The sequence below is a fragment of the Schistocerca serialis genome, chromosome 10, assembly GCF_023864345.2.
Source record: "Schistocerca serialis cubense isolate TAMUIC-IGC-003099 chromosome 10, iqSchSeri2.2, whole genome shotgun sequence".
Taxonomy (NCBI): domain Eukaryota; kingdom Metazoa; phylum Arthropoda; class Insecta; order Orthoptera; family Acrididae; genus Schistocerca; species Schistocerca serialis.
In genome coordinates, this window is record NC_064647.1 from 214,265,286 (window position 1) to 214,337,374 (window position 72,089).

Consider the following 72,089-nt stretch of genomic DNA (forward strand, 5'->3'; position numbering starts at 1 on the left):
CCACTCACGGACTGGGTATTGTGTTGTCCTCATCATCATCATTTCATCCCTATCGACACCCAAATCGGCGAAGTGGCGTCAAGTCGAAAAACGTGGACCCGGTGAACCGTCTACCCGACGGGAGGTCCTAGCCACACGGCATTTCCATTTCCATCTGCTGCACTTACACTGACGAGCCGAAACATTATGCCCATTTGCTTAACAGCTTGTTTGTCCTTCATTGGAACATCACTGATTCTGCGTATAGCGATCCGACACTTTGGTGGTTCGTTTGTGGAGGTGTTCAAAAATGGTTCAAATGGCTCTGAGCACTATGGGACTTAACTTCTGAGGTCATAGGTCCCGTAGAACTTAGGACTACGTAAACCTAACTAACCGAAGGACATTAGACAGCCACGCCCAACGCAGGTTTCGAACCTGCGACCGTAGATATTGCGCGGTTCCAGACTGTAGTGCCTAGAACCGCTCGGCCACACCGGCCGGCCGTGGGTCAATATGTGAACAGGTAGGTTTGTAGGGGTGGTCTGCTGGGGAACTCCATGTTTAACAATGTACGATGAAGGGTATGCTCCGAAACAGTAGTGTGCATTTCAGCACTGTGCTTTTTCGGTGGAGATGCCACAGTTCAACATCTATCCTACTCTACAGAGCAGACAAGCCTTCGAACCCCACTTTCTGAGAATAGTCATGGACGCCTAACCATTTAACGCCTAGTGGTAGTTTCACTTTACTTCTAGCTCTCTCTGTAGACGCTCACGATGCACCACGTGAAAATTCGACCAGCTTCCCAGTTTTCGAGCTACTCGTCCACAGGCTCTGCGTAATAACTGCCTGGGCTTTTTCAGTGGATTTTCCCATTGGCAACCCATATTTGCGCCAGGGTGATCCCCCGTCCGTGTGTGCTCCGATTACATACTTTTAGTACAGCGTGATATGCTTGTTACGCCATCAGGCGGCATTGAAAGTCGCAATGGGTGGTGGTAATAAAGTTTTGTCTGACCAGTAAATTATAGGCTGGTGCCGCTATACCGCTGGTAGAAGCCGACCTCGAGGAAGATCTGTTTGGATTCCGTAGAAATATTGGAACACGTGAGGCAATACTGACCCTACGACTTATCTTAGAAGCATGATTAAGAAAATGCAGACCTACGTTTATAGCATTTGTAGACTTGGAGAAAGTTTTGACAATGTTGACTGGATTACTCTCTTTCAAATTCTAAAGGTGGCAGGGGTAAAATACAGGGAGCGAAAGGCTATTTACAATTTGTACAAAAACCAGATGGCAGTTATAAGAGTCGAGGGGCATGAAAGGGAAGCAGCGGTTGGGAAGGGAGTGAGACAGGGTTGCAGCCTCTCCCCGATGTTATTCAATCTGTATATTGGGCAGTCAGTAAAGAAAACAAAATTCAGAGTAAAAAAAATGGTTCAAATGGCTCTGAGCACTATGCGACTTAACTTCTGAGGTCATCAGTCGCATAGAACTTAGAACTAATTGAACCTAACTAACCTAAGGACAGCACACACATCCATGACCGAGGCAGGATTCGAACCTGCGACCGTAGCGGTCGCTCGGTTCCAGACTGTAGCGCCTAGAACCGCACGGCCACGCCGGCCGGCAAAATTCAGAGTAGGTATTAAAATCCATGGAGAAGAAATAAAAACTTTGAGGTTCGCCAATGACATAATTCTGTCAGATACAGCAAAGGACTTGGAAGAGCAGTTGAACGGAATGGACAGTGTCTTGAAATGAGGATATAAGATGAACATCAACAAAAACAAAACGAGGATAATGGAATGTGGTTGAATTAAATCGGGTTATGCTGAGGGAATTAGATTAGGAAAAGAGACACTTAAAGTAGTAAAAGAGTTTTCCCATTTGGGGAGCAAAATAACTGATGATGGTCGAAGTAGAGAGGATATAAAATATAGACTGGCAATGGCAAGGAAAGCGTTTCTGAAGAAGAGAAATTTTTTAACATCGAGTATAGAGTTAAGTGTCAGGAAGACGTTTCTGAACGTATTTGTATGGAGTGTAGCCATGTATGGAAGTGAAACATGGACGATAAATAGTTTGGACAAGAAGAGAATAGAAGCTTTCGAAATGTGGTGCTACAGAAGAATGCTGAAGATTAGATGGGTAGGTCTTGTAACTAATGAGGAGGTACTGAATAGAATTGGGGAGAAGAAGAGTTTGTGGCACAACTTGACTAGAAGAAGGGAACGGCTGGTAGGACATGTTATGAGGCATAATGGGATCACCAATTTAGTATTGTAGGGCGGCCTGGAGGGTAAAAATCGTAGAAGGAGACCAAGAGATGAATACACTAAGCAGATTCGGAAGGATGTCGGTTGCAGTAGGTACTGGGAGATGAAGAAGCTGGTACAGGATAGAGTAGCATGGAGAGTTGCATCAAACCAGTCTCAGGACTGAAGACCACAACAACAACAACTGCTGTACACAGTCGTTGAGAGGGATGCATTTTTCTGGGAGTATATACAACGAGTTCAAATTATCTGATATTGGCTCATTAATAAGTCAAAGCTGGAAATAGTACTAACCTTAAACGGAGAAGACCGGAGTAAAACGATTTTCGTGTAGTTCGAATGAGACGGCACCGACTGTACTATAGCTTACAGCTAAAAAGCGTGGTTGAACCTCTACCTGGATAACACGAGACAGAACTATAAGTCCTAGGGGATCAAAAAATTATTACAGTTTATGAACTGGAACACATTTTCTTCTCATTTCAACGAGACTAATTTAGTGTCCGTCTATAATTTCGAAATTGGTACCTGAACACAACATCCTGTTCAGGCATTACTGAGAAGTTGCGTCCAGAATTCAATTAGAGTGGGCGTTCGGCGGAAGATCGTTCGGACACAGCTGTGCGCAGCATAAATGCACGCGCGGAGCAAACAGCAGTAAAGGAAGAATACCCCTTTTGCCAGCAGACACAGCCAATGCCGTTGAACCGTGCGGAGAAAGAACACACGTGGCGCGATGTGATGAGAGCAGAAACTCTCAGTGAATCTGGGCGGATGTGAATATAATAAAGCGGACAGAGGAATGCGGCAGGAGCCGTTCGTGTATGCGGATGCGTGTGGAAATTAATTTTGGCCTTTCGCTGAGCCCCCAGGCGTGATGGTGAATGTGTGGGGATAACAGAGGAGCAGGGCGTAACAAATGGCTGGCGACAGAACGAGGCCACATGGGCAGATGAATTCGAAAATCAAATGCGCTCTGTACCAAAACCAGAACAAAGAATCCACACAGTCACGAACGCTCTTTGAAGACTTAACTCTGCCGAAACTAACTTCAAATAACATATCTCTCTTCACCCCCCCCCCCCCCCCCGCCCAGCCCCATCACCACCACCCCCACGTACAACACACACACATTAAAAACACAGTCCACATACAGGACACAGTATTGGACACATTTTCATTAAGTATTCACGTGCTTCAAATATCCTTTCACAAATGTCTAAATTATGGCACGCGTAATGGCATGCGTTGGAGGTGCTGATAAATATGAGCTGAATGGAAATACCTCTAGCCTAGAGGACGAAGTAATACACCAGTGCCAACACAGTTTGTGATGGGCGTACTGGTGTAGCGCAAAACACTGAAATACATCAGGTATCGGATTACTTGTGTAAAAACACGTAACAAAAGTGATCCACCAGATGCTATCCAGCCCACTTTCCTTACGTTGCCCATTCTGGTGCACTTCGTTAGCGTTATGTGACAGTGGCCATCGACCTAATGACGTCATCAGTCTTAAAACAAGCGTCGTAAATCTTAAGGGGGGGGGGGGGGGGGTAGGACGTCAAACGTGCCGACTTCGAGAAGGAGAGGCACCAAAGGACATTTTAATTTAATTTGCACTGTCTATGCTTTTACAAATAAATTCATAAAACTTTGTCAGCATGACCAGGAAGGACTCAGGATTCAAACTCATAGCGGTGGAAGTTCAAATGGCTGGTTCAAATGGCTCTGAACACTATGGGACTTATCTTCTGAGGTCATCAGTCCCCTAGAACTTAGAACTACTTAAACCTAACTTACCTAAGGACATCACACACATCCATGCCCGAGGTAGGTTTCGAACCTGCGACCGTAGCGGTCGCTCGGCTCCAGACTGTAGCGCCTACAACCGCACGGCCACTCCGGCCGGCGGTGGAAGTTCAAAAACACGAAAAAATAATATTTTTTACATGTGAAATTTCATAATTTTTTTCACTTACTGTAGGCTGCATTTGTTGCTATAGGTACACTTTTCTTCGTAAGTAAGAGAGATTTTTCGATGAATTTTACACAGCTTACAAACCATACTTACAGGTGTATGAAACTCTAGAATTTATTTAATCTATGGAAAACTGAATGGGCTGATACGTTTTAAACTTCGTGTTTAGAGATAACTCGAATTTTATAGTTAATTATCTCAAATTTTACCACAGTTTTTAACAGATTTGGGAAATTCTAGAGTTTCATATACCTGTAAGTATGGTTTGTATGCTGTGCAAAATTCATCGAAGAATCTCTCTTACTTATGAAGAAAAGTGTACCTACAGCAGCAAATGCAGCCAATACGAAGTGAAAAATGATGAAATTTCACATGTAAAAAAAATTTGTTTTGTTATGTTTTTGAACTTCGTCTGCTATTAGTGTGAATCCTGAATCCTTCCTGGTCATGCTGACACAGTTCTATGAATTTATTTGTAAAAGTATAGACAGTGCAAATTAAAATGTCCTGTGGTGCCTCTCCTGTTCGAAGTCGGCCCGTTTCACGTCCTCCCCCCCCCCCCCCCCCCCCCCTTAACAGTGATTTCGTCAGTGATGTGGTCATCCTTATGAGTGGGAAGCCACATCCACTTTCCACCTCCCCTCCCCACCCCCTCGTTACTTCCAATCTTGGCACATTATTAAAAATGAAAGAGGCGAACAGAAAAGTGCAAGTAGCGGAACTAAACCAACTGTGTTATTGGAAAATTAAAAACCGCCTCTCCCTCCCCCATCTCCATCCAATTCTAAAATCCATGATGTGGAAACTAGCTGAACCGTACACAGTACTTCATGCGCCGCCACTTCTGTTCGTTGCAACCAATTACAGTGAAATATTCAAAATGAAAGAGCCAATCAAAAATTCACCAAGGAGGAACTAGTTCAGTTGTAATAAAACGGTACATTTAGTCAGAATATAGTTCAGGAAATAAATTTAGTAATATCTAAGTAGCTTAATTCTGCTTCAGACACCCACTACCCCGCCCCCTCCTCTTTCTAACTTATCAGAGTGCAAAATTAAAATGATTCGTGAAAATAACACCATGTCGCATTATTTACACTACGCTTACATAAACATACATGTACAATGTACCACCTCCCTTCACTCTCCTCGAAGCAGACACTAGTATTTTAGCAAAACGACGTGGCATGGACTCGATTAATGTCTGAAGAAGTGCTGGAGAGAACTGACACCACGAATTCTGCGGGGCGGTCCGTAAATCTGTAAGAGTACGAGGGGGTGGCGGTCTCTTCTGGGAAGCACGTTGCAAGGCATCCCATATATGCTCAACAATGCTCATGTCTGGAGAGTCTGGTCGCCAGGGGAAGTGTTTAAAACTCATAAGAGTGTTCCCGGAGCCACTCTGTAACAATTTTGGGGTGTCACATTGTCCTGCTGGAATTGGCCGAGACCGTCGGAATGCACAATGAACATGAATGGATGCAGGTGATCAGACAGGATACTTACGTACGTGTCACCTGTCAGAGGCGTATGTAGAAGTATCAGGGGCCACATATCGCTCCAGCTGCACACTCTTCACACCATTATAGTGCCTCCACCATCTTCAGCAGTCCCCTGCTGACACGCATGGTCCATGGATTCATGAGATTGTCTCCATACCTGTACACGTCCATACGCTCGACACAATTTGGAACGAGAGTCGGCCGACCAGGCAACATGCTTCCAGTCATCAACAGTCCAACGCTGGTGTTGACGGGTCCAGGCGAGGCGTAAAGCTTGTGGCATGCAGTCATTAAGGGTACACAAGTGGGCCTTCGGCTCCAAAAGCCCATATCGAAGATGTCTCGTTGAATGGTTCTCACGCTGACACTTGTTGATGGCACAGCACTGAAGTATACAGCAAATTGCGGAAGGGCTGCACTTCTGTCATGCTGACCGATTCTCTTCAGTCGTCGTTGGTCCCGTTCTTGCAGGATCTTTTAGCGGCCGCAGCAATGTCGAAGATTTGATGTTTTACCGGATTCCTGATTTTCACGGTACACCTGCAAAATGATCGCACGAGAAAATCCCCACTTCATCGCTACCTCTCAAATGCGTCGTCCCATCCCTCGTCCGCCGACATTAACACCATATTCAAACTCACTTAAATTTTGGTAACTTGCCATTGTAGCAGAAGTAACCGATCTAACTGCGCCAGACACTTATTGCCTTATATAGGCGTTGCCGACCGATGCATCGTATTCTGCCTGTTAATGTATATCTGTATTTGAATACGCATGCCTATACCTGTTTCTTTGGCGTTTCAGTGTAGTTCTAGCGTTTGATGCTTTTTTTATACTATGAAAAATTTGCTTAAAGACGTCTTAGATGACATTATGAGCATTCTGAATGTAGTTGTTTGCGTAAATATTCAGTTGATTACTCAGCATCATGAGCGAAAACTACAGAAGTTATGGAAAGTTTACAGATGCAATAATGATGGGAATATGGACTTCCTGTTATCCGGGCGTACAGCAAATCTGACTGAAACAGACTTCAGTACGCAACAGTGGGATTTGTTAAATAATGGGTTCCAACCATCCAGCCTCGGCTACATGATGGGATGGTTGCTTCTCTGGTTACAGACTTAAAAACTGCTCTGGATGCGACTACATGCAACAAATCCTAAAAAATAAAAATGATGTGTAAGGCCCTTGTTGTTATTGAAGAGACTACCCATAAAACTTCTACTACTAAAAATCTAGTGGTTTTAAATTCTGTTAATAACAAGTTGAGGTCAGAAGAGGCATTGATTGTACGGGATGATAATGGAAATACAGCGTTCCTTGTTTGTAGGAGGAATTATATCGCTAAAATATAGTAACTTCTTGAGGAGAACAACATCCAACAGATAGATTACGATTCCACTGAAAAATGCGCGAATGGGGTCAAGACGTGCATGGACGGTTGCTCCAGTATTCTTTGTCGTGACGTTGTACGAAAAATGAAAGTGATGAATCGTAGGTAACCGGCACGTCGCGCTCAATTTATGACTCATAAACCAGGATTCCTGATACGTCCGATAATTAACGGTATAGGAAAGCAACATGAACCTGCCTCTAAATACAGGCTACAGTTATTACGAAACAAATTTGGTCTATGAAGAAACTTTTGCAACCTCCAACAGAAAATATTTGGTTTGCCGTCTAAATGGTAAAGTTTTTCCAAATAATTCTACTTTGCTCTCATTGGATATTAAAAATCTGTATGAAACGGACCTCATCATAAAATAAAATCTCCTCGGCCACTGGCGTCTGAGCTGAGACTAAATCCGCAGAGTCAGTCACCTTACTTAGGCTACTTAAATCCTAAAATTATTTCGCTTTTGACTACTACAAAGAGACTGATGGTCTGCCCATGGGCAATTATTTAGCAAGGTGTCTCGAGGATATTTCTGTTAATTACATGGGATCTAAATATTTTAGACAGTACACTGGTCTCTCTCAAGAGGTACTATTTAATTGTCTTTGTGTAGATGACGTTATTATTGTCTTCAACGGCCCCATTTCCGACATCACGATTCTATTTCAGGAATTTAATGCCTTACAAGAATAGACGATGTTCACTCACGAAGCGATGGACCGTAATAGAACGCTTAACTACATAGACTTGCAGCTTCAGTTTGTCGTGGGAACTATTCGGTTTGACATCTATGTCAAACCGACGACTAGCGTTTCTATAATCCACGCTTCCTTCTGTGACCCTCATTAATAAAAGTTAGGTTTTTTTCATATCTATGGTGCACTGTATTACTGCGGCACCTCTCAGCAAAACCTCAACAGAAAAAGAGTTGGCCAGTTCGAAATGCATAGCTCTAAACAACGCATAAAGGCCTGGAATAGTTGATACGCTATATAGAGAAGAGTAGCAGAGCACGGAGGTCTTCCCGTTTCATGAGTTCTTATGTCCAAGTTTCCGAAGATCCCGTTACGATTTAGCTAAATTCTTTAAAATCAGGGTTTTTGTGTTGTTTACAATACTGATAATAAGCTTCAGTACATTTATATTCACAATGAACGCCCCCAGAGAGACAGGTACGCAAGGTCGGGCGTGTATAAACTGGAGTGTGGCTATTGCGAAATGTCATATATAGGCCAGAGTCTTAGAAGGTTCTATACCAGGTTCAGGGAGCACTTGTTAACTAAGAAAGGTTAGATTAGCAAAATCCCGCATTTTCTGAGTATATAAGGCCCAGCGGGCATCAGTTCCCCACACTAGAAAACCTGAGGATACTACACCTTGTTCAGAAGGGGAAGAAGTTGAATCTACTAGAGGGGTTGGAAAATGTTAAACATCTCTATGTTGACAAATACAGGTTGCTGAACAATCAAATGACTAGCAGTAATTAAATGCATTATGATACAACAGTACCAGTGTTTTTAATTTTACTGCAAAGATTATTCTAAGTCGACAGAATCACTCTCAGTTTTTTGGTTTATGTGCATTATGTTGGGGAACCATATTTTAAAGGGGGCTTTTTAATGAACTTTTTATTGTAGATGCTTTACCTCTTTACATTTTAGCTTACATTCCATTATTCCAACAACTAAGAATATTTTGTCTCTTGTTTGTGGTGCTTAAGACTGCAGCAGATTCTGGTATTTTCAAGTTTCATCGATTCAGAATGGATACGCTATGAATTTACGGTGCTCTAATGATGTATTTGATTAGTTGGTTTTCATTTAATTATTTTACGTATTCTTCGTGTTTTATATGGAGGCTTTTATTTTATTTTTCGGTTTTGTGTGCCTGCATTATTTGCTTATATGAATTTTACTTACTAGTTTTAGGTGAATTTGTTGTTCGAGAATGTGCAACAAGCCGGTCACGCCCGCCATCTGGGTGCTTCTTGCCGCACTACACGCGGCACCTGTATCTCAATTTGTCATAGTAACGTTTGTGTCTATTGCGTCCACGCCAGTACAGACATTGGGCCGAATGAGGCTCGTACTGCAGTTTTGTTAATGTGGCCCTTTTTTGCACTACCATGACAGAGCTGACTAGTGTGTGGTGTGCTCAAGGTAACATACAATAACGGTGAAAAATTTTTGTGTCACATATTTGCACTTACTCGGTGTTATTCTGGCTGTTTCTCTCCTTACACTAGGTCCACTGAGCTGCGTGCGGCTCGCGTTCTTGCCGTTCATAACTTGGCGTCTTGTAATAGCGGTAGCGGTGTCTCGTTTCCTTCTTGTGTTAATGGCGCCACAGAGTTTGCTAGTATTGCTTGTCTGCGAGTAGCAGCAGCATCGGTTATCGATAGCCAGTATTGTGGTACTATATTTGGTGCCACGGCTAGTATTTTCGCGTCGTCGTGTGTGTCAGGCAGTTTGGCTTTGGACGGAGCAGCGAGGAGGTCTGCAGCGCGCTGGCTGGCCGGGACTGTTGGCGGCGTGCAGGTACTGTCGGATCCAGGGGCTGTAGCCGACGACCGAACCCAGGACGTTTGGAGTTGAGTGAACCTTATCCGGTAGGGAAACCTCCACTGTTAGAGATCTCGCTGTTGTTTGCGTGTTGCTGCTCCCACGGTACGTGAGACCAACCGCAACAAGTGGAGTCTGTCAGTTTGGCGGAAGCTATGAACCTTCTATTGCTTGATGTTAGTTTTGAAACTATGAAACGTCCCCTTATGACAAATTATACAAGACTATGCTTAAACTGACACACAATATTTTTTTTTTAGCGCAACGCAATCTGACTTTCAAAAATCTCTACAAAAGAATGGCCCTGACTAACATTGTCTATTGTCTCTTTGTTGGCGCGCGACGTTATTGGGGTTTAGAGACCTAACTTCTACAAATTCACCTTGTCGAGAGGGCCCTGCTCTGTTTGAATCCCGCCAGTTCTGATGCAATTCAGGTCTGTCGTTACGATCATATCGTCTGTCGACATGTCGGTAGATTCCATAGTTACTTTCTTGTCGGTCACGTGGTGGAGAACTTCTCTCTGAATCGTAACTGCGCGCTGATCCGTTGGGTCTAAAGTTATTCTGTCTCCCTTTATAATATTTATTTTGGTTCCCATATTCTCTGTTTCTCTGATTGTCTCTGTGATAGTCACTACCGCGGAGAGGTGATCTTTCCCTGTAATTATTACTACTCTGCCAACGGTTGTCATACGGGTGGTGTCTGTTTTGGTCACGATTTGTGTTGTGAGAATAGCCTTGTCGTGTCCAGTTATTATTTCTTTCATCGCGGAATTGCGACGAATGTGACCTGTAATTGTTGTGTTCCTGTTTTCGCGTTCCGCGATTGCCAGTGTCAATTGCTAATTCTTGTAAGAGTCCCTGAAAAGCTTCAATGTCGTCTTTGCAACGTCCTGCCAAAATAATATGTCGTAAATGTTCAAGCAGTTTGATTAAGCAAATGCGGATGAGTTCTGAGGGGCTGTATGGGTTAGACAGGTACTGATTCTTATGCAACATTTCTTCAAAATATTTCACAACACTGGAGAATTCAGATTGTTCGAAATGTTTCATCATTATGATGCTATGTTTTACTCGGTCTTGTGTAGCTTGAGACCAATATGCTGAGAGGAAGGCATGATAAAATTCTCCTTCACTGTGACAATCGTGAATGACCGATCGCATTCTTACAGCTGGTTCATTCTCTAAGTAGCCACACATAAATTCTAATCTGTGCTGCAATGACCAGTTGGGAGGAAAACAATGAAAGAATTGATGAAGCCATGCTCGTGGATGAATGTCGTTGCCAGAATTCTTAAATGTTTTGAATTTATGTGTAATAATGAACAGCTTATAGTCAAAATCATCGTGTCGTCGAGTCGCACAACGCTTATTGTTACGTCCTTTCGGCGGTTCCATCTCAAAATTCAATGCGCCTTGCCAATTTCTTTCATAATTTCCGAAGTGTCATGTGTTATTATTTTGTGGTTGTTCCGTATTTCTATGTCCCTCTTCCCGTACTGGAGCGCGAGTGTCCTCTGAAATATGTAATTCTTGTATTACTTGTGCCAACTGACCTTGTACTTCCCGGATTTCTCTTTCGTACAGTGTATTGATTTGATTTTGATTTTTTTTGAATTTTCTAATTTGTTCATACTCTTCAGTGTCAGTGAAGGCTACAGGTTTTGTGTCATTCAGATCATCATCTACCATTGTAGATAAGTTAGTGAACTGATCTGAAAGTTCGGCTACTTTATCCGATAGTGAAATTATTTCCTCTGTGTGTTATTCTGAACCAAGTTTCAGAGTGTCCATTTGTGTTGAAATCGTATCTACTGTGTCTTTTAAGTTTTTCTGAGTTTTTGCAAGTTGCGTAACCGAATCGGTAGATGCAACTGAGTCAATTTTAGGTTGCAAGGTGTCACGATTTTCATGAACAATAGTTTGCAGTTCTTTTATGGCTGCTTCGTGATTCTGTAATGCATTTTCATGACGCGAAAAAATAGGTTGGAAATGCTCACAAATTTGTGTTTTTACGTCGTTACAGACTTTTTGACATTTCTATTCGATTTTATGTAACTCAGTAGTTAAATCTTCACGTGTTTTTTCAAGAGTTTGTTCCAGTGAGTCTAACTTTTGAAGCTGTTGCTGTGTTTGTCTCTGGTGTTGTTCCATTGTGTCTAACTTTTGAAGATTTTGTTCCATTGTGTCTAACTGTTGCTGTGTTTATCTCTGATTTTGTTTCATTTGCTGCATTAATTGCAATAATAGTGTATTAGTGTCTGGAATGTGTTTCTCTATGCTTTTTGGCAGTGCATTTTCACCGGCAACATTCACGTTTTGACAAGCAGAAAATGTGTCTTGACTCATTTGAGAAAACGGTGAGGACCCAAAACCTGAGTCTACAGTATTTTCAATATTGTGTTCTGTCATTTCGGATTCCTGAGGCGAGCTGTTGCCGACCGATCGATCGATAATGCTTCCCTGTTCACCAGTTGTTTCACTGCCTACACCATTAATTGCAGCCCGCTCCATTTTCCTATGCACAATTACCAAGTTACTACTTTGAACATTAGGTAATTCATAACTCTGCGGCGCTAACACACTGCTTTCGTCTACACTGTCATTTCTCAGTTTACTTTGAAGCCTAGTATTACGTTTTTCACACGACATTATTGTCACAATATTTCACACGACAACACAGAAAAGCGCAATTTGAAAAGCAAAATAACAAAACACATTAACATTGCATTGAAAATAATATCTAGTTAATTGCAAGTGCAGCTGCGAAATACTTGGTGCAAATGCCACAACTGTGTACAACAATGAAAAACTACAACTACAAAGGAAATTCTCTCTATAATTACGTGCTAGCAATAAACAAAGGCTACACTAATTACACAAACTACAAGAAAAATCAGAAGATTCCAGTGAGGTATCCTCGGCTAAGGGTCGACATATGAAACTATGAAACGTCCCCTTATGACAAATTATACAAGACTATGCTTAAACTGACACAAATTTTTTTTTTTTTTTTTTAGCGCAACGCAATCTGACTTTCAAAAATCTCTACAAAAGAATGGCCCTGACTAACATTAACCTATACCTTTCACAAATCACTTACCTCACCAAAACTCTTCGTTACTCGAACTACTGCAATACAGCGAGCGCCACTACTGCCAGCTAAATAAAAGATTCAAACTACTGAAGGCACTAGCTACTGATAGGCATAGTTAGCAAATGAAAGATTTTGATAGAGAACAAACAATGTATTTACCTTAATAGTCATAATTGACATCCAGTCTTACAAATTTCAAAACTCCGCCATCTCTCTCCCCACATCCACCACTGCTGGCGGCTCACCTCCAACTGCGCAACGCTACGCGCTGTTAACATCCAGCTGCCCAACACTACAATGGCGAGTATTACAACAATGCAAAGCAGCCACAGACTGCACACAGCACAGCCAGTGATTTTCATACAGAGCGCTACGTGGCGTTGCCAATAAGAAAACCTAAACAGCCTACTTACAGTTTTGATTTAGCGTTATTATTGCTGCAGTGCAGCCAGCGGTATCTTACTGCATAGTGGCCGCTAACGCCCCAGTTACCTGCCCTGGAGATTAGTGTATTTTGCGGCAGTGTACTTTTCCTCATCTTGCCGATGCTGTCCAGCATGGCGTGTAATTTGAGACCTTCCTTGAGTGGGGTATCGATAATTGTTTTCCTTGTCTACCTGGGTTATAATGGTTCCATCTGCGTTTTGATGTTTTAAACACTGGATTCTGGAGACTTCACTCTCGCCTGAATTACTCCATCGTTGTACTGGTTATATGGCGTTATGTGGATTTGGTAAGAAGGTTTATCGATGTTTAAACCGTCTCTAGTTTGTGTTGCCCAGCTTAGATGAAAATTACTCTTGGCTGCCTGTTGGTTGGTTGGTTGGTTTGGGGAAGGAGACCAGACAGCGTGGTCATCGGTCTCATCGGATTAGGGAAGGATTGGGAAGGAAGTCGGCCGTGCCCTTTCAGAGGAACCATCCCGGCATTTGCCTGGAGTGATTTAGGGAAATCACGGAAAACCTAAATCAGGATGGCCGGACGCGGGATTGAACCGTCGTCCTCCCGAATGCGAGTCCAGTGTCTAACCACTGCGCCACCCCGCTCGGTTTGGCTGCCTGTCTCACCGCTTACACATATGTAGTAATATTCCTCAGGTCGATTCAGGGAACACTGTCTGTGGATCACTCCGTCTCACTTGGTAAAGTTGTCATAATTGTTTGAGATTTACCCCAATGGTCTAACATGTAATAGCCTTCATCACTTGTAACTCAGGCCTTCAGCCGTTAATTGTCTGCAACATTGCTTGTGGCCTTCAGCTGACAAATAATTTTCAATTCTGTCTTGATAAGGCCTTCAGCCATCTCTATAGCTAGTTACAGTTTGTTAAGATTGTTTAAAAGGGTATTAGTATTTTTAACGTGTAACTGCGTTCCTCACTTGTAATTCAGGCCTTCAGCTGTTGAGTATTCTGAAGTTGCTTGTGGCCGCCAGCCAACAAAAAATTTGAATTCCTTCATAGTAAGGCCTTCAGAGGTCAGTGTAGTAAAGTCTTTTAAAATGATTGTCGAAAGTTATTTCTTCAAATAAGGTGTACGTATTTACTGTAGCCAACGGTAGCTGATAAGGGCCCCATCCACAGTTGTTGCCTTATCTTGCCTCTCCCTGACTACCAGATTACATCCACTTGATGGTTTAGATGCTTCGTGAAGGATGGATTATAAATCCGTTTACCTTGGTGTTCAAATGGCTCTGAACACTATGGGACTTAACATCTGAAGTCATCATTTCCCTAGAACTTAGAACTACTTAAACCTAACTAATCTAAGGACATCACACACATCCATGACCGAGGCAGGATTCGAACCTGCGACCGTAGCGGTCGCGCGGTTCCAGGCTGAAGCAGCAACAACCGCTCGGCCACACTGGCAGGCCTAAACTGGTGTCTATTTTACATTTTATGTGGTTTTATGACGATGGGTCACTATCCAGCTACTCAGCTAAGTTTTTATTACTTTTAGTTCACGTGCCCACATAGCTCTGCAAGGTAGGACCATAGTCTTTTCCTCCAATTGAATGTAACTGACTGGTTTCTGGTTTTTGTAGACAATCTTATAATGCCCTGAAACGATGAAACGCATCATGGAACTGAGAATGAATAATGTCGCATCCGAGTCAGATTTTGTTCTGAAACACTTTTAGACCGATTGATGTACCAGCCTGCCACGATGGAATTGGAAGATTTATACATCACCTGAAAAAAAATCTGTTTATCTCAGTATTACGTAGCAGAAGTTGAACTCTGCCCCACGAAAGATACGATCCGCGTGATAGGCTTCTATAACCTTAGTGGGGGGGGGGGGGGGGGGGGTTACAACAAGTATGAACGCTCTGGTTGGCCAGGAAGAAAACGCGTGGCCACCAGCTTTAATACAGGCAAACTAAAGCGAGAAAAATTCGCTCTTTCTCCTGCAGCAAATCTTCGAGTGTTTGAGCAAGGCCAGCCGCTATGGTCGAGCGGTTCTAGGCGCTTCAGTCCGGAACCGCGCTGCTGCTACGGTCGCAGGTTCGAATCTTGCCTCGGGCTTGGATGTGTGTGATGTCCTTAGGTCAGTTAGGTGTAAGTAGTTCTAAGTCTAGGGGACTGATGACCTCAGATATTAAGTCCCACGGTGCTCAGAGCCATTTGAACCATTTGTTTGAGCAAGGCGACTCGTACTGCTCTGAGACGATTGCGAGAGTCATTATGTAAACTCTAGTTCACAGACTCGTCTTACCCCATTAGGAGTTAAACTGCAAAGTCTCCTCGTACGGAGAATCGCGCCGAGCACTGACAGTTTACGCTTTCGAGTGATTTGTGGGCAACTACGTACGCGCTATTCCAGTCAAATAGCATGTACCATGCCAATTAACTTAGCTAGGGAACAACTAGGAGTCTCAGCTTCTCCGAAGACGTAAGAAATGTATCAGACTGGGGTTTAACAGTCGAGAGAGATTTAGAATAGATTCTGAGGTAGCTCGCGCCGACAGCCGCCACTGCCTTCGTCGACGAAAGGTAACCATGCACTCTCGTGCTACGCCAGCAAGCAATATTCAGTTGACACTCAGAACTGCGGTCGTCTGTCTCTCCAAGTTTTTTTTTTTTTTTTTTTTTTTTTTTTGTACTCAACCATGACCAGTAGTTAAACACATTCACGACTGTCGATCTTAAATCAAGCAGAAAAGCGAGATATCCGATCTAATGAAAAGGATAGATCAGCCACTGCAGAGCGCTTTATATCCTGAACTTATTAAATTGTTTTAACTGTGCACTTCCTTTTGATGGCTCTTTACCAACCCAATTAAATTTTTGGTATTTTCATAATGCATTTTGTCATAACTGATATCTCTGACCTCAACTGTATTTAATTTCTTTGTATTTTATCGACCCCCTGACAAGGTCGTCAACCATCTTACTATTAAAGAACCTTAGAAAAGGTAGGAATATCGCTTCAAAGTTGTGAACACCCCATATCAATATTTTACCATTCTGTACGTATTATAATATGTCATGAAGTTACACTTAAGGTAAAAATAAACCTTAATAAAGAAAATCTAAGATGTTAACTTTTTGCTAACATATAGTTACATCTGAATCCGTACTCTAATTTCTGTTAGGGGTAGCATTTCCTTTACAGGGAGTGTAGTGCAACCGACATTGAGATCATTGTCTGATAACATCACTGTCCATACTGCTGCACTCTTCCGAACTCTGCATACGTAGATGGTATATTCACACCTTGAAGGCCGTAGGTTCAACACCAAATTTCTATAACGCTCGCAGGGCGTCATTGTGCAGCTGTGGTAGGAAGATAGATCAGAACCATTGTCACACATGTTAGACCTGTCTTATTACCTCTATAGAAATTTAGCGATCCATTGTAACCACTTAGATAGTGAAAACCCTCCGAATTCAGTCACGATAGGTACTCTACTAAAGTACTGTTAAGCTATTAGGTAGCCGGGCGGTGTGGCCGTGCGGTTCTAGGAGCTACAGTCTGGAACCGAGCGACCGCTACGGTCGCAGGTTCGAATGCTGCCTCGGGCATGGATGTGTGTGATGTCCTTAGGTTAGTTAGGTTTAATTAGTTCTAAGTTCTAGGCGACTGATGACCTCAGCAGTTAAGTTGCATAGTGCTCCGAGCCATTTTTAAGCTGTTAGGTAAATTTGAGACTATGGTAGGCATTAGGCTGTAGACATGAGGTATTAGGTCTTAGGATTTTCATTCATTAGATATTTTCTGTTACAGGGTGTTAAATAGTATTTCAACACCAGATGGGTGTCCATTATTGGGGGAGGGGGGGGAGGAGGGAATATAAAATGATTTAGTTGCCTCAGGGCATTGTGTGTTATATATTATATATTACCCGTTACCTGTTAGGTGTTAGCTATTAGCGGACCTGTATATTATTCTAACAGAAGACTGCTGTCACCGAGCGAGGTGGCGCAGTGGTTAGCACACTGGACTCGCATTCGGGAGGGCGACGGTTCAATCCCGTCCCCGGCCATCCTGATTTAGGTTTTACGTGATTTCCCTAAATCGTTTCAGGCGAATGCCGAGATGGTTCCTTTGAAAGGGCACGGCCGATTTCCTTCCCAATCCTTCCCTAACCCGAGCTTACACTCCGTCTCTAATGACCTCGTTGTCGACGGGACGTTAAACACTAACCACCACCAGACTGCTGTCAGTTTGTACTGCTTGCAGTATATTACTTTCTAAACAGTGTGAAACATTATGCAGAATGTAAATTAAATTCGTTTATTTCTACTCTGTGCAACTGTATAAACTATTGGATACAGTGAGCTACACAGTTGGGTGGATGTTGATTGCTGCGATTCAGTCACTATTCCAAAAATCAAAGACTTTTTGCAGGGTTATAGTATGTTAGTCGAGGTGAGATAGAGTGACTGATGTGAAACTTCCTGGCAGGTTAAAACTATATGATAAAATTGAAACTGTGAAGACGGGTCGTGAGTCGTGCTTGGGTAGCTCAAATGGCGCCAGCACGGTAGCTCAGCGCGTACGGTCAGAGGGCTGTTTGCTCTCTGTAATAAATAACCTGAGTAAAGGAATCAAAGATCAACTTGCATGGATGTCTTGTGACGTCCACCCAGACGAAACGCTACTAACAACACCGACCAAAAACAGAAAAAAAAACAAAAAAAGAAAGATGGTAGAGCACTTTCCCGCGAAAGGCAAAGGTCACGAGTTCGAGTCTCGGTCCGGCACACAGTTTTAATCTGCCAGGAGATTTCATATCAGCGCACTGTCCGCTGCAGAGTGAAAATCTCATTCAGAGTGCCTGTTTTAGTCTACTGTTCATTATTTCATCTCTGTGTGGTTTACTCTTATCCATACTTTTAAGTCATTAAACTGTTCATTTAATTCCCTAAGTCCTCTTATTATTCTTCACTTTCACTGATTATAGCACTCTCATCGTCGAATCTTACTACCGACAACGTTTCATCACGAATTCTGGTTCACTCTTGAACTTTACGTTTATTTCTCAAACAGCTTCTTCGATATATCAATTTCCGAACTTGATCTTATAGTCTAACTATTCCTTTTCTATCCTTGTATGTACTGTATATTACCTATACTTCCCAATAGCTTATTCCTGTTTTTATTGCGCCATTCTTGTGTCATTTTACACTGTCGAACGCTTCTTCTAGGTCCACAAATGTAGTTAACGTGTCTTTATTTTTCTTAAACCTTGGTTCTATTATCAAGCGAAACGTGCACAATGCGTCTCTCGTACTTCTCATTACGAAAACTAAATTGCATTACCGATAATAGCAGCAATAATTGATAATTTTGAAGTTAATGTTCGCAAGAAATGTTGTCAAGAGAATAATTTAGCAAATTTCAATAATTTCTCTGTGTAATAAGTAGTCGATTAATCTCTTGTGATTGCTACGATCGTTTGAATCCATGTGTTGGCTGTCAAATTTCAGGCTTCCAATAATGATCCTTAGCTTATTTAATGGTACTTATATTTCAACAGATGAATGTAGAAAGCAAAAAATGGGAAATAGAAAAGGTTTGCTAACTAGAATGTGCGACAGGAGTAACGGTGAGGTCATACAGCTTCATTATTATTGTAATGCATACAGCATTTATCGACTCATTTATTATTCTATTAATCACCATAATAAGTAAATCTAAATTTTATGATGCCGAATTTTAACATATCACTGTTCTACGATCCCCGACGTACATAATTTGTCTGCACACGAGTAGTGACTGACGTCATAATAGCGTGTTTAAATGAATGTTACATGAACCCAGTTGTAATCATAAGTAATTGATTCCAGGGCAGGTTGTGCTTTTCAGGACTGAAAACTGTGTCCGTCGATAATATGGAAGGATGTTGTGGGAACTAAGGCATTTAATGAGTGCTGGCGAAGATATAAAATACCTGCTGACTGGAAAAATAATTTACGTTTTTAAAAAGGGCCAGAGATAAGGCTTACTCAAAAGTATGAACTATCGCTGGAAAGTAATAGTAGATGCGTGTTTGGGAGAAGAGAAGAACAAAGTAAGTTTATGGAAGGACGCTTGTGCATTTTAACATCTAGAGAATTTAAAAAAGAACGACAAGAAGTCAGTTTAAAAACACATGTTGCTTTCTTTGATTTCAAAAAAGCCTTTCACTCAGTTGTTACAAAGCACTCAGTCCATCTGGGGCACAAGTTCTGTGTTTATTCAAAACTTTTCAGGACGTGGTGGACCTCATTTAAGGTTACTGAATCAACTGCCATGTTATAATAGAGTGCTACGTATTATGTACTTATTGCTGGAATTTCACAATATCACAAATTCTGGTCATGTTGTATTCAGAGCGACGCATTCATCGGTATTACTGCAAGTTTTGAAAATAGCTCACACTCTTTTAACTCCTGACTCAGATATTCTCTGGATTTTGTTTCGGAGTTCATTTATGTGCTGAAGACATAGTAAGATTTTAAAGGAAACTGGAACCGAATCATCTTCTGCATGTTTTATTATGCACCAAGTTGCAAGGATACAAATCATTCCCTGAAGAGCTAAATTAATTACGCACTTTTTTGTTGTTGCTTGTAAATGGGCCACTCTGCTTATAAAGTGAAGCACTTGATTGGATGTGACAATAATGTAACTGTAAAGGGTTCCGGTTTCAACTAAAGGTGCGTCTACATGGGCAATATTTTGCAACAATATGTGCCCAAGCAATGCTGCAATGTGGCTCATTGCACAGCAATATTGCTGGCCGGGCAATACTGCTGGTGGAACAGGCTGTTGCAGGTTCTTGTCAACGTATTACCGAGGTGTTGGCCACAAAGGATGGAAAATATTTCCTATATCCGTCCCTGTCCTTTTGCGTAGTAGCTTCCCTTTACTATCACCGTCACCCATGCTACCTCTTTCTCACGCAGATACTTCTACATTGTGAAGTCACGTGAAACGATATTGTATACGCTGAAGAGCCAAAGAAACTGGTACACCGGCCTAATATCGTGTAGGGCCCCCACGAACACGCAGAAGTGCCGCAGCACGACGTGGCATGGACTCGACTGATGTCTGAAGTGGCGCTGGAGGGAACTGACACCATGAATCCTGTAGGGCTGTCCATAAATCGGTAAGAGTAAGAGGGGGTGGAGATCTCTTTTGAACAGCACGTTCTAAGGCATCCCAGACATGCCCAATAATGTTCATGTCTTGGGTGTTTGGTGGGCAGCGGAAGTGTTTAAACTCAGAAGAGTATTCCTGGACACGCTCTGTAGCAACTCGGGATGTGTGGGGTGTCGTATTGTGGTGCTGGAATTGCCCAAGTCTGTTGGAATGCACAATGGACGAATGGATGAAGGTGATTAGACAGGATGCATAGGTACGTGTCACCTATCACTTTACAACTCACACAGGATTTTACGTTTACAAGAATTTTTGCATGTGATTCAGTGCTACAATATGTGGTCTGAGAGCCCTTCAGATGACAACGAAGACGCTTTACACGCTATTTCTCCTTGCTACGTCACCTTGTAAACTACATTTTCGCATCACTCTGAATAACACGTTTACCGGCAAGGTAACTTTGAACCTCTGCAGCGCGAAAACGGACAAATATATCACGAAAATTTTCGAAGTTATTTGAGATAGGGACTTTAGCAATAGATTGTACAAATTACACCTATTTGATGTGCACAGCCGCCTTGCAACCTCGGATCGATTTTGGTGTTTATCGCTAACATAAAGAGTTTTGGAAACGGAAAGGTGGTACTTCTAGATAAAAGTCTAGAGATAAAGCGTTAAAATTTGAACAATTTTCTGCGATTACTTATTATTTAGATTTCGCCTCACACCAGATTTCACGTGCGGATTTTAAGCGCACATGTGAGGTATCTCTGAACTCCTGTATTTCGGAAACGGGGAAAAGTATTAAAAACTTTTCAAGGCTGTTCGAGAACGGTATCTTAGGAATATACTGTTTAAATTTCAGCCATTTGCTGTGCGTAGCCATCTTTCAATCAGCGGCTTGGTTTGGTACAAAAAACTGGTAAAAAAACTTTTTGTTTGGAGGGGGGGGGGAGGCTTCTAAGGAACTGTCCACGAACTTATCGTGTCTCCATAAGCTTCTCATGGACTTCCTAGAAGTACGAAGCGACTTGCTCCTTTTGCCTAAGCAAGGGGAAGTGTGTAATATTCATACTTTGTACTATATGATAGTGGCACTAAAGCGATTCTTCGGTTGGGTATAGGCCTACTAATGATTTCTTGCCATGGACTGTCCGAGATATTGACCTTAGCTATCAATAACTGAAACCGAGATGTGAGTTCCGGAATCCCATTTTTGTGCATGGCGCTTGGGAACATATTACGTATCGCATGCAGTCATAAGCGTACCGATTGCTTTAAATCTTTGACATGCATGTGGTTGCTATTTGCGTGGCCGCAATGTTGCCAGGCTATGTTTTCTGACGATATTGACTGTATTAGGTAATTTTAATTGGTTGTGTAAAGTACCATGATACCATAATATCACACGAAAATATCTTTAGGGCTCGTAATAATGACTTACCGGTTTATTACGTAGGGGAGAGTGTTGTGTCATGAAATTATTTTCAGACTTTCGCCTATAGCCAGTCCTGTAAAAGAAGTTTAACATATTTTCTACGCGTTATGTTTTTTTTTTTTCAGACAATACAACATACCATCTACTGCACAATTATTTAAAGTAGCACAACATATGGTGCAGAGTTGTGGGAAATAACTCAGAGGCAGAAAGACCGCGTGCTGGCTGTCTAGATGAATTTCTAGAGACAAAGTGGTGGATATTCCAGGCTTGATCATATTAGAAAAAATGGTTCAAATGGCTCTGAGCACTATGGGACTCAACTGCTGAGGTCATTAGTCCCCTAGAACTTAGAACTAGTTAAACCTAACTAACCTAAGGACATCACAAACATCCATGCCCGAGGCAGGATTCGAACCTGCGACCGTAGCGGCCTTGCGGTTCCAGACTGCAGCGCCTTTAACCGCACGGCCACTTCGGCCGGCCGATCATATTAGAAATGATAGGATCAGAGAGATTATGGATGTCTAAAGCAGAATCCTAGACTACATAGAAAGGAAGCACCAACTCTGGTATGGTCACTTACAGAGTATGCCAGACACAAGATGGGCAAAACGTGTATGGCAACGGACTCCATATCAAAGAAGAAAGTTCGGTAGACCTGCTAGATGCTGGTAAGACGACGTCAACGAAGCAGTGGCGGCGAGTGGTCTTAATGAAGGACACTGGAAAGACCGTGAACGATGGAGACTGAGATGCGAGAGGCGGCGGTAGCGGTAGAAACCTCGCTCATAATAAATAAATAAATAAATAAATAAAGTGGAACGTTCCCTTGGAAAAATTATGAATGACTGTGCTAGTAAACTTCTATGTTATTTGGTTTTCAAACAGCTGAGCAAAACTCAACATACTCAAACAGTTTTCTCTTTACTTATTCTGATCATCACTAAACTGACACACAATATTTTTAGCGCAACGCCATTTGACTTTAAATAATCCCTACAAAAGAATGGCCCTGACTAACAATAACCTATACCTTTCATGAATCACTTACTTCACAAAAATATTCGTTACTCGAACTACTGTAATACAGCGAGCGCCAATACTGCCAGCTAAATAAAAGATTCTAACTACTGAAGGCACTGATAGGCATAGTTAGCAAATGAAAGATTTTGATAGAGAACAAACAATGTATTTACCTTAATCTCCAAAAGTCGTCATATATATATAATCAATTCATGACCTCCACCTTTACAAATTTCCTTTTTCTGACGGACGCACGTCCAGATCGTCCACTTACAGTAACTGTTATATCCTAGCCAGTAATGCCACCCGAGCCCGCTGCCAAAAGGTTGGCAGCATCAAAGTCCGGACGCCGTCCGCATAAGCAGCGCCAGCGATACAGGAAATCACCGCAAGGCTGCGCGCGCCACCGCTGGCTTCTGGCTTCTTAAGCGCTGGAGTCGCGAGCGCTAGGACAGTTCTGTATTCGCCGCTCAGTTGTATACTCGCCACCGAATTGTGTACTTGCTAGTCAGTCGTGTGTTCATCGCAGCAGAGTTGTTGTTTGTCGTCAGCCGACGCTGACCTAGCCGCTCCGACTCGAACTAGACAAATCTCTGTAGACACGGAGTTCACTACGGTGTTTCTGTATCTTCTATAATAAAGATAAGTACCGACTTTTATTTAATCAGAGTGTTTGGGTTTTCATCTTTCTGTTCACTGTTCCAGCGGACCGGTCGGCCCGCTATTAAAAGTGTGGCGGTGACTTCGTAAGCCGTTTCTACAGCGAATTGTTTGTCGCTACGAACACCGCCACGAAACTGGCGACGAGGATTTCCGAACTCGTGTGCAGGGCTGGTTCAACTTGTTTCTGGTTATACTACTTATAGCGATAAAATTTTGGGGGCTGGTTTAATTTGTGTTCACTATGACTGCCGAATTACAACAGTTGATCTTGTTACAGAGTCAGCAAATACAAAGTCTGGTGGAAGCGATCGCCAAACAAGCGGCTAATCCTCCAACACAAAAGGAACAAGCACAGGCAGCACCACCTTTCCGTGCTTTTGATGCATCAAGAGCAGAATGGCGAGAATATTTCGCGCAGTTGCAGGCGCACATGACAGTCTACAAAATCACAGGTACTGAGCGGCAGCTTTATTTAATTTCCACTGCAGGCGTGGAAGTCTATCGACTACTTTGTAAGTTGTTCCCGGAATCCCAGCCAGAAGCTTTAGACTATGACGTTGTTGTTAACAAGCTTGCTGAGTATTTCGAGTCGCGAGTTCATGTGGTAGCAGCCAGATTCAAGTTCTTCAGATTAAAGAAACTGCCACATCAATCTAATAAACAGTGGTTAACAGATTTACGGGGCCTCACCCGTCAGTGCCGATTTAATTGTGTGTGTGGAGCTTCCTACAGTGATGTCATGTTACGAGACACTATTACTCAAAACATTGCGGATTCTCGTATTCGTGCTGCTATCTTAAAGTTGCCTGAACCGTCATTAGAGACTGTGATGAACGTCATTGAAGCCCAAGATACTTTTGACTATGCTGAGTGTGAGTTAGATCAGCCACGTATTTCTCAAATTGCCTGTGCTAAGCAAGTTATGTCACGCCCGCGGCCCCACCGGCAGAGTCAGACTGTAAACACTAGCCGGCCGCGTCATGTTAAACATATTCGTCAGCCGCGTGTGCAAAATGATAGAGTTAAGTCTTGCCCTAAGTGTGTTCTTGCTCATCCTCGTGAACGTTGCCCGTTAAGAAACGCTGTTTGTCACTTTTGTCAAAGGAAAGGTCACATCCAGACTGTTTGTTTGCGTAAACGCAAGAACACTTCTAGTGCTGCCCAGCCCATGGATATTCATGTTCTTCAAAGCCAGCCCGCCCAGAAGGTCGCGTTTAAAGACTCTTCCACGGTTCGTGTGGGTAATAAACTTGTTCGCAATAAGCCACCCACCCAGCCCTCTGCTATGCGACCCAAGCGTAATTCAAACGCTGTCAAACGTAATGTACAGACTGGAAGTGAAGCGGGAGTTGTTGTTCCACCCGCCCAACCCACGAGTTGTCGTAAGCAGCGAACACGCGCTAAACGCGCTGATTTTGTGTCTTCCGCCTCCACTGCACCGATCCAGAGACAGTGTAATAAACTATTTGTGAAGCTACGCATACAGGATAATACCTTCAATTTTCAATTAGACACTGGTGCGTCTGTGACTCTCATAAATAGTGCTACGTATGCGGCTATCGGCCACCCTAAACTTTCAGCGGCAAAACATTCTTTGGCTACTTATAGTGGAGAACAAATTCCTGTGTTAGGTGTATGTAGCGTGCCAGCCACATTACGTGGCAATACAAAAACAGTTTCATTCACAGTGCTCCGCGCTACAGACAGTGTAAACATTTTCGGATTAGACTGTTTTGACTTGTTTGGCCTGTCTATCCAAGACAATGTGTTGCAAATTAATTCTGTTGTTGTTCCTCAAGACAGCATAACCGATTTGTGTAAACGATACAGTGACATATTTAAAGACGAAATAGGTTGTGCTGCGAACTTTGCCGCTCATATTACGTTAAAAGATAATGCTCAGCCTCGATTTTGTCGTGCTCGTCCAGTGCCTCACGCCCTCCGGGCACCTGTAGAAGATGAACTTCGTCGTTGGCAAAACAACGGTGTTATTCAACCCGTTTCAGCGAGCCAGTGGGCTTCTCCCTTAGTTATTATAAAGAAACCGTCTGGCAAGTTACGTTTGTGTGCTGATTTTAAGTCGACAGTTAATCCTCAGACTGTCATTGAGTCTTTTCCTTTGCCTAGACCGGACGAGCTGATGGATAAGTTAGGGGAAGCTCGTTTCTTTTCCAAAATTGATCTCCGTGAAGCATATTTGCAATTGCCCCTCGACGAGCAATCACAACAGTATTTTGTCATAAACACGTCGTTGGGGTTGTTCCGTTTTCTGCGTTTGCCTTTTGGTTGTGCGTCAGCTCCAGCTGTTTTTCAGCGTTTTTTGTCACAACTTCTGGCTAATGTGCCATCGTGTTGCAACTATTTAGACGATATTGTTGTGTCCGGTCGGACGCCTGCTGAACATTTCCGTAATTTGGAGTGTTTGTTTAAAGTGTTGTCTCAGGCAGGCCTACGTTGCAACATCGGTAAATGTTCATTTTTCCTTACGGAGATGGAGTATCTGGGACATGTTATTAATGCTCAAGGCATTCATCCCTCCCAGTCACATTTAGCAGCTATTCGTGATTTGCCCGCCCCTCGCAATCTGCAGGAATTGCAAGCAGTTCTTGGCAAATTGACATATTATATTAGGTTTATACCTAATGCATCACAGATTGCTGCACCGTTGCATCGTCTCCGCCGTAAGAATGTTCCGTTTGTGTGGTCAGCTGATTGCCAATCAGCCTTTCAGCAGCTTAAAGAGGCTTTATTGAATGATCGTTGTCTGGTCCATTACGACCCTAACAAGCCTCTGGTGTTAGCTTGTGATGCCTCTTCTTTCGGCCTCGGTGCTGTGTTGTCTCACCGAGTCGGTAACACCGAACGTCCTATTGCGTTCGCATCTAAATTGCTAAACAAAGCTCAGTGTAATTATAGCCAATTGGACAAGGAAGCGTTGGCTATTGTGTTCGGTGTCACAAAATTCCATCACTACCTCTATGGTAGACCATTCTATTTAGTCACAGATCACAAGCCCCTGACGTAACTGTTTCGTCCGTCTAAACCAGTTCCTCAGCGGACAACTCAGAGACTACAACGTTGGGCTCTTTTGTTATCACAATACTAGTATGAGATACTGTATCGCCCTACAGCTCAGCATGCAAACGCTGACGCGCTTTCTAGATTGCCGATTGCTGCGGATGATGTCTTCGATTCCTCTGACGACTCTGGCCATCAGATTGACGCTGATGAGCATCAATCCCTCCGGGAGTTTCCGATTGATTATCGTCAGGTGGCACGTGAGACAGCTACGGATCCTCATCTGAGTTTACTATTACGTTTTGTTCAACGTGGTTGGCCGTCCAAGGCAAATGACATATCGGATCCTGTGGTTCGTGGCTATTATCCGCAACGTCATCTGTTGTCTGTTTCGCACGGAGTTTTGCTGTTACGCACCGAGAATGACCAGCTTCGTGTCGTGGTTCCCCAAGTGCTCCAATCCAAGGTCCTAGACTTGTTGCATCAAGGTCATTGGGGAGTGGTCCGCACCAAGCAGCTTGCCCGCCGTCATTATACATGGATCGGCATTGATAAGCAGATTACGCAGATGTCTACAGATTGTTCGACGTGTGCTGAACACCAAGCTGCTCCGCCTCAACGCTATTTTGAGTGGGCACGCCCTGCCGGTCCTTGGCAGCGTGTATATATTGATTTCGCTGGTCCATATTGGAATTCTCGTTGGCTCATCGTGATAGATGCATTTAGTAATTTTCCGTTTGTTGTGCCCATGCAGTCTACAACATCTGCACAAACTATACAGGCGTTGACTTCAATTTTTTGTATTGAGGGTCTTCCAGAAGTTTTAGTGTCTGACAATGGTCCACAATTTACCTCTGCTGAATTTGAAAGTTTTTGTTCTGCCAATGGCATTCGCCATGTTCTTACTCCGCCGTTCCACCCTCAATCGAATGGTGCAGCGGAACGTTTTGTACGCACATTCAAGGATCATATGGACCGCCTTCGTGCTACGCACTCTCGTCAGCAGGCCCTCCTCACGTTCCTGTCGTCGTACCGGACCACGCCACGCGACGGCCCTTCGCCTGCAGAGCTTCTCCACGGCCGTCGTCATCGCACCCTACTACGGTTGTTGCACCCCCCGGATCGACCCGCCGCTTCTGAGCATCGCACGCGTTTTCAGCGCAACGACGCCGTTTTTTTCAGAGTTTATCACGGTCGCCGTCGTTGGGAACGTGGTACCGTGATAAGTGTCCAGAGTCGCGGTTTTTATACTGTTCACGGTGCTACTGGGGTGCACAGGAGGCATCAGAACCAGTTGCGCCGCGCTGGCCGCCCGGATTCTGCCGCTCGTTCTTTGTCCACAGATTTGGTCCGCGGCGGGTTCCAGCCGCGCCTTCCGACTTCGCTGCCGCCCCCAGGGCAGCAGCAGCAGCCGTCGCCGCTACCACGCCGACAGCCCGTCCCGTTGATGCCTCCCGCGCAGCTTCATCCGGGAGCACCCCCGGTGGTCGCTCCGGCGCCTGCGGTCCCTCTTCAGTCGCCACCGCCTTCGGAGCTGATGGACGTCGACCCCTCAGCCGGGCCGCCTTCCCAAGCGGTGGCTGTGCAGCCTGTCCTGCAGCCGCTTTCCTTGGGCCCCCCAAGGAGTCTGACACCGCAGCGCCTTGTCCGGCGCCCACTCAGCAGCCGTCGACGCAGCGTCAGGAGACGCTGCCTCTCTTCGTGGGTCCCGACGCCCCGTCGCGTCCAGTACCAGAAGCTGCGCCCGTGGTCACAGGCGGGCACCCTGACCTCGGTTCTCAGTCGGTGTTTCCCGAGGCCCCGCGCAGCCAATGCTGGGGTGCGGACCGGGGACTGCCACCGACAACAGTCTCCGCCCCGGTCTCTTCTGCTACGCCTGCGGCCAGACCCCTCCCCCGCCGTCGACGCTCGCCACGTCATTATTCAACGACGGTGAGGCGATTTGGGGGGGAGGAGTGTTATATCCTAGCCAGTAATGCCACCCGAGCCCGCTGCCAAAAGGTTGGCAGCATCAAAGTCCGGACGCCGTCCGCATAAGCAGCGCCAGCGAGACGGGAAATCGCCGCAAGGCTGCGCGCGCCACCGCTGGCTTCTGGCTTCTTAAGCGCTGGAGTCGCGAGCGCTAGGACAGTTCTGTATTCGCCGCTCAGTTGTATACTCGCCACCGAATTGTGTACTTGCCAGTCAGTCGTGTGTTCATCGCAGCAGAGTTGTTGTTTGTCGTCAGCCGACGCTGACCTAGCCGCTCCGACTCGAACTAGACAAATCTCTGTAGACACGGAGTTCACTACGGTGTTTCTGTATCTTCTATAATAAAGATAAGTACCGACTTTTATTTAATCAGAGTGTTTGGGTTTTCATCTTTCTGTTCACTGTTCCAGGGGACCGCTCGGCCCGCTATTAAAAGTGTGGCGGTGACTTCGTAAGCCGTTTCTACAGCGAATTGTTTGTCGCTACGAACACCGCCACAAAAGTAACCTCCCAAAACTCCGCCATCCCTCTCTCCACATCCACCACTGCTGGCGGCTCACCTCCAACTGCCCAACGCTACGCGCTGTTCACATCCAACTGCCCAACACTACACCAGCGAATATTCCAACAATGAGTCCAACAAGCCACAGACTGCACACTGCGCGGTCTGTGATTCTCATACACAGCGCTACGTGGTGTTACCAACATAAAAACCTAAACAGCCTACTTACAAAATAAATAAATAAAAACATTTTCTTATTCCATGTTGAAATTGTTGCATGCACTTTATGTGCGTCGCAGCCTTCTTCTGAAATTACAAAAATTACTCCATACAAAAGTAAGGTTTATCCAGTTGTGGGAAAGTGTTACGAGGAACAACGTAGTCAAGTACCTAGCAACAAATATTCAATTTAAATGTAAAAGCATTGCGGTGGAGGAAGTCTTGTCAGTAACATATTTCATCACGACTCTGTTACAGGCGGGGCGGTCAATAAATAGTGCAATTCGCTTCTTATCGACCAGTTTCGCTTGAAAAAATGCAAATTTGTTGTGGGGCATCAAGGAATTATGCTATTGCAGGCTTTCTCTGCGTATTTCAGCTATGAAACCTTCACGGGTTGACAGCCGAGTGGCGTCGTCTTCTAGTCGCAACGTTTCAATGGAGTGCGTATCCATCATCTTCAGGCGAAGGAATATGCGCGCTTCACCATCTATAGCCTCTTGCAGTTCCGATAGGTTTCAGCAGTATACGTGGCCTTCAAAACGAGGTTTTTAAGGAAGACGCGTTCCAAGCAGAGAGCTGTTATTGAGTTCCTTTTGGCGAAAGACCACAGCGTCGCAGATATTCACTGGCGCTAGTGGAAATTGTGCGGAGACCTGGCAGCGAACAAAAAGCACGGTGAGTAATTGATCGAGACGTCTGTAATAATCGCAACGAAGTCGGGCGAAGTTGTCCGATCTCCCACGTGTCGGCCAGCCGCACACAGCTGTACTGCCATCAGGCAGTTGAAGGAAAAACTTCAGCATGTCCGTCGCGCAAAGAACAAACGAACTTCTCCACGAGAACGTAAAGCCGCACACGTGGGTGCATTCCAGAGAGGAGCTCACAAAACTTCATTGGACTGTTCTTCATCCACCCTACAGCGCAGATCATGCACCTTCCGACTTCCATCTGTCTGGAGGAATAAGAGGTGAACACGAGAAGATGGGGGGAATGTTGATACAGCAAAACAGTGGCTGCGCCGTAGATCAGTAGAGCTGTACCATGCGGGCACACAGGCCGTCTCTGTAAGGCGGCGTAAGGCCGTCGCACTGAACGGAGATTCTGTTGAAAAACGGGGTTTTGTGACCAAAAGAGTGGAAAATAATATGGTGTACTGGAATCCTGGATGAAATGAGTTTGCTTTCAGAAAAAAAGGTATGTGTGACATTTCCTACTGAACGCCCTTCGACACTACTACACTCTCATATTGAGTAAGTGGAAACAAAAACCCAGCTACACTTTAAATAAATTATGAGACGGAATATATTGGAAACCAACACAAATTGTTAAGACATTAAAGAAACGCAGCTGGGTTGCAAGTATTAGATGTTCCATAGGAAAACACTCTCCTCTATTTCAAGGTACAAAGTAGAGCATGATCAAAACAGTATGGCGCAGCTGTCCGTATGTTACATAAATACACTCCTGGAAATTGAAATAAGAACACCGTGAATTCATTGTCCCAGGAAGGGGAAACTTTATTGACACATTCCTGGGGTCGCATACATCACATGGTCACACTGACAGAACCACAGGCCCATAGACACAGGCAACAGAGCATGCACAATGCCGGCACTAGTACAGTGTATATCCACCTTTCGCAGCAATGCAGGCTGCTATTCTCCCATGGAGACGATCGTAGAGATGCTGGATGTAGTCCTGTGGAACGGCTTGCCATGCCATTTCCACCTGGCGTCTCAGTTGGACCAGCGTTCGTGCTGGACGTGCAGACCGCGTGAGACGACGCTTCATCCAGTCCCAAACATGCTCAATGAGGGACAGATCCGGAGATCTTGCTGGCCAGGGTAGTTGACTTACACCTTCTAGAGCACGTTGGGTGGCACGGGATACATGCGGACGTGCATTGTCCTGTTGGAGCAGTAAGTTCCCTTGCCGGTCTAGGAATGGTAGAACGATGGGTTCGATGACGGTTTGGATGTACCGTGCACTATTCAGTGTCCCCTCGACGATCACCAGTGGCGTACGGCCAGTGTAGGAGATCGCTCCCCACACCATGATGCCGGGTGTTGGCCCTGTGTGCCTCGGTCGTATGCAGTCCTGATTGTGGGGCTCACCTGCACGGCGCCAAACACGCATACGACCATCATTGGCACCAAGGCAGAAGCGACTCTCATCGCTGAAGACGACACGTCTCCATTCGTCCCTCCATTCACGCCTGTCGCGACACCACTGGAGGCGGGCTGCACGATGTTGGGGCGTGAGCGGAAGACGGCCTAACGGTGTGCGGGACCGTAGCCCAGCTTCATGGAGACGGTTGCGAATGGTCCTCGCCGATGCCCCAGGAGCAACAGTGTCCCTAATTTGCTGGGAAGTGGCGGTGCGGTCCCCTACGGCACTGCGTAGGATCCTACGGTCTTGGCCTGCATCCGTGCGTCGCTGCGGTCCGGTCCCAGGTCGACGGGCACGTGCACCTTCCGCCGACCACTGGCGACAACATCGATGTACTGTGGAGACCTCACGCCCCACGTGTTGAGCAATTCGGCGGTACGTCCACCCGGCCTCCCGCATGCCCACTATACGCCCTCGCTCAAAGTCCGTCAACTGCACATACGGTTCACGTCCACGCTGTCGCGGCATGCTACCAGTGTTAAAGACTGCGATGGAGCTCCGTATGCCACGGCAAACTGGCTGACACTGACGGCGGCGGTGCACAAATGCTGCGCAGCTAGCGCCATTCGACGGCCAACACCGCGGTTCCTGGTGTGTCCGCTGTGCCGTGCGTGTGATCATTGCTTGTACAGCCCTCTCGCAGTGTCCGGAGCAAGTATGGTGGGTCTGAAACGCCGGTGTCAATGTGTTCTTTTTTCCATTTCCAGGAGTGTAGTTCTAAAACTATTCAGCAGTATACTAACCGTAAAATTCTGCACGTGAAGCTGTAGACGTTGTGTAAGGGGAAATATTTAGAAATGCTACGCGAAGCCAAGGCTCATGTCGGACAGCAGCAAACGCTGTAGAAAACGGTGTAAACTGCTTCCGGCGGTCTCGTGTTATTCTAAAATTACTCGCTAGTCTGACGTAGCATACTGGTCAAAAAATCGCGCGTACCTTGGTACCCTACGCTGTATATAGAACACTCTCCTTTACACACGAAATAAGGTTTCCATCCTGGAGTAATTTAACGTTATTAGTTTTTCATATTTTAGAATGGAGAAACCCACTGGAGGTGGTAGTATTTACCGAAACTGGGAGGGCACTTAAATAAAGAAAAAAGTGGTTCGATCAAGGTCGATTCACTATACCACATCTATACACGAATGGTGAATTTGCGAGACGATTGAAGTCCACATTTCCATGGGTTTGAGTTGTGAGTACAGCAGATATCAGATACCCAACTCGTACTGTTTATACACTACCGGCCATTAAAATTGCTACACCACGAAGATGACGTGCTACAGACGCGAAATTTAACCGACAGGAAGAAGATGCTGTGATATGCAAATGATTTGCTTTTCAGAGCATTCACAGAAGGTTGGCGCCGGTGGCGACACCTACAACGTGCTGACATGAGCAATGTTTCCAACCGATTTCTCATAGACAAACAGCAGTTGACCGGCGTTGCCTGGTGAAACGTTGTTGTGATGCCACGTGTAAGGAGGAGAAATGCGTACCATCACTTCTCCGACTTTGATAAATGTCGGATTGTATCCTATCGAGATTGCGGTTTATCGTATCGCGACATTGCTGCTCGCGTTGATCGAGATCCAATGACTGGTGACAGAATATGGAATCGGTGGGTTCAGGAGGGTAATATGGAACGCCCTGCTGGATCCCAACGGCTTCGTATCACTAGCAGTCGAGATGACAGGCATCTTATCCGCATGGCTGTAACGGATCGTGCAGCCACGTCTCGATCTCTGAGTCAAGACAACAGCCATCTTCATGAACAGTTCGACGACGTTTGCAGCAGCACGGAGTATCAGCTCGGAGCCCATGGCTGCGGTTACCCTTGGCGCTGCATCACAGACAGGAGCGCCTGCGATGGTGTACTCAACGACGAACCTGGGTGCACGAACGGCAAAACGTCATGTTGGTCGCATCCGTGTTTGACGGCATTGCGGTGAACGCACATTGGAAGCGTGTATTCGTCATCGCCATACTGTCGTATCACCCGGCGTGAGGGTATGGAGTGCCATCTTTACACGTCTCGGTCACCTCTTGTTCGCACTGACGGCACTTTGAACAGCGGACGTTACATTTCAGATGTGTTACAACCCGTGGCTCTACCCTTCATTAGATCCGTGCGAAACCCTACATTTCAGCAGGATAATGCACGACCGCATGTTGCAGGTCCTGTACGTGTCTTTCTGGATAGAGCAAATGTTCGACTGCTTCCCTGGCCAGCCCATTCTCCAGATCTCTCACCAACTGAAAACGTGTAGTCAATGGTGGCCGAGCAAATGGTGAAGTGTGGTATCGTGTTGAAGCTGCATGGGCAGCTGTACCTGTACACACCATTCAAGATCTGTTTGACTCAATGCCCAGGCGTATCAAGGCCGTTATTACGGTCAGAGGTGGTTGTCCTGGGTACTGATATCTCAGGATCTATGCATCCAAACTGCGTGAAAATGTAATCACATATCAGCTCTAGTATAATATATTTGTCCAGTGAATACCCGTTTATCATTTGCATTTCTTCTTGGTGTAGCAAATTTAATGGCCAGTAGTGTACCAAAGACTTCAGTCTTATCGTCTGTACATTATCTGCCGTAACAACATATTAGTGTTAACAGTAAAACACTCTTAGTCCAGGACTTTTGCGGTTTTACTTGTCAGGTAAGAAGTTCTTTCCTCCATTATTTCTATACCCGTGTTGGTTATTTTGTGACATCTGTCCAGACGAGAATAAGAGCAATTCGCTCATGTTTTTGGTGACTATAACTGGTCCCAGGCTTTTTATGAACACGTTTTCCATATCACAGGATACTTCTTTCAGGAAGGGAATATGCAGTAGTGAGAAGGAGACTGTGGCTTGTGGACAGACTCTATGGAATGAAGGACGTGTGTGAATACGTATTTAACTCTACTACGAAATGAAATTTCATGATTGCAGTCGTTGAAGGTGTAGATGTTTATGATTACAACTGGTAGTCACATTTTTACAAAAGAAATGTCAATTCCACAGAGAGAGCAGTTAAGAACGATCCTACTGATGTAGAGGTATCGTCTACTGTTTCAACGTATATGGAAGTCTGCTTTGCAGCAGAACAAATTGGGATAGTTGTGGCAAAACGATTCATAGCAGGAATAATTCAATGTTGTTTCACCCTCAAGACAATATACCCACATATCTTAAAACTAACAACTAGACGAGATTATCGAAATGTTGTGTGTCGAGTAAATAAAAACGAAATTAACGACATACACCAATTGTTCAAGTACGTTTCCGACACTGGCGAATCTAAAGGATGTTACGATAAAGTTGCAACTTAGGAAACAAAGATAAATGAGTAAAATTGCAATTTCGTCTTGGAATTTTTTTCTGTTTGTTTAGTTCCCTTGATAATTTACTGTTCTCTTTATTCTGAATGTCTTTTTCACAAAACAAAATAAATATTATGTATTTATATATTGGAATTTTATTACGTAGGGAGCACAAATGAATTTAGTTTGATGAAAGACATAAGTCCTGCTATTTTAAAACAAAATTTTAACGTGAAGAGGTTACCAGGTCATGTGTTTTGACGACTGTTTTATGTAATTTACTTGTGTGTGCCATGCGATAATTTCAGTGAGATAATGAAAAGTTTCCCTTGTTCATGAAAATTTACCTCTTAGGACTCAAGGCATTTTGTTAATTCATGATTATTACATATTTTGGTTTCCAGTGTGGCGGTGTGGAAGCAACTGAGAGGGAGTGTAGCATGGTAGCTCAGAATTACATTGAATGATGTAAGAAAACAATTTAAGAAATTAAGCACATTCATCTCCTGTTTCTGCTATTTTGTCTATAACTGACATGGTGAGACCGTGGCTGTGTACAATTAATGTAGGTTAATTCTTACAAAGAAGTAGGCAGCAACCAGCGACTATTAATACTGCTATTTATTTAGGTAAATAGCGCCGTTATCGGTTTCGAACTGGCTAGTTCATCATCAGACGGCTGTTCACATGATTTTCGAGATACACTTTACATTATCGTCCATTTTTGATTTTTTATTCTTCCACTGTGGCGAAATATTTTTGGTGTGTTGTTGGCCTACGGTAGAAAACAGTGTTAGAACCAGTGAAAATAACTACCCTCCAAACGACGAAATACAGAGCACATAAATATGTGAGGTTAAGTGGTTATGGTACTTAAGTCGAAAATTCCGCGCGATTTTGTTGTGAGGTTGCAGGATTGTATTATTCGAATATTCCAAAATACATCCAGCACTTACGTAATTTGTGGAACACCATATTGTGCAAAGCACCACACACACACACACACACACACACACACACACACACACACACACACACAGACCAAAAAGCATTTGCCACATGTGAAGTTACCACAAAGATTGCAGATTTACGAATACAACAGTGTCAGGGACATTCTCTCTCAGAGACATCACAATATACAGATTGCTTTGATTTCACAGTATGACTGTTTTTCTAGAGTAACATAGCGTAATGAAAAATGAAACCTTACATTATGAGCATATAATATTACAGATGAAGTTGAGAGATGTAGTAACCAGCTTGTGTGAATGCGACTTATATGGTATTACATGGTAGCAGTAAAGATTTTGTTACCTCCAACGAATCAAGTTAGCATTACAAGTATTTATATTACAAAGAAAACCATATTCGGTGAACATTAATTACAAATAAATTGGGAAAGTGTTATGGCCAGTTGTATGAATGTTACTTATATGGTATTATGTAAGTACAATGCAATAAAGTGGGTGACAACATATACATGAGATACATGAATAATGTGACAGTAGTAATTATATTAATGTAGTATGGCACACCATATTTATTTTTAAATCAATTTTACAGTTGCAGCAATGTGTGATTGAGCAGGCAGCCCTATTATGATGTAATACTTTATTTGTATTGTTGATTGCATGTTGTTGTTAAAAGGAGTAGTGTTTATTTATGTTTTAGACTGGATAATAGATGAGTGAAGTTTTGTAGAAAGGTTGCATTGGCTAGCTCTATCTGTTTATTAAGAATATGATGTGGTGATTTGTTTTTATGTGTATATATTTCTATCTCTACAACCAGATTCATGAGGCTACCTTTCTGAACATGATGCAATATTTGAATGTGGTCTTCAATGTTTTTTACTCCATGTTTACTGAGAGTTGTGTGCATTGCAAATACAGATTTTGAAGGATTGTCTGCATCTAAATGTTCATTGAATCGAATCTCAAAGTTAGTCCCAGTCTGTCCAATATACTCGTAGAAGGAAGGGCAGTTTTGGCATCTGAGTTTATATATACCTGATCTTGTGCACGGGGGTAATACTACCACCCCTGCCACCTCCACGACCACCGCACCACGACAACCACAGTCCGTAATGAATAGGGTAGGTCAGGCCAGGAAACTAGACGTCAAGTTCGGACTTCCTGAAAGGACAATTCGGCGCCGCATTGTGCCTGGCGCCTGCTATAGGACGCGTGTCTCCTAAGCCATCAGAGCGCACACCCGCTCCCTCCCCGCGGCCTCCGGCCAGAGCAGCAGACTGTAGCAGCAGTCCCAGAATGCAGCGCGCGGCGAGGCGCGGCGCACAGTAATTGAATTCTGGCGCCGTCCCCCCGATACAGCAGCCTGCCGTAGCCGTGGCCTGGGGCGCTGGCATCCCCCACCTCCGACTTTTACCCCCACCCCGGTGCCGAGCCCCCCAGCACGGCGGCGCCTGATTGGCCGCCGGGACGCAATCAGGCAGCTGATTGGGAGCCGAGTGGCCCTGCGGCCGCCGGCGGTGTCGATGGTTGACACGAAGACCGCTACGTACGTAGCGAGCGGGCCAGAGCTGCCACTGGTGCGTGATGGGTGTCTGCCGAGTGCGGGTGGTCCATCTGCCCATCTGCTTTCGCCCCGCCAGCAGGCGTCCGTAATGCCAGACTAGAGCCATGTTATGAATGGCCCCACAAGCACTGACACACTCACTGTGCCACAATGCCACTGCAACTTCACGCAAACTGAAATGGTCAAGAGGTTCAGAACCCGGATTTACTTTAAGCTATGTACACATTTAATAGTCCCATTACAACGTAATGTGCAAGCAATTAAGGGTACTGCTTATTAAAAACCATTGAACAACCAAGATCGCATACAAATTTATTATTTTTTTAATTTAAGAAAACTTGTTTCAACAGGCTATGCTGTTATCTTCAGGCCTTAAAATCTTTTGTTGTAAAACATGTTTATTTTGCGCTGACCTCACGCACAAGATGTCAAGTCTGCGTGAGGTCAACGTGAATTCATCATGTTTTGCAGCGAAAGATTATAAGACCTGAAGATGACAGCATACAGTATGAGATTTTCACTCTCCAGCGGAGTGTGCGCTGATATGAAACTTCCTGGCAGATTAAAACTGTGTGCCGGGACGTTTGCCTTTCGCGGGCAAGTGCTCTACCAACTGAGCTACCCAAGCACAACTCACGCCCCGTCTGCCTGTTAGAGCACTTGCCCGGGAAAGGCAAAGGTCCCGAGTTCGAGTCTCCGTCCGGCGCACAGTTTTAATCTGTCAGGAAGTTTCATATCAGCGCACAATCCGCTGCAGAGTGAAAATCTCATTCTGGAAACATACCCCAGGCTGTGCCTAAGCCACGTGTCCGCAATATCCTTTCTTTCAGGAGTGCTAGTTCTGAAAGGTTCGTAGGAGAGCTTCTGTAAAGTTTAAAAAGTAGGAGACGAGGTACTGGCGGAAGTAAAGCTGTGAGGACGGGGCGTGAGTCGTGCTTGGGTAGCTCAGTTGGTAGGGCACTTGCCCGCGAGAGGCAAAGGTCCCGAGTTCGAGTCTCGGTCCGGCACCCAGTTTTAATTTGGCAGGAAGTTTCATGACAGCATAGTCTGATGAAACCAACTGTCGTACATAAAGAACTATGTTATGGGATCTTGGCTGTTTAACGGATTTTAACAGTTAAACATACCACCATTCAGTTCCTCCAGAATGAGAAAATTCAAGCATATTACTTAGACACCATGGAGACAATCGCTGGCGAATACGTGTTCAATATACATCTGTGGGTAGCGGTTCTGAGCACGAGATGGGACTGATGACCATAGCTGTTAAGTCCCATAGTGCTCAGAGCCAGTTTGAGCACGAGATGGGGGCGGCGAAGTGATTAGCATTCGAGCTCCGTAACCGGTGGATCGCAGGATCAAGTTCTGTTCATCTTCTCTTTTTTTCCAATACTGGTTGCGTTATACAGGGTGGTCCTTTGATAGTGACCGGGCCAAATATCTCACGAAATAAGCATCGAACGAAAAAAACTACAAAGAACGAAACTCGTCTAGCTTGAAGGGACAAACCAGATGGCGCTATGGTTGGCCCGCTAGATGGCGCTACCATAGGTCAAACGGATATCAACTGCGATTTTTTAAATAGGAACCCTCATTTTTTATTACATATTCGTGTAGTACATAAAGTAATATGAATGTTTAAGTTGGACCACTTTTTTCGCTTTGTGATAGATGGCGCGGTAATAGTCACAAACGTATAAGTACGTGGTATCTCGTAACATTCCGCCAGTGCGGACGGTATTTGCTTCTTGATACATTACCCATGATAAAATGGACCGTTTAACAAATGCGGGAAAGGTCGATATCGTGTTGATGAATGGCTATTGTGATCAAAATGCCTACCGGGCGTGTGCTATGTATGCTGCTTTGTATCTTGGACGACATCATTCTAATGTCCAACCCGTTCGCCGCATAGTTACGTTATTTAAGGAAACAGGAAGTGTTCAACCACATGTGAAACGTCAACCACTACTTGCAACAAATGATGATGGCCATGTAGGTGTTTTAATTGCTGTCGCGGTTAATCCGCACATCAGTAGTAGACAAATTGCGCGAGAATCGGGAATCTCGAAAACGTCGGTGTTGAGAATGCTACATCAACATCGATTGCACCCGTACCATATTTCTATGCACTAGGAATTGCATGGCGACGACTCTGAACGTCGTGTACAGATCTATCACCGGGTACAGGAGAAATTACGGAACTATGACATATTTTTTGCACGCGTTCTATTTAGCAACGAAGCGTCATCCACCAACAGCAGTAATGTAAACCGGCATAATATGCACTATTGGGCAGCGGAAAATCCACGATGTCTGCGAATAAGTGGAACATCAGATACCTTGGCGGGTTAATGTATGGTGGGGCATTATTGGGGGAAGGATAATTGGCCCCCATTTCAATGATGGCAATCTAAATGGTGCAATGTATACTGATTTCCTACGTAATGTTCTACCCGTGTTACTACAAGATGTTTCACTGCATGACAGAATGGCGATGTACTTCCAACATAATGGATGTCCGGCACATAGCTCGCGTGCGGTTGAAGCGGTACTGAGTAGCATATTTCATGAAAGGTGGATTGGTCGTCGAAGCACCATACCATGGCCCGCACGTTCACCGGATCTGACGTCCCCGGATTTCTTTCTGTGGGGAAGTTGGAGGATACTTGCTATCGTGATCCACCGACAACCCCTGACAACATGCGTCAGCGCTTTGTCAATGCATGTGCGAACATTACGGAAGGCGAACTACGCGCTGTTCAGAGGAATGTCCTTACACGTACTGCGAAATGCATTGAGGTTGACGGACATAATTTTGAGCATTTATTGTATTAATGTGGTATTTACAGGTAATCACGCTGTATCAGCATGTGTTCTCAGAAACGATAAGTTCACAAAGGTACATGTATCACACTGGACCAACCGAAATAAAATGTTCAAACGTACCTACGTTCTGTATTTTAATTTAAAAATCCTACCTGTTTCCAACTGTTCGTCTAAAATTGTAAGCCATATGTTTGTGACTATTACAGCGCCATCTATCATAAAGCGTAAAAAGTGGTTTAACTAAAACATTCATATTTCTTTACGTACTACACGAATATGTAATAAAAATGGGGGTTCCTATTTTAAAAAAACGCAGTTGGTATCTGTTTGACCTATGGAAGCGCCATCTAGCCGGCCAACCATAGCACCATCTGGTTTCCCCCTTTAAGCTAGACAAGTTTCGTTGTTTGTAGTTTTTTCGCTTGACGCTTATTTCGTGAGATATTTGGCCCGGTCACGATCAATGGACCACCCTGTATAGTATATATGACAGCTGAAAGGAAATAGAATAAAAGTTATTTCAGACTGAAAGTCCTGATAGAGGTAGGCAAACATCATGACAAATACCTTAAATATTAGCCGGCCGGTGTGGCCGAGCGGTTCTAGGCGCTTCAGTCTGGAACCGCGCGACCGCAACAGTCGCAGGTTCGAATCCTGCCTCGGGCATGGATGTGTGTGATGTCCTTAGGTTAGTTAGGTTTAAGTAGTTCTAAGTTCTATGGGACTGATGACCTTCGATGTTAAGTCCCATAGTGCTTAGAACCAACCAACCTTAAATATTACTCTACAAATGTTTGTTGGTTGCTGAAGAAATCTCGTAGCTGTTGTTGCAGATGTTTTTTTATTTCCACACTAACAATGTGTTGGAGGCCCAACCCATCGCTTGGTGACCATATGCAATTATATTAGCTCAAGAGGCAGTTGCAAATGAAGTACATCAAGAAATTCGTACGGTATATCAAGTGCAATAACAAATAGGAACCAAAAGAAAAAGGAAGGTTATAGCACCTGACATACAACATGCCTTTCTTGATATATGGCATTTATAACTGCCTCTTCGACTTATTTAATTGAATATGGTCACCAAACGATGGGCTGTGAATGTGGAAATAAAAAAATGTCCAAAAAGAGCTACGATATTTCTTCAGCAGCTAACAAGCAATTTTAAAGTAATTTTATTACAATACAGGGTTATTACAAATGATTGAAGCGATTTCACAGCTCTACAATAACTTTATTATTTGAGATATTTTCACAATGCTTAGCACACACATACAAAAACTCAAAAAGTTTTTTTAGGCATTCACAAATGTTCGATATGTGCCCCTTTAGTGATTCGGCAGACATCAAGCCGATAATCAAGTTCCTCCCACACTCGGCGCAGCATGTCCCCATCAATGAGTTCGAAAGCATCGTTGATGCGAGCTCGCAGTTCTGGCACGTTTCTTGGTAGGGGAGGTTTAAACACTGAATCTTTCACATAACCCCACAGAAAGAAATCGCATGGGGTTAAGTCGGGAGAGCGTGGAGGCCATGACATGAATTGCTGATCATGATCTCCACCACGACCGATCCATCGGTTTTCCATCTCCTGTTTAAGAAATTCCGAACATCATGATGGAATTCCGGTGGAGCACCATCCTGTTGAAAGATGAAGTCGGCGCTGTCGGTCTCCAGTTGTGGCATGAGCCAATTTTCCAGCATGTCCAGATACACGTGTCCTGTAACGTTTTCTTCGCAGAAGAAAAAGGGGCCGTAAACTTTAAACCGTGAGATTGCACAAAACACGTTAACTTTTGGTGAATTGCGAATTTTCTGCACAAATGCGTGAGGATTCTCTACCGCTCAGATTCGCGCATTGTGTCTGTTCACTTCACCATTAAGAAAAAATGTTGCTTCATCACTGAAAACAAGTTTCGCACTGAATGCATCCTCTTCCGTGAGCTGTTGCAACCGCGCCGAAAATTCAAAGCGTTTGACTTTGTCATCGGGTGTCAGGGCTTGTAGCAATTGTAAACGGTAAGGCTTCTGCTTTAGCCTTTTCCGTAAGATTTTCCAAACCGTCGGCTGTGGTACGTTTAGCTCACTGCTTGCTTTATTCGTCGACTTCCGCGGGCTACGCGTGATACTTGCCCACACGCGTTCAACCGTTTCTTCGCTCACTGCAGGCCGACCCGTTGATTTCCCCTTACAGAGGCATCCAGAAGCTTTAAACTGCGCATACCATTGCCGAATGGAGTTAGCAGTTGGTGGATCTTTGTTGAACTTCGTCCTGAAGTGTCGTTGCACTGTTATGACTGACTGATGTGAGTGCATTTCAAGCACCACATACGCTTTCTCGGCTCCTGTCACCATTTTGTCTCACTGCGCTCTCGAGCGCTCTGGCGGCAGAAACCTGAAGTGCGGCTTCAGCCGAACAAAACTTTGAGTTTTTCTACGTATCTGTAGTGTGTCGTGACCATATGTCAATGAATGGAGCTACAGTGAATTTATGAAATCGCTTCAATCATTTGTAATAGCCCTGTAGAATAAAAAATAGGAAACATGAAACATGAAACTTAATTGAATTTAGAATGCTATTTGGATGTTTATTTTTTGATTATTGCAAGCCGGCCTCTGTGGCCGAGCTGTTCTAGGCGCTTCAGTCCGGAACCACGCTGCTGCTACGGTCGCAGTTTCGAATCCTCCCTCGGGCATGGATGTGTGTGATGTCCTTAGGTTAGTTAGGTTTAAGTAGTTCTAAGTCTAGGGGACAGATGTTCATTCCCATAGTGCTTCTAACCATTTGAACCATTTTGATTATTGCAATAACTACTACTACATTTACAGTAAGCGACATGCAAACGACCAAATGCATAAAGTTTTCCTGAAAATGTTTACCTGTTGTGATGTGCGGAAATGTCTTGTGCCGGCAGTCGGTTAAGGTGCCAAGGAGTGCTTTACATTTGGACGCTTCGATCTGCAGACTGGCTCCATTCGGCAGTAAACTTCCGTAGCGATGAGACGTTGCTGATATAGGAATTACGAATAGTGTATGTGCGATTTTTTTGAAAAATCACAAAACTTACATTTTCACTGCAAAAACGGAAGTGACTCCCGATCTTTCCACTTGTGCTGATGATGACTGCCATGAAGATCCAGAGCGTAGTGTAACGCAGTTGATAAACGACAGTGGAAATGGAAATGAGCGTTTGGCGTCATTGGCCGGGAGGCCCCTTGCGGGGCAGGTCCGGCCGCCTTGGTGCAGGTCTCATTACATTCGACGCCACAATGGGTGACCTGCGCTCCGGATGGGGATGAAATGATGATGAAGACAACACAAAACCCAGTTCCTGAGCGGAGAAAATCTCCGACCCAGCCGGGAATCGAACCCTGGCCCGTAGGACGGCAATCCGTCACGCTGACCACTCAGCTATCAGGGCGGAAGTAAACGACAGTTTAAAGGTGCGTTCGGGCACTGTCATAGTATTCTTGAAGAAGCGGACCCTGTTGTTACAGGATCATCAGCAATGAGTTCTGCAGATACAGTGGCGATTGGAGAAAAACTTTATCGGTCTGCCTTCGAAATATTGGGACAAAAGATACTTGTTACTGACGACTACCTCACTCATTCCGACGAAGTACTTGAGGAAGGTCTATTTCGAGAAGATGAGGATTTTTTCCGATGTTGAGGATAATGAGTCAGCGAAAAGAAGGCGGAAACCAGATACATTCCGTTTAAGGTGACGAAAATGAAAGTAATGAGATTGGGAAAAGAACACGCCACGTGGGATCTACAAATTCCAGAAAGTTCATGCAAATGCAGGTGTTCTTTCATTTTTTTAGCATTCTTTTATGTGAAATAATATGGCCAGTGTTCATAATGTATGAATTTAAAAAAAAACTGAGAGGGACTCGATCTAGCGTTCCCCCGATTGTGGAGCGTGAAAGTTTGTCAGTTGACTGCCACAATCTCGTGCTCAAAGTCGCAACGGGTCGGTACATACTGGAAGAGTAAAGCTACTCTTGCAATTTTTTGGAAAGTGGCTGAGTTACACGCCTTACTACTTTTACATTTTGTGATCCTACTGAACCACTAAGAGGATACAGATTCTGAAATAAATTCGTAATCCCAAAGTAGTGGCCTCCAGTCGTAACTTGTAGGTGCCAAGCATGGTTGTTCAACCTGTAACTGTCTCACTTCATTTCGCTGAATCTGGATGGCCATAATAATATATGGAGGAGAGTATTGTAATCAGCGGATACTGTACATAGGAACACATGATGTTTCTTGGTCGATACTTCAGTGACTGATTTTAGAATCACCTGAAAGACTGCACACTGAAGACAACCCATAAGCGATTTCCACTGTTTTCCAAAGTTTTTGTTATTGTTAGATATTAGGTTGTGTTTTGTGCAGATCTTGTAAATTTTCGCATTTCCCACATTTAAATGCTATATAATATGTTAAAGCAATTGGGAATATGTTGCAAATTTTTCATGTACAGAATTTTGTGGTGAGTGGAATGGTACAAAATTTTAAAACTATTTATGTAACTCGTGAACAGTTGAGCCATACTTCATTAGTCACGCACCATCAAGCATTCTGAAAGAGAAGAAAGTCTTTTACTATGTAACATATGACTCCTGTAAATTAACAGAGTGTTTTTTAATGTCTTGGAAGTTTTCTTAGTATCCAACAGTGTCTGTTTCAAAATGTATTTCGCTTCTAACTGCTTTTTGACAGTACTTCTGCTTAATTTCGTTTCGCTTACTGACTGTTGGTGTGCAGTAGAGTAACAATGTAACAGATTGACTGAAAAGATTTTCTCAATTACAACGATTTTAAATTTCAGTCAAGTATTTGTTCCTAGGTACATGACCATATTATACGCTAGAACATGTTTCTACATTTGGCAAAACCTTAATTGTCTATGTGGTCAAAAGTATCCGGACACCTGGCTGAAAATGACTTACAAGTTCGTGGTAATTTTGGAATTCAGAATGGTGTTGGCCCACTCTTAGCCTTGATGACAGCTTCCACTTTCGCAGGCATACGTTCAATCAGGTACTGGAAGGTTTCTTGGGGAATGCCAGCCCATTCTTCACATAGTGCTGCAGTGAGGAGAGGTATCGATGTCGGTCAGTGAGACCTGGCACGAAGTTGGCGTTACAAAACATTCCAAGGGTGTCCTATAGGATTCGGGTGTGGAGTCTGTGCAAGCCAGTCCATTACAGGGAAGTTATTGTCGTGCAACCACTCCGCCACAGGGCGTGCATTATGAACAGGTGCTCGATCGTGTTGAAAAATGCAGTTGCCATCACCGAATTGCGCTTGAAAAGTGGGAAGCAATAAGGTGCTCAAAACATCAGTGTAGACCTGTACTCTGATAGTGCCACGCAAAACAACAAGGAGTGCAATCCCCCTCCATGAAGAGCACAACCACAACATACCACCGCCTCCGAATTCCACTGTTGGCACTACACATGTTGGCAACTGACGTTCACCGGACATTAGCCGTACCCACACCCTGCCATCGGATCGCCACATTGGGTACCGTGACTCGTCACTCCACACAATGGTTTTCCACTGTTTAATCGTCCAATGTTTACGCTCCTTACTCCAAACGAGGAGTCGTTTGGCATTTACCAGCGTGATGTGTGGCTTATGAGCAGCGACTCGACCGTGAAATCCAAGTTTTCTCGCCTCCCACCTGTCATAGTACTTGCAGTGGATCCTGATGCAGTTTGGAATTCCTGTGTGATGGTCTGGATAGATGTCTGTCTATCACACATTACGACCCTTTTCAACTGTCGGCGGTCTCTGTGAGTCAACAGACGAGGTCGCCCTCAACGCTATTGAGCTGTACGTGTCCCTTTATGTTTCCACTTCACTATCTCATCGGAAACAGTGGCCCTAAGGATGTTTAGGAGTGTAGAAATCTCGCGTACAAACGTATGACACAAGTCACACCCAATCACCTGACCACATTCGAAGTCCGTGAGTTCCGCCGAGCGCCCTATTCTCTTCCCTCACGATGTCTAATGACCAGTGAGGTCGCTGATATTTAGTACCTGTCAGTAGGTGTCAGCACAATGCACCTAATATGAAAAACGTTTGGTTTTGTGGGTGTCCGGATACTTTTGATCACATAATGTATCTCCTAATTTAACTCTACTCTTTTGTATTGCTTGATTATCAATGTTGCCTTATATGTCTGTTCCCAAAAATATGCTTTTATTTTAATTTAAAAAGGGATTTGATTTTTAATTGGAAATAAAATTATATAAATGGCGGCTAATCGTCTTGTTGTCCGGCACGACGTAACCGCTACAGCAAGACCTGCATAGATCTCGACACCGCAAGCACTGCATAGTGGTGGATCCTCTCGCCAGAAGAGGACATCCATGTGTCAATTAATAGTGTCCTCCTATCCAGAGGCGTTTTAAGGGCACTTGCTTTGGTCATAGTCGTTGGAAGGTCGTACCGCTGGTTTCACCATCCTTAGCTTGTTGTTCGCGAACCATAACCACTACGTCTCCCACAGACAAGTAATCCGTTACCTCAATGGCGAAAATGAGAGATGCACACACGATAAGATATTGGGGTAAATTTCATGATCTTTGAGATTTTGTAACTGAGCACATGGATGACATGCGAGGGCTATTCAGAAAAGAGGGAACGTTTCCGTCTGACGGAGGCGCGCGCCGATCGCGTATATTTTGGTATGTGCGTGTTCAGCATCTCAGTCGGCATCTATCCGTGACAGCGGGAGTGTCTCTGCGTGCCTGGTTTTTTCGATATTCGAATATGAAATGTGCGCTACAGTCGAAAATCCCGCCAGTTGTGAGGTGCAGTCTGTGATACGGTTTGTGCTGGCAAAAAAAAAAAAAAAAAAAAACCTAAGACCCATAGAAATTTATCGTGAACTGTGCAAAGAGTACGGAAACAACGTAATGAGTGAATTTTTCGGCCGGAAATGGTGCATTCGGTTTAAAAATGGCCGAACCAACGTTCATGATGAAGAGAACAGAGGACCGTCGCTAGAGATAATGAAACGATTCGTGAAAACCATCGCTCCAGAATAACGGAGCTTTCGCTTTCTTTTCCACGGACTGTTGTTTGAAGTTGTCACTCAAAAGCTAGGCTACCACAAATTTTGTGCACTATGGGTGCACCCCACCCCCCCACCCTAGGGGGCTCACGGTTCTTTCGTGAGTACGTTCGTGGCGAGCACAGGGCCCCGAGCTATTGCAGCCTTCCTTCTTTCCAGGGCTGCATTTCCTTGCCCTTCCTTTCCTTGCTCCTTCCTCTTCACCCTCTCCTCTCCCTATCCTGGTGTCCGTGCTTATGGTGGCCCCGCTATCCTCCTGGTTATGTTGGTTTTGCAATTTGGCTTTGCTGCGTAATCACCTCCTCCTTTTGGCACTCCCTGGTCCCCCTCTGGTGTTTGACCTCCATTACTAAATTTCTATCCCGTAGTGTGAGCCATTTTGGGAAGAGCACCTTACCTAGTGTCTCCGACGAGTGCCCTCCTAGTTTATTCCACCTTTTCTTTCACGTCATTGTCTGATGCTAGGGTGCATAGCCAGCATGGTAGCCAGCCCATGTGGTGGGGTCGCTATGTACCCTTTTGGTTGAGCCCCCTGAACACACAGGGATCACACTTCTGATACCTGAGCTGTGACCTCCTCATGCATGCCTTGGAGTGGTTGCTCGTCATCCTGGAGCATCGGAACTCCCAGCAATGGCCGCCGTACCAGAAGGCACTTGCTGTGGCTGGGTGGCGCCCGTGAGGAGAGCCCCTGATCGGAGTGAGTGGTATCATGGCGGATGCTATGCAAATGAAACGCACACGGGTACGGAACTCTGGCCGTTCTTCTGCGGCCGTCTCTCTGCTTGGAACTGATTCTTTTAGTACTGCTTCTCCTGCCCCTTCGGCCTTCCCTTCCGTGGCTACACCCTGGGAGGAGGATCAAGCCCGTCGGCTAGGGGCGAAACCTTTCCCCCGCTATCTGGTTTGCACCAGGACTGATGGGGATACTTTCAACAATACCAAACCTTTATTCTTTGTGGAACACATTGAAGACAAGTTTGTTGAAGTGGACTCCCTGAGCAAGATGCGGAAAGGTTCGTTGTTGATCAAAACTGCTTCAGCTGCCCAGTCTGCAGTCCTTCGTGCCTGTAACCACGTGGGCACAATTCCTGTGTCCATTACCCCCTACCAGTCTATAAATACGGTTCAAGGTGTGATTTTTCACAGGGACCTCATCCTTCAAACTGATGAGGAACTTCGGCACAATCTCGGACACCAGGTTCCTCACTTTGCTCGCCGTGTTCAGAAGGGCCCGAAGGACTATCGCATCGATACTGTTGCCTTTATCCTGGCCTTTGAAGGGGATTCTCTCCCTGAGAAAGTAAAGATTATGGTTTATTGATGTGATGTGAAGCCGTACATCCCACCTCCTATGAGGTGTTTTAAGTGCTTGCGTTCCGGACACGTCTTCCCGCTATTTGCAGGCCCCTCTCTGTGGTGACTGTGGACGTCTACTTCATGAGGGGAGTTCCTGTGTTCCCCCTCCTGTGTGTGTTAATCGTCATGGCAATCATTCTCCACGTTCACCAGATTGCCCAGTATATAAGAAGGAAAGGAAGATACAGAAGTCCCTTGATCGTTTAACCTACACTGAGGCCTGTAAGAAGTATGCACGTTTCACCCTGTGTCCATGACGTCTAGTTATGCTTTAGTTACATCTTCACCCCTTCCTCCCCCTTCCTTACCCCAGTCCCGGGATCCTCACCTCCTGCCCTCCCCTGTGGCTGCCACACCTTCTCCTCTGGGCGCTGCTCCCTCTCCCCAGCCGGAGAAGTGTCCCACTCCTTCGGTGTCTGCCGGTCAAGGGCGTTACTCCCAGGATACCCCTTCCTGGCACCTTCCAGGCCAAAGGTCTGCTGCCACGTGACGACCGCAAGAACCACGACTGTCGGCCCCCAGGTCGCCCGATCTCTTTCTGTTCCTGATCTTGCTGCAGCTGGCTCCTTTATGCCACACAGCCCTTATTGATCTCAAACAGAAAAGAAGAAGAAACGTAAGTCCCGCGACAAGGTCCCATGCCTGGCTTCACAACCAGATTCTGACCTGTTGTTGATGGATGTCGCCCCCTCCTTGTCAGTGACGGGTGGTGACCCGGTGGCATAACTGGCTTTAACCTGTTCAGCCCCCATTTGAATCATCATTCTGTGGTTATCCAATGGATATTACCATCACCTTCCGGAGTTGAAATTCCTTATTTCGTCTTACTCTGCAGCTTGTATGGTTCTACAGGAATCTCATTTTATTGATGATCACTCACCAACCCTCTGTGTGTTCCATGTTTTCGATCGAAATAGGGTTGGCCCCCTGTGGGCTTATGGTAGCGTTTGTATGTTGGTCTGTACAGACGTTGCTAGCACGTGGATTCCTCTTCAAGAAGCGGTTTCTGTCAGGGTCCACCTGGACTCTGAGGTCACGGTTTGCAATCTTTATCTCCCTCCTGACAGGACACTTACACCTGCTGCCTTAACTGCCCTTCTTCAGCAACTTCCTCCTCCCTTCCTCCTCCTTGGGGATTTTAATGCTCATCATCCCTTGTGGGGCAGTGCATTTCCATCTAGACGAGGTCTTCTCATAGATCAGTTTACTGCAGACGAATTGTGCCTTCTTAATGATGGCTCCCCTATTCATTTCAATGCCGGTCATTGTACCTTTTCTGCCATTGATCTTTCTCTTTCTTCTCCCTCCCTCCTCCCTTCACTACACTGGTCGCCACACGACGGCCTTTGTGATAGTGAACACTTCCCGTTGATTCTCTCGCTCCCTTCCCGCTCCGCGATGGACAGGTTACCTCGTTGGTCTTTCCAACGCGCCGATTGGCCTCTATACACTGCACAGGTCGTGTTTTCTCCTTCTTTGTCGGGTTGTATTGATAACGTCCTACGTGACGTGTCTGACGCAATTTTTAGCGCTGTTAGCCTTGCTGTACCGCCCTCATCTGGACCATTATGCCGCCGGCAAGTCCCGTGGTGGAGTACGGCCATTGCCATTGCCATCCGTGATCGCCATCGAGCTTTGCAACACCTTAAGAGGCATCCATCCGTTGCCAAACTTATTACCTTTAAACGCCTTCGCGCTAAAGCCCGTTCTTTAATCAAACAGAGCAAACGGATATGTTAGGAATGCTTTGTTTCTTCCCTCGGTTCTACTGTCCCTATGTCACGGGTATGGGCTAGACTTCACTCTCTCCAAGGTTGCCATTGGCAGTCCAACCTCCCAGGCCTTCACCTCCCAGATAGTCTTTGTACGGACCCGTTGATTCTTGTGAAACATCTTGCGACCCATTTTGCAACGGCATCAGCATCAGCCTCCTATCCGGCTGCTTATCTTCACCAGAAACAGCGGGCCAAAGCTTCCGCCTTATGTTTTACCCCTTGTCAGTCAGAATATTTCAACGAACCTTTTACTGAATGAGAATTTCTTTCTGCACTCTCTTCTTCTCAAGATATGGCCCCTGGCCCAGACTCTATGCATAATCAACTGCTTCAACATCTCAGTGCTCCACAACAGCAACATCTTCTCTGGGTGTTTAGCTGTATTTGGCTCCAGAGTGACTACCCTTCTCAGTGGAGGGATAGCATCGTCGTTCCTGTCCTTAAGCCTGGTAAGATCCCCCTATTTGTTGAAAGCTATCGGAAAATTAGTCTGATAAATGTTGTTTGCAAGTTACTTGAATGGATGGTAGCCCGTCAGTTCAATTGGGTCCTCGAATCTCGGAATCTATAGTCCCTTTACCAGTGTGGCTTCCGAGAGGGACGGTCTCCGATCGATCATTTACTTCGCTTGGAAGGGCAGGCTTTTTCCCAGCGCCACCATTTGATTTCAGTGTCCTTCGACCTTTGCAAGCCTATGACACTGCTTGGCACCATCACATCTTACTTACACTTCATCAGTGGTGTCTTTGGGGCCCACTCCCGATTTTTATCCGCCAGTTCCTGTTCCATCGGTCGTTCAGGGTTTGGGTTCGTACTGTTTTTAGTTCTCCACGGACCCAGGAGACTGGCATCCCACAGGGTTCTGTATTGAGTATACTTCTTTTCCTCATTGCTATCGATGGACTTATGGCCTCTGTCGGTCCTTTGTTCGCCCCTGCTCTGTATGTGGATGATTTCTGCATTTGGGTTAGTTCCTCTTCGATGGCCTTTGCAGAGCGGCAGCTCCAGGGAGCTATACAGTGTGCCTCTGCATGGACCCTCTCACACGGGTTTCAGTTCTCTCCTTTAAAATCGCGGGTGGTCCACTTCCGTCGCCGTACTACGATCCACCCCAATCCGGAACTCTATCTCAATGCACCACGATTGCCTGTGGTCCCACAGTTTCCGTTTCCTGGGGCTTCTTTTCGACAACAGTCTCATTTGGCTGCCTCATATCAGACTTCTGAAGGTAGGATGTTTCCATAAACCTCTTGGGGTGCGGACTGATTCATCCTTCTCCACCTTTATCGTGCTACAGTTCTGTCACGCTTGGACTGTGGTTGTCAAGTTTATGGTTCGGCTTCTCCTTCCACACTGCACGTGCAGGATCCAGTCCACCATTGTGGTATCCATTTGGCCAACGGTACCTTCCCTACTAGCCCTGTTGATAGTCTCCTTTATGAAGCTGGGATCCCCCCCCCCCTTTTCTGTTCAGTGGTCCCAGCTTCAGGTGTTTTATGCAATCGCTGTCCATTCCTATCCCACTCATCCTTCCTATGCTGTCCTGTTCCCATGCCATGGACATCGCCCGCCTGATCCCCTGATTCCCGCACTCGGGCGGGTTTACCTGTTGGGCTCTGCCTTGTGTCTCTTCGCCGTGATTTTCAGCTTCCTTCTTTGCCCTGTCTTCAACGCTTCCTCCCCACCACCCTTGCCCCTTAGTTAGTTTCTCGACCCCGAATTCGGATGGATCTCTGCTGAAGTCCGAAAGATTCCACCCCCCCCCCCCCCCCGAGGGTATTCTGTTCCTTTTTTTTTGGATAATTTTATGGGAGTTTCGGGTTGCTGTTGTTTTTTACACCGATTGCTCTAAATCTGCTGATCGTGTGAGATATCCTTCACATCCTCTGCTGGCACAGAAAATCATCTGCCGCCTCCTACATGTGGGGGTGTATATTGCGGAATTAATGGCAATTTCCCATGTCCTTACCTTTATTAAGCAGTCCTGACAGAAGAGCGTTTTATTATGTATGGACTCAACGAGTGGCCTTCTAGCGATTGACTGGTGTTTTTCGCGCCATCCCTTGGTCTCGGCCATCCATGACCATCTCGCTGATCTTCACTGTGCTGCTTGTTCCATTGACTTCCTTTAGGTCACTGGCCATGTGGGTATCCAAGGTACTGAGCTTGCTGATCTTTTGGCTGGGGGAGCAGGCACTTTCCCCCATTCTCTGTAAACCCTCGTACAGCGAATTTACGGCTTCACATAAAATCCTACTTCGCACAATCATGGGCCAACTCTTGGGCGGCTACCTCCCTGTCTAATAAACTTCGTGTGATTAAGGTGACACCAGGCCAGTGGTGTTCTTCCTTTTGCCTCTCCCGAAAGTACTCGACCACACTGTGTCGTCTTCACATCAGCCATACCAGGCTGACCCATGGTTTTCTTTTGCGTAGTGAGCCACCCCCACTTTGTGGTTGTGGAGCCTTCCAGTCAATAGCCCACATTTTGGTGGAATGCCCCCTTCTTTTGGCTCTGCGTACTAAGTACAGACTTCTTCCCCACACTTTACCTTTAATATTGGCTGACGATTCCCGGATAGTTGAACTGGTTTCAGTTTCCTCCGGCGAAGTGGTTTTTATTCTCAGTTTTAAGTTTCTTAATCTCACTCTTGTCTTGGGGCAGGGCGGTGGGCGTTGAGGTATCTTCCACTGTAAGCTGTGTTTGGAGATTCCGGACTCCCCTCCCTGGCCAAGATCCTCTTTTCTTCCCCTTTTACTCTGTTTTTATCACTTTTTAGAATTGGTTAGTCTCCTTCTCCCATATGCACTTCTACATTCTAGCGGTTGAACGCCTTTAAGTTGCAGATGGTCTTGCCTCTACTGCTTCAGAGGTGAGATATTTCCTGCCTCTAGCATAGCCTTGGGGTCGCTCTCTTGCTGACTTACCTCATTTTGCTTTTTCCATTGACGACACGACTGCACTTTTACGTTTTTTAGCCTTTTCCATTTTATCATTCTCACTTTTCTGAGATGTCAAACTACCTGAATGAACCACATCTGAAACAAGGGACTGATGACCTTGCTGTTTGGTCATTTCAACCCCTATCAAAATAAGAAAAAGATGGGTGCCAAAAATGCATAGTGAGCACCATAAAGAATAGTGACTGGGGGCAACCTTGACATTTCTGGAGGCCTGTCACAAACATGGTGATTAATTACTGGATCGAATCATAACCAGTGATGATACTTGGGTGAAACATGGCAATTGCGAGACAAAGTTACAGTCCATGGCGTGGGGGCACACAACGTTACTCCAAAAACCAAGAAAATGTTTGCAAACATTGTCAGCAAGGAAGTTGATGGCGACAGTGTTTTGGGGTGGCCAAGTTGTTCTTCTTATTGATTTTCTCGAACGTGGAGCAACCATAAATTCTGCCCAGTACTGTCAAACTTTGCACAGTCTTAGAAGAGCAGTTCAAAACAAACGACGGTAAAAGCTGACGTCCGAAATTTTGTTTTTGCACGACAATTCCCGATCTCACACGGCAAACCGTACTAAAGAACTCCACATGCGAAATTTTGCCTCATCCACCCTACAGCCACGATCTTGCACCAAGCGACTTCCACTTGTTTCCCAAGATGAAGAACTGGCTTGCAACGCAACGCCTTGATGACGACGCGGAGCTCCAGGTGGGCGTGACTCTCTGGCTTAAGTCTCAGGTGGCAGAATTTTACGACGAAGGTCTTTCATGTCTTGTCCACCGCTATGATAAGTGCGTCAATATGTGACTATGTGGACACTGCCGGCCGGAGTGGCTGTGCGGTTCTAGGCGCTACAGTCTCGAACCGAGCGACCGCTACGGTCGCAGGTTCGAATCCTGCCTCGGGCACGGATGTGTGTGATGTCCTTAGGTTGGTTAGGTGTAATTAGTTCTAAGTTCTAGGCGACAGATGACCTCAGAAGTTAAGTCGCGTAGTGCTCAGAGCCATTTGAACCAGTTGACTATGTGGAAAAGTAGTATTCCAGCCGTTCTTTCAGATGTATATAATAAAAAGTATTTCTTTTACTTAGTATTTTTTATGCCAAAACGTTCCCTACTTTCTGAATAGCCTTGTGTACAGGTTAACACATATTTGGATAGGACTTTGTCGGAAATGAAGTATGAAAGAGGATGTGGCTGCTTGCGGGACGCGAGTGGGGGCCTATGCATGGTTTGACAGCTGACGGATGCGTTAATTTTTGCTACCTCCTGTGTACTCTACAAGACAGGGGTGTTGGACTGTGCTTGTGCGCGTTAATTTCATTACTTCGCGAGCGGCTCTGTAGGCCGTGCTATGCGCTATTTGAGCAGTTTACGAGTACTGTGCATGTCTACACATCAGTGTTAAGAATTATTTAGGAGCAGTTTCCTATTCTGTATTGAAATCACGGGTTGGTTGCGTGTCTGTCAGTTGTGTATTGTGACGCAAAGCACATTAGGGCGAGTCTTTTGGGTGAGTGTGATAAATATACTCGATGACTAAATAAAATGTTCCAAAATAAATAGAGTGCATTCCTTTGTTACTCTCCCCAACAGCCCAGTGTAGCCTGAGTCATTTTCGCGCCATTTTCCCTCTCAAGACTACGATCTGGGATTAGGTCAGAGGAGGAATGATAGTACCCTCTGGCGGCAGTAATCTGTGCACTAGGTAAGTTGAAGTCTAGGTCTCGTGGTGGATAAATTGCATGCAGAATAATAAAGACTTATGTTTAGCATAGGAAGAGTGGTTTTTCCGCCTTTTAGCGCTGTGCACGTTAGTACACATTAGTACACTTTAGTACACATTAGCCCGCCAACATGGGGCGGTAAAGGGACGTGGAGGCCGGTTGAGGATCGTCGTGTAGTCTTTAACTATTTCCTTTCAAGTCCAGGTGGGCGTGGCATTCGCGAAAATTCATTCCAAGTCCACAATAGCGCACTCTGGTGGTGTGAATATGTACTATGCTTCGTGGTGAACACATTGTATATGCTGCCATCTTGAATAACGGTACTTCCGTCATCACTTGATGTCACGACAGCGCCCTCGGGCAGTGGCAATGTGTACTAAATCAGTTGGAGTCTGGAGCTCTTGGTGTATACACTGGGTGTCGCCATCTTGGATTACGTCAGAGATGAGAGCGCCCTCTGGTGTTGGTGATGTGTACTAAGTCAGCTGAAGTTCTGACCTTGTGGTGAACACACCTGCATGGAATTGTTTAAATAAAGTCTTATGTCCAAGTCCTCTCTGCACAAATCCTTAGGTGGTGGCGGTCAGCAACTGATGTTAGTACAAGTGTCTTTCTTTCGCGCCATTTTCTTAGCTAAGGAGATATATGGTAATTCAGTTTTGTTTACCACCAAAATTAAAAGTTGGTGCCAGTTCATAGTAGGAGGTGGCAGACGGGTGACTTAGGTTAGTGGATGTAGGCCAAGTGAGCTATTTCCTCACGATTTTCTTTGCTTAGTAGAGATCACAGTGGTGTGGTGCCTTATCCTGTTGGAATTTGAACTTTGAGCCAGTTTGTAGGAGGAAGTGGCTGTTGGGTCACTTAGGTTAGTGGAAGCAGCGCTTAGTAGAGATAACTGGGGTTTGGTGAATTATCCTGTTGGAATTAGAACTTCACACCAGGTCGTAGGAGGAAGTGGCGGTCGGGTGACTTAGGTTAGTGGAGGTAGCCCAATTGAGATATCTTCCTGCCATTTCCTTTGGTTAGTAGAGGTTGCATTGTCCTGATGGAATTTGAACTTCCTGCTTTGGGGGGGGGGGGGGCGTGGCGGCAATCATGGCACTTTCTCACCAGCGAGGTTAACTAATTGATCAATTTAATTAAGTAGTCAATCAACTTGATAAGAGTGAGAGGAGGGCCTTATAACTCAGAACTGAAAGTGTACCTGGAGCAGTGAGGGGTCAGAGGGAGGGGGAAGGGGGAGACGGAGGTGGTGGGGTGACAATAGGTTAAGTGCTTCTCAATCAAAAGGAAATGGGGGTGACATGGAAAAGCACTTAATAGAACAATAGATTAACTCAGATCTGAAAGTGTACCTGTAGCAGCGTTGTGGGTGGGGGGGGGGGGGGTTTCAGGGAGGGAGAGGGGGTGGAGGGGGGGAAATAGGTTAAGGGCAGTGATGTGGAAAAGCACTTAGCAGAACAATAAGTACCTGTCAATCAAAGGAGAACAGTAAGCTGACATGGAAAAGCACTTAAAAGATTTTTACCCTGAGTGCATAGCTGCACCTGATGTAGGCAACCTGCACTAACAAAATGCGCTCGTACGACAGTAGCTCTACTACTGATACTGCCAGTGACAGAGAAGTGAATACCTATAACCTCCTGGGTGTTCAGATGTAGCTCTTCGCGAATGAATCGTTCAATTTCATAAGCGTGTGGTCGTGCAAGATCGGCTTGGAAAGTTATTTTAAGTGTCACTCGGCAGCAGCAGTGCGCCATGAGGTGCAGTAGTAATGGATGCTTCACGACACGTAACGCGGGAGTAAACAACTGTGGTGCACTGTCCGACACGCTGAGCCAGTCCGTATGTGACCAAGGACGAAAGCCGACTGAGCCACCGAGTACACTTCATCTCAGATTAGCACTTGCAACCTGTATCGTCATTATTTGCTGGATGTATTCCAGTCTCTTTCTTCTTCAGCAGTTATTACCCTCTACAGCTTCCTGTAGTACCATAGAAGCTATTCCTTGATGTCTTAACAGAAGTCCTACCATCCTCTCCCTTATTTTTGTCAGTGTTTTCCATATATTCCTTTCCTCACCGATTCTCTGGAGAATCTCTTCATTCCTTATGTCATCAGTCCACCACACTATCAAAGTTCTTCTATAACAACACATCTCAGATACTTCAGTTCTCTTCTCTTCCAGTTTTCCCACAGTCCATGTTTCACATGCAGTGCTGTGCTCCAAGAATACATTTCTCGCTCCTCTGTCCCCTCCTCCCCCCCCCCCCCCCCCCCCCCCCCACAACCCACCACACACACATATGCTCAACTTCGTCTTTGTGTCTCTGTGACACTCTCGCACTTAACCAACTGAAAACCAATTGTAGCTTCCTGAAACCACCATTTTTTTATAAGAATCAGTGCTTTTCTCATGAAACCACCGATGCTGTTGCAATACGGAAATGCTTTGTGGTACAAAGAGGAACTTGTGTACCAGTCATAGCCTTCAAAGCAAGAGTCTGTGGGGAGACAGAGCTACGTGAGCAGGATGATTTTGTAGGTTTTGGCCCACACTAGCTCAATTTTATAAAAAATAAAAAATTGATCATTAACACTCACAATTTTGTTATTTTTCACAAAATTGACCTAATTATCCAGAACTTACAAAATCATCATACTATCCCTTTACCTATTAATTAATAATTATAATATAATACAATAATATAATAATAGCTGTAACAAAAATCACTTATTTTACATACATTTCCCATAGGTGAATGTAATAAATATATAATGTATACAATATGTAACAAATTAAGTATATAAAATTATTAACTTTTTGCTTTGGCAGCCATAAGATTATAATGATTGGTTGTTTGTGTATGTTTTTTAAGATTATTCTTGTTTATAGTTCTACCATATTCAAATACGTAAGAAAATCACACTGCTATGCGTTCAACTACGCAGTTTCAGCTACTTTTTTTATTTTTCTATTTTTTTAACGTTTTTCACTTCTAGCTACTTCTTTGTAAGACTAATACATTTTGATATCTCTAAATGGAAGCTGAAATTAAAATACAATAAGATTAAAGTTAAACTAGATAAAATTAAAACAACACCAAACAAGCATAAAGAAAGACATGTGTTTGTTGTTTAATTTTTATATGTATATTATGGATGTCGCTGCGAACGTCGTCCAATTTGCTGTATAATTTATATATCTATTTTAGTTGTTTCGAATTTATGTGGAATAACTATATTATTCTGTTTAAGAAAGGGTAACATCTGTCTACTTGGTTATGTAAACAAGTACATCTGTTTCCCGAGGTGCAACACCTTTAGGAATAATAGGTTTATCGATGTAATCTAATTAATTTATGTTTTTTTTATTAATTTTACTACAACTTATTAAAAATCTGTATAATAAATGTAAGAAGACAGAAACACTAAAATTATAGATCTATTTTTTAAGAATAAAATGCATTACCAAGGTACAAGAGAAAAATTAAACAGTTTGCTAGACGAAGAATACCAAATAGAATGTTTGGATTTAGTTGTACTTAAAAACTGTTGTGTAAAAATTACAGTTTATGACAAACAAAAAGGTGCTTTTGTATAATTAAAATATTTAAATAAACGAAGTAGAAACAAATATATAAACAAGATTCTTAAAGCAGTTAATAAATTTTACTTGGAAGAAAACGTTGTGGATTCTAACGAAGAAAGTGAAGAAGAAGATAGTGATAAATATTATAAAGGTGATTTTTCATATAAAGAAGATGTAAAAGAGCACAATGGTGGATTTGCAAGTTTCTTTTTTGTGTTTGTTTGCTTAATGATAATAAAGGTTAATTTTGTGAAATATTTTAAAATTTTAATCCAAAGGGAAATGACATCCTTAAAATAGTTGTTTAATTTTTGCCACTTTCCTTACTATGATAACAGAAGTCAATTTCGTGAAAAAATTTGAAAATTAATTTTTTTATGTTGTTGGGTCTCAAGTAGTTACCAACGATCGTTCTTCTTTGGATATTCTCCGAATTGTGTGTCAGTATTATCTGGCAAGGATTCCAGACTGAAGTAATGGTTGAACGAAATTTCTTTAGGCTACTGCAGTTACTGAGGGTTCATGCGATGAATCTCGCCAATGAATCTGATATCGACATTTCCTACGGTTCGTTTCACGCGGCCGTTTCACATAAAAATATTAGCTTGCGTTCTGCAAGATATTTAATGTAGTTTGCTGCTTCCACAGATTAATCGGGAAGCATGTAACAATACAGTAAAACGCGGATATTCCCAAACGCGGCACGTAATATTTGCTTACCCGAGGTTAAGCCAGTGTAGTTTGATATTATTATTGATTGCCTTCACCAGAGAGGGAATTCTGCACTAAGTCCTTATTTCTCGCATAGGCACTGGACGTACCCATCTGGAAAATTGCTCGTTAATACAGTTACCGACTGTGTCCCGGCCCTTAAAAAAGGAACAAGCGGAACAGACATTCAGTCTCTCGCCTCGTGCCCGCCACGCTGCCGCCCTGCCAGTTTAGCGCTCGGTATTAGCGCACTAACAGTGCCCGCAGTAAAACACGCTCACACGCCGGACGCAATCGAATTAACCAATTACCTGCGGCTTCCGCCGAAATACGACCGGAACAGCGGCGATGAAATCGGCCAGCTCCGCCAGTACGAGACGTGTGTGAATGCGAGTCCGCCGGCTCAACTCCACAGCGAACGCATCAAACCGCTAGTCCGCGTTAACACATTGAACGTAAGTACTCCTTAACCAATATTCCAACTTACCCGTAATACGATGCAGGCAAAGAAAGAAAAAAAAACCGAAGAGGCGGCATGCAACAGCGCAATCAAATAAGTGAAGGGTAACACTTTGTGCATTCTGCATACAGGGTTAACCAAATCACTCGGACGCCGCAGTGCGAATTGTTGCATACTAACAAGGGGACCGTGGCTATACGTCATCACCGATTTCATCCAAATTTATGGTGTATGCAAGGCTTGGCCAGAAATGTAAGTGACGGAAGTGGGAGCTCCAGATGGCTACGCGGTTAGGAAAAACCAGAAACAACGCAAGTGAACTGAAATATCAAACAAAGCAACCTACTCGTATACAGTGATGATGATGATGATGATGATGATGATGATGTTGTTTGGTTTGTGGGGCGCTGAACTGCGCGGTCATTAGCGCCCGTACACAGTCCAACTTTTATACAGTCTAATCTAGCCACTGCCACGAATGATGATGATTTTGAAATGATGATAACAACACAAACAGCCAGTCCCCGGGGAGAGAAAATCCACAACACGGACGGGAATCGAACCCAGAATCCCGTAATACACGTATACAGCGCAACAAGCTATAGCCGTTTCTGGAAAAATTATTATTACCATCCTACTTATGCCTACGTCAGAGTACTGATTCATTTGAAACGAGTACGCTGTGAAATACACAAATGTCGTATTTATTTCGTCAAAATTTGGCAAACTTACAACCTCATTCAACATTTTTGACTAATTTGGTGAAGTCCTACGTGCACGGCAGCACGTTTCTTTCGTTAAATGACTCGTGGCGAAGAGAAAAAGTTCGCAATTGTACGACTAGATTTTTCAAGATGAAAGAGGACGGCCATTGTGCAATATTGTGGAGGTCATCAGCATATGTGTGGTGTATGTAGTACGACAAAACTAATGACGTATCAGGCTATATATTCTACATATACACTATGTGATCAAAGTACCAGGACACACCCAAAAACATACGTTTTTCATATTAGGTGCATTTGCTGACCCCTACTGCCAGGCACTCCAAATCAGCGACCTCAGTAGTATTACGGTATATTGATAATTATTACTTATGGACCGTCTGACAGCAACTGAATAAAACACAATTTTAGTGCCATAAGTGTTTCGCCTTTATTTTCTGCAAGGCATCATCAGTGGCCTGGAATACGTACATATGTTAGCTATTTTATTTACATTTTTGTCATTGTGCCTATAGGTGATAAACAGTTCTGGTGGTTGGTATTTCCTATTAAGTAGTAATGTTTTGAACTATACTTACAGGTTGCGTGGACAATTTCCTACATATTACGCTGCTGTTGCATTTTTGGTGTTGTTGTTCTTCTTATGAACGCCAATTTGCGATTTTTTTCCCCATTCCACAACACTATGCACTGAACGCTTGTTTTAAAGCAGTGTTTTGGTTTCTGTTGCCGACTTTCAAATGTTTTTGCCAAAGATCGAATGTTACTGCCAAACTTATGAGTGTAACTATTGAAGTATCTGTGCTCTGTTCGTGTATGCATTTGTGTGTGTGTGTGTGTTTTTTTGTTGTGATATTTATTTTTTTGTGCTGTGTGTGTGTGTATTTTGGTGTTATATATTGCTGTGTGTGTGTGTGTGTGTGTGTGTCTCCAGATGATGTGGGGAAGAGTTTTCTTTTTTTTTATTATTTTTTGTTTTATGTTATCATTTCCTTTACTAAGTGTAGTAGGGAGCCTGTGCTGATGTGTGTTTGTTCATAGTTCAGTGCATAGTGTTGTGGAATGGGGAAAAAAACCGCAAATTGGCGTTCATAAGAAGAACAACAACACCAAAAATGCAACAGCAGCGTAATATGTAGGAAATTGTCCACGCAACCTGTAAGTACAGTTCAAAACATTACTACTTAATAGGAAATACCAACCACCAGAACTGTTTATCACCTATAGGCACAATGACAAAAATGTAAATAAAATAGCTAACATATGTACATATTCCAGGCCACTGATGATGCCTTGCAGAAAATAAAGGCGAAACGCGTATGGCACTAAAATTGTGTTTTATTCAGTTGCTGTCAGACGGTCCATAAGTAAAAATTATTAATATACCGTAATATTACACGCAACTGAGGAAGACAGGACTATAAAAGTTGAACACCTCAGTAGTCATTACACATCGTGAGAGAGCAGAATGGCCAACTCGGGGAACTTCCGGACTTCGAACTAGGTCAGGTGATTGGGTGTCACTTGTGTCATACGTGTGTGCGCGAGATTCCCGCACTCCTAGACATTCCTATGTCCACTGTTTCCGATGTGATACTGAAGTGGAAACTTGAAGGGACACGCACAGCACAAAAGCGCATAGCCCGACCTCGTCTGTTGACTGACAGAGACCCTCAACTGCTGAAAAGGGTCGTAATGTGTAAGAGACAGACATCTCTCCAGACCATCACACAGGAATTCCAAACTGCATCAGGATACACTGCGGGAGGTGAGAAAACTTGGATTTCATGGTCGAGCCGCTGTTCAGAAGCCACACATCACGTCGGTAAATGCCAATCGACGCCTCGCTTGGTGTAAGAATCCTAGACATAGGACGATTGAACAGTGTAAAAATACTGTGTGGAGTGGCGAATCACGGTACACAACGTGGCAATCCGATGGCAGGGTGTGCGTATGACGAATGCCCGGTGAACGTCATCTGCCAGCGTGTATAGTGCCAATCGCAAAAATCAGAGGCGGTGGTGTTATGGTGCGTTCGTGTATTTCATGGAGGTGGCTTGCACCCCTCCTTGTTTTTATGCTTGGCACTATCACAGCACAGGCCTACACTGATGTTTTAAGCACCTTCTTGCTTCCCACTGTTGAAGAGCAATTTGGGGATGGCAATTACATCTTTCAACACGATCGAGCACCTGTTCATAATGTACGGCCTGTGGTGGAGTGGTTACACGCCAATAACATGCCTATAGTGGACTGGCCAGCACAGAGTCCTGACGTGAATCATATAGAACACCACTGGGATGTTTTGAAACGCCTACTTCGAGCCGGGCCTCACCAGCCGACATCGATACCTCTCCTCAGTGCAGCACTCCATGAAGAATGGGCTGCCATTACCCAAGAAACCTTCCAGCACCTGATTGAAAGTATGCCTGCGAGAGTGGAAGCTGTCAAGATTAAGGGTAGGCCAACACTATACGAGGTGCATTGAAGTTCTTAAGGCCTCCGATTTTTTTTCTAATTAACTACTCACCCGAAATCGATGAAACTGGCCTTACTTCTCGACGTAATCGCCCTGCAGACGTACACATTTTTCACAACGCTGACGCCATGATTCCATGGCAGCTGCGAAGGCTTCTTTAGGAGTCTGTTTTGACCACTGGAAAATCGCCGAGGCAATAGCAGCACGGCTGGTGAATGTGCGTCCACGGAGAGTGTCTTCCATTGTTGGAAAAAGCCAAAAGTCACTAGGAGCCAGGTCAGGTGAGTAGGGAACATGAGGTATCACTTCAAAGTTGTTATCACGAAGAAACTGTTGCGTAACGTTAGCTCGATGTGCGGGTGCGTTGTCTTGGTGAAACAGCACACAGGCAGCCCTTCCCGGACGTTTTTGTTGCAGTGCAGGAAGGAATTTGTTCTTCAAAATATTTTCGTAGGATGCACCTGTTACCGTAGTGCGCTTTGGAACGCAGTGGGTAAGGATTACGCCCTCGCTGTCCCAGAACATGGACACCTTCATTTTTTCAGCACTGGCGGTTACCCGAAATTTTTTTGGTGGCGGTGAATCAGTGTGCTACCATTGAGCTGACTGGCGCTTTGTTTCTGGATTGAAAAATGGCACCCACGTCTCATCCATTGTCATAACTGACGAAAAGTAAGTCCCATTCGTGCTGTCGTAGCATGTCAACATTGCTTGGCAACATGCCACACGGGCAGCCATGTGGTCGTCCGTCAGCATTCGTGGCACCCACCAGGATGACGCATTTCGCATTTTCAGGTCGTCATGCAGGATTGTGTGCACAGAATCCACAGAAATGACACCTCTGGAGGCGATCTGTTCAACAGTCATTCGGCGATCCCCCAAAACAATTCTCTCCACTTTTTCGATCATGTCGTCAGACCGGCTTGTGCGAGCCCGAGGTTGTTTCGGTTTGTTGTCACACGATGTTCTGCCTTCATTAAACTGTCGCACCCACGAACGCTCTTTCGACACATCCATAACTCCATCACCACATGTCTCCTTCAACTGTTTATGAATTTCAACTGGTTTCACACCACGCAAATTCAGAAAACGAATGATTGCACGCTGTTCAAGTAAGGAAAACGTTGCCACTTTAAGTATTTAAAACAGTTCTCATTTTCGCCGCTGCCGGTAAAATTCCATCTGCCATACGGTGCTGCCATCTCTGGGACGTATTGACAATGAACGCGGCCTCATTTTAAAACAATGCGCATGTTTCTATCTCTTTCCAGTCCGGAGAAAAAAAATCGGATGCCTTAGAACTTGAATGCACCTCGTACTAAATTCCAGCATAACGGATGGAGCGTGCTACGAACTTTTAAGTCATTTTCAGTCAGGTGTCGGATACTTTTGATCTCATAGTGTACGTTAACATGAAGGTTATTTCATTTGTTAGAAGTTTCATGAAGTTTCAACACAGATGCAGCATCAGAATAAACTAATCAGAACATGATAATTCTTAAAATAACTATTTATATAATAAGAAGATGTGATAATACGAAGACAGAAAAGAGGTTAGATTTACAAAATGCACTAACGAAGCTGTCTGGGAAGGCCTTCCTAAGAAAGATATTGCGACTCTGGTTCCTCGGTAGCCACTGCGTGATCTACTACTACTCGTCATACAAGGGCAAAAGAATATTCGGAGCGTCTCACCCTCGGATGGCGTGATTCCAGATTTAGGTTACGTTGTTCCACACACAGGCATGTGCTGTCTTGTTTCTTCAGTTCTCTTACAATGCCAAACTAACAGATATCATACATGTTTTCGTCTATAATCTTAGTTTATTTTTATATTTTGCCTACTGGCTACCAGTTTCTGTACACAATACTGTTCTCAGGCCATCCTATGATCAAGACAGGACAACAATTCAAGAGAAATGTACAAAGTATTTTTCCCTCTCAGTCAGCAAATGAATATAGGGCAACTTCGAAACATATAGGTAGCCCCTTACATCCTGGTAACCAGTCGTGACACTCACATTCCAAGTAATTGTGTCAAATATCAAAGATAAAGGTCGACGTTGACCTCTAAAGAACCAACTTCGATTCCATCAGCAACCGTTGTGCTCAGCGACCGTAAATTATGAGAAAGGAGATTCACGAAGCAGTCAGACGCAATCCCATTAGCTTTTATTATTCCTGCAAATCGAGATTTCGGATATAGATAGCTATCTTCAGTGTATTTTCGTTATACACTTAAGCGACAGAGAAACTGGTACAGGCATCCTTATTAGAATACAGAGGTATGTCAATGTCAGAATACGACACTGCGGTCTTCTACGCCTATATAAGACAACAGGTGTGTGGCGCAGTTATTAGATCAGTTACCGCTATTACAATGTCAGAATACCAAGATTTAAGTGAGTTTGAACGTGGTGATTTAGTCGGCGCAAGAGCGATGGGACACAGAACCTCCGAGGTAGCGATGAAGTGGGGATTTTCCTGAACGACCGTTTCACGAGTGTATTGTGAATATCAGAAAACCGGCACAACATCAAATCTCTGACATCGCTGCGGCTGGAAAAAGATCCTGCAAGAAAGGTACAAACGCCGACTGAGGAGTCTCATTCAACGTGACAGAAGTGCAACCCTTTCGCAAATTTATACAATTTCAGTGCTGGGCCATCAACAAGCGTCAGCGTGTGAACCATTCAACGAAACATAATGGATATGGGCTTTCGAAGCCGAAGTACCACTCTATCCTTGCACGAATCAAAGCTGTACGCCTCGCCTGGGCCCGTCAACACCGACATTGGACAGTTGATGCCTAGAAACATGCTGCCCGGTCGGACGAGTCTCATTTCAAAATGGATGCAGCGGATGGACGTTTACGGGTATGGTTACCACGTCATGAATCCATGCAGCCTGCATGTCAGCACAGATTTGTTCAAACTGGAGGAGGCTCTGTAATGGTGTGGGGCGTGTGCAGTTGGAGTGATGTGGGACCCCTGATGCGTCTAGATACGACTCTGACATGTAACACATACCTAAGTATCCTGTCTGATCATCTGCATCCATTCACGTCCATTGTGCATTGGGACGGAATTGGGTTATTCCCGCAGGACAATGCTACACCCCACACGTCCAGAAGTGCTAAATAGTGGCTCCAGGAACACTCTTCTGAGTTTAAACACTTCCGATGGCCATCAAACTCACCAGACATGAACACTATTGAGCATATCTGTGATGCCTTGCAAAGTGCTGTTCAGAAGAGACCTCCATCCCCTCATACTCTTACCGATTTATGGACAGCCCTGCAGGATTCATGGTGCCAGTTCCCTCCAGCACTACTTCAGACATTAGTCGAGTCCATGACACGTGCTCGCAGGGACCCTACACATATTAGGCAGGTGTAGCAGTTTCTTTGTCTTTTCAGTTCACGTCACCATATGTTCTTACAGGAGTATAGGCAGGTTTCTTACAGGAGTATAGGCAGTTGGTCCTTCTGCCTATACACGTGTAAGAACATATGAGTCTTTTGAAACATAACGCAAATCCACTGAAGATTGTCATTCACAGTCGAAATCTTGGTTTGCAGGAATAATAATTGGTAATCTGATTGCTCTAACTTTTGTGTGCCTCTCCTTCCTCCGACATTGCAATATATATATATATATATATATATATATATATATATATATATATATATATATATATATATATATATATATATATATATACAGGGTCATTACAAATGATTGAAGCGATTTCATTCACAGCTCTACAATAACTTTATTATTTGAGATATTTTCACAATGCTTTGCACACACATACAAAAACTCAAAAAGTTTTATTAGGCATTCACAAATGTTAGATATGTGCCCCTTTAGTGATTCGGCAGTCATCAAGCTGACAAGCTGATAATCAAGTTCCTCCTACACTCAGCGCAGTTCGAAAGCATCATTGATGCGAGCTCGCAGTTCTGGCACATTGTGTCTGTTCACTTCACCATTAAGAAAAAATGTTGCTTCATCACTGAAAACAAGTTTCGCACTGAACGCATCCTCTTCCATGAGCTGTTGCAACCGCGCCGAAAATTCAAAGCGTTTGATTTTGTCATCGGGTGTCAGGGCTTGTAGCAATTGTAAACGGTAAGGCTTCTGCTTTAGCCTTTTCCGTAAGATTTTCCAAACCGTCGGCTGTGGTACGTTTAGCTCCCTGCTTGCTTTATTCGTCGACTTCCGCGGGCTACGCGTGAAACTTGCCCGCACGCGTTCAACCGTTTCTTCGCTCACTGCAGGCCGACCCGTTGATTTCCCCTTACAGAGGCATCCAGAAGCTTTAAACTGCGCATACCATCGCCAAATGGAGTTAGCAGTTGGTGGATCTTTGTTGAACTTCGTCCTGAAGTGTCGTTTCACTGTTATGACTGACTGATGTGAGTGCATTTCAAGCACGACATACGCTTTCTCGGCTCCTGTCACCATTTTGTCTCACTGCGCTCTCGAGCGCTCTGGCGGCAGAAACCTGAAGTGCGGCTTGAGCCGAACAAAACTTTATGAGGTTTTCTACGTATCTGTAGTGTGTCGTGACCATATGTCAATGAATGGAGCTACAGTGAATTTATGAAATCGCTTCAATCATTTGTAATAGCCCTATATATATATATATATATATATATATATATATATATATATATATATATATATATATATATATAAAAATTGCGGTCAGCTGTGACAATATTTCCCCTATTTACAGAGTTTCATTGTTTTGCCTCTTAAAAAGAGCGACAATGTAACAGATATCTATATCTACAAAATAAAAATATCGGAAAGTATGAAATCAAGTAATTGTGTAATAAAATTGTCTCCACTGTAATAAAACAAAACAAAAAAGTACATTACATTGTGGGCATCCGCAGCCATTGAAGTGAATGACGTTAAGAATTACTCTGACAGCTGGAAAATTTTGTCTTTTGTTGATATACAACCTTACTGCGCCCTAACGCCGCATCGTCAGTTGCCACCTGAATGGTAAACAGTAATAGTCATTCACTTCTTGGATTATTAAAATCAATAAAAGTAGTATCTAGAATATAGTTAAAATGTGAGGTCATAGGTCTACCCACAAACGGTGAACCCATCGCTTCGAGTGAAGATACATTAATCAGTGAACATTGTCTGCATCATATTCGTTGTCTGCATCATATTCGCGAACAAAGTGTAATATATACGCGAGCAATTAAGTTCATTAAAACTGCTGGTTGGTGGATTAAGTAGTTATAGATCCTTGTTTTAAAATTTCCCAACAACTAATAAAAGAAAATGTATTTTATACTGAGAGGATGCTAAAAATACCTTTTTTTTTAAAAAAAAAAAAAGCTGGATGGCCTATAGACAATCACTACTGATGTGGCTCAATGGAAATTGTTGTGTCGAATATTTCTTATCGGTGTGCCAACCTGGTGTTGGGAAGAGTAGAAGCGGACCACATAAGCGACTAAGACGTTCAGGATGGCGGTACGGAAACTACCCTGTGGACGGGGTGACGTCATATACTCAGGGAATAGGAGCGCTACGTCGCTCCCTTTGCATGCCGGTTTAACGCTGAATTTTATTACTTACTAATGCTTAATCGAATGAACAGTCAAAATTAGCCAGGATGCTATGGTGCTTTAATTAGCTTTTTTCTGAAGTATTTTTAAAATCTTTAAGGCCACATGACGCTTTACCGCGCTTACGTAGGTGCGTTATTAGTGCAGATAACGGATTATTTAAGTCAAGGTGTTCCTGAAATCATTGAATAATATATCTTGACTAGGAGCGTTGGTACATTATGAGTATATTTTTAATATTACCTTTATTCACTTTAACAGGATGGGGGAGCGGGAGGCGATTAGTGTATAACGTCCCGTCGACAACCAGGTCATTAGAGACTGAGCGAAAGCTCGAATGTGGGAAGGATGGACAAGGTAAGCGGCCGCTCCATTCTGAAGGAACCATTCCGGCATTTGCCTCAAGCGATTTAGTGATATCACGGAAAACTTAAATGAGAATGGCCGGGCTCGGATTTGAACCGTCGTCCTCCCGCATGCGAGTTCAATGTGCAAAGAAATTCGCCTACCCCGCTGATTTAATTTTAATTGTTCACAGAGTTGAGACACTGTACATTACTCTTTACCACACAGGTCGCGTCCCACATTGTGGCTTTAAGTCGCGAAGCCGGTTGTGTGTCAATAACACAACAATTTTAGCAGCGGGCAGCAGATATATTATTAATATCACCAAAGCTCTCCGTCTTCAGGCCATGAGTGGCCTACCGGGACCATCCGACCACCGTGTCATCCTGAGTGGAGGATGTGGATAGAAGGGGCGTGTGGTCAGCACACTGCTCTCCCGGTCATTATAATGGTATTCTTGACCGAAGCCGCTACTATTCGGTCGAGTAACTCCTCAATTGGCATCACGAGGCTGAGTGCACCCCGAAAAATGGAAACAGCGCATGGCAACCTGGATGGTCACCCATACAAGTGCCGACCACGCCCGACAGCGCTTAACTTCGGTGATCTCGCGGGAACAGGTGTATCCACTGCGGCAATGCCGTTGCCAATATCACTAAAGGCAAAATAGAAAATATGTTATCCAAATTTTCACTAACCGCTTACATATGGTTTATGTCATTACACAACATCGAGAATCTTTAAATCAAGGGTGGTTGTTGTAATAACTGCGTTAAAAAAAAAAAAAAAAAAAAAAACTTGTACTGAAGAGAAAAACGATACACAGGGAGTAGTGACGTAGAGCGGCTACGTTTTATTCTGCAACCATCAGCTGACGAAGTCTGACGTTTTCTCCAGTTCCATGTTTATCCAGGCTACGTTCATGTGTACGGTGGGCTCTTGGCGGATTTGCATTGGACATGCTACGTGTTATGTCGCAGTTCGTCGACCAGCCACGGCCGCAAAAACCATTCCTTGTTGGTAAGGTACAGCTGAGATATGCTACATCAATGGGCTTGGATAGTAGGGGCTCCCAAAAGACCACAAAGTAATTCATAGGAACTACCGAACTGTGGATGTCGCTCCATTTTGACACTTTTACCCGATTACGCTGACGGAACAAAAAAATTGCAACACCAAGCAGGACCTGTGCTACATAAACGAAAGCTCATACGAGTATTTCTACATCTGAATGATAACCTCTATTCATATTTCGCGCCAATAGTGATACTATGAAGAAGCAAAACAGGTTTGCTTTAAATGCATGTTGAAATGATCGTGATCGTTAGTTACTTTTGAGGAAGGACGTGGTGAGCTGATGTTGATCAAGAACGCCTGTAACACGACAGAGACGCATTTATCAGCACCTCACCGAGTGTGAAGCAGTCCGTCTTCAGGCAACGGGTGCCCTACCGGGACCATCCGACCGCCGTGTCATCCTCAGAGGAAGATGCGGATAGGAGGGGCGTGGGGTCAGCACACCACTCTCCCGGTCGTTACCTTGGTTTTCTTTGACCGAAGCCGGTACTATTCGGTCGAGTAGCTCCTAAACCGTGGTCTAGGGGTAGCGTCTTTGATTCACAATCAAAACGTCTTCGGTCCCGGGTTCGATCCCCGCCACTGCCTAAATTTTGATAAATAATCAGCATTGGCGACCGAAGACTTCCGGCATAAGAAGTCAGCCTCAGTCTGCCAACGGCCTTGTCAAAGAGGGCGGAGGAGCGGATAGAGGTTCAGGGCACTCTCTTGTCCTAGGGGTGGGAAATTGCCCCTAAAGGCGGAAGAATCAGCAATGATCAACGACAAGAGGATGCAGAAGGCAATGGAAACCACAGCATTAAAGACACGTAACGTGTATCCACAGGACACGTGGCCTGTAATTGAAGAAGTGTCATGATGATCTCTCCATTGGCAAAAGATTCCAGAATAGTCCCCCATTCGGATCTCCAGGAGGGGACTGCCAAGGAGGAGGTTATTATGAGAAAAAGATTGAATAATCAACTAAAGGATAACGTTCTACGAGTCGGGGCATGGAATGTCAGAAGCTTGAACGTAGTAGGGAAACTACAAAATCTGAAAAGGGAAATGCAAAGGCTCAATCTAGATATAATAGGGGTCAGTGAAGTGAAGTGGAAGGAAGACAATGATTTCTGGTCAGATGAGTATCGGGTAATATCAACAGCAGCAAAAAATGGTATAACAGGTGTAGGATTCGTTATGAATAGGAAGGTAGGGCAGAGGGTGTGTTACTGTGAACAGTTCAGTGACCGGGTTGTTCTAATCAGAATCGACAGCAGACCAACACCGACAACGATAGTTCAGGTATACATGCCGACGTCGCAAGCTGAAGATGAACAGATAGAGAAAGTGTATGAGGATATTGAAAGGGTAATGCAGTATGTAAAGGGGGACGAAAATCTAATAGTCATGGGCGACTGGAATGCAGTTGTAAGGGAAGGAGTAGAAGAAAATGTTACAGGATAATATGGGCTTGGAACAAGGAATGAAAAAGGAGAAAGACTAATTGAGTTCTGTAACAAGTTTCAGCTAGTAATAGCGAATTCCCTGTTCAAGAATCACAAGAGGAGGAGGTATACTTGGAAAAGGCCGGGCGATACGGGAAGATTTCAATTAGATTACATCATGGCCAGACAGAGATTCCGAAATCAGATACTGGATTGTAAGGCGTACCCGGGAGCAAATATAGACTCAAACCACAACATAGTAGTGATGAAGAGTAGGCTGAAGTTCAAGACATTAGTCAGGAAGAATCAATACGCAAAGAATTGGGTTACGGAAGTACTAAGGAGCGACGAGATACGTTTGAAGTTCTCTAACGCTATAGATACAGTAATAAGGAATAGCGCAGTACGCAGTACAGTTGAAGAGGAATGGACATCTCTAAAAAGGTCCATCACAGAAGTTGGGAAGGAAAACATAGTTACAAAGAAGGTTGCTACGAAGAAACCATGGGTAACAGAAGAAATACTTCAGTTGATTGATGAAAGGAGGAAGTACAAACATGTTACGGGAAAATCAGGAATACAGAAATACAAGTCGCTGAGGAATGAAATAAATAGGAAGTGCAGGGAAGCTAAGACGAAATGGCTGCAGGAAAAATGTGAAGACATCG